At 52.2% G+C, this 68544-nt stretch overlaps 4 protein-coding genes across 6 annotated transcripts in view; 2 read left to right on the forward strand and 2 right to left on the reverse strand.

The window, feature by feature from the left end:
* The first annotated feature begins 9002 nt into the window (after nt 1-9002).
* On the forward strand, nt 9003-35826 carry Micall1 (MICAL like 1). The gene is made up of 16 exons (XM_051159953.1): nt 9003-9394; nt 15244-15292; nt 15604-15745; nt 21306-21397; nt 22235-22377; nt 24110-24537; nt 26195-26252; nt 26987-27354; nt 28568-28974; nt 31794-31928; nt 32347-32473; nt 32583-32673; nt 32822-32895; nt 34551-34665; nt 34854-34900; nt 35680-35826. Exons 1-16 carry the CDS (start codon nt 9249-9251, stop codon nt 35799-35801), a joined length of 2544 nt encoding a protein of 847 aa, XP_051015910.1. The 5' UTR covers nt 9003-9248; the 3' UTR covers nt 35802-35826.
* A 1460-nt stretch (nt 35827-37286) lies between these two features.
* C17H22orf23 (chromosome 17 C22orf23 homolog) lies at nt 37287-45588 on the reverse strand. Of its 2 annotated transcripts, XM_051159955.1 has the most exons (7): nt 45488-45588; nt 45207-45318; nt 43250-43312; nt 39345-39527; nt 38768-38896; nt 38474-38574; nt 37287-38354 (listed from the first exon to the last, which is right to left on the reverse strand). In XM_051159955.1, exons 2-7 carry the CDS (start codon nt 45307-45309, stop codon nt 38283-38285), a joined length of 651 nt encoding a protein of 216 aa, XP_051015912.1. In that variant the 5' UTR covers nt 45310-45318; nt 45488-45588; the 3' UTR covers nt 37287-38282. The 2 variants fall into 2 exon arrangements, with proteins under 2 accessions (XP_051015912.1, XP_051015911.1); XM_051159954.1 differs by having other exon boundaries at nt 37287-38574.
* A 113-nt stretch (nt 45589-45701) lies between these two features.
* On the forward strand, nt 45702-55978 carry Polr2f (RNA polymerase II, I and III subunit F). Of its 2 annotated transcripts, XM_051159957.1 has the most exons (5): nt 45702-45777; nt 48730-48799; nt 50376-50506; nt 55501-55572; nt 55783-55976. In XM_051159957.1, exons 1-5 carry the CDS (start codon nt 45758-45760, stop codon nt 55871-55873), a joined length of 384 nt encoding a protein of 127 aa, XP_051015914.1. In that variant the 5' UTR covers nt 45702-45757; the 3' UTR covers nt 55874-55976. The 2 variants fall into 2 exon arrangements, with proteins under 2 accessions (XP_051015914.1, XP_051015915.1); XM_051159958.1 differs by lacking the exon at nt 55501-55572 and having other exon boundaries at nt 55783-55978.
* A 3388-nt stretch (nt 55979-59366) lies between these two features.
* The window catches only part of Sox10 (SRY-box transcription factor 10), a 9349-nt gene continuing 171 nt past the window's right edge, over nt 59367-68544 (reverse strand). The window contains 5 exon segments of the mRNA XM_051159956.1: nt 59367-61205; nt 63357-63625; nt 67518-67828; nt 67831-68025; nt 68494-68544. The exon segment at nt 68494-68544 is cut by the window's right edge and continues 171 nt beyond it. Coding sequence (XP_051015913.1) covers nt 60502-61205; nt 63357-63625; nt 67518-67828; nt 67831-67947 — 1401 coding nt within the window. The 5' untranslated portion in view covers nt 67948-68025; nt 68494-68544 and the 3' untranslated portion in view covers nt 59367-60501.

The following is a 68544-nucleotide window of genomic DNA, read 5'->3' on the forward strand; positions in this document are numbered from 1 at the left end:
CATTTTGTTTTTGTTTTTCAAGACAAGGTTTCTCTATGTAACCCTGGCTGTCTTGGAACTCTCTCTCTGTAGACCAGGCTGGCCTTGAACTCAGAGATCTGACTGCCTCTGCCTCCTGAGTGCTGGAATTAAAGGCCTGCACCACCACTATCCAACTTTAACAAATTTCATTATGATATTTTCATAGTTGTGTATAAAGTATCTTGGTCATGGTCACCCCTCATTACCTTCTCTTGTCCCCCTTCAACTCCTGCTCACCTTCCCAGCTCCCAACTCGTCCCCTTCTGTTTTGTGTATGTGTCTGTAACCCACTGAGCTTGATTAGGGTTATTTACATGAGCTTGTGTACGGGGTTACTTCCCAGAACACGGCCCTCTCACCAGTGGCTACACCTCTGAAAACTATCAATAACTCCCCAGGGAGGGGTAGGGGCCCCATCCATGATGAAACACTGACGGGCCCAAACCTGTGAAGTCTTGTAGGTAATCACAGCTCCTGTGAGTTCATGAGCTTAACAGCCATGCCACACGCAGAAGAGAACTTTCTACAGTATGCTGCCATCCGGCCCGCCAGCTCTTAGGCTGTTTCTGCCCTCTCTTCTATAATATTACTAGAGTGCTGGAAAGAGTGATGCCGATTTAAGATTGACCGTTGAACGGTCTTTTCTTTTTCCCCTCAGCACTTTGACCAGCTTTGAATTTCTTCAGTAAACTGCTGCCTGCTGGGGATAGGGGTGAGAAGCTGTTCTGACTAAAGCTAAAAACCAATCTATGGCCATAAAGATAGCTACTTAGAAGGCAGTTTGGCAGGTACATCATATCCGTTGAGAAGAACAGCAGTAACAGCTTCTGCACCAGGGCCTGCGGCCGACCCAGCCAGGATTTTGAACAGGATTACAGCACCAGGCACAATTCCCTTCTATGGAGCAGGCCTCAAATCCAGTCAAAAAGAACTTACTTACCCCGTAGCAGTTATGCCACTAATATGTCAGGAGACATGTCATGCCTAGCACGGGATATATCTCAGTGGTGAAGAAAACTCTTGTAGGATCCAAAAGATCAAAGCTGAGTCCTGACTGCATCTGATGACCAGGTCTCTGACCCCAGAGTCCTTACAAAGTATGGTAATGCATGCTTGTGACAAAACCAAACACACTGTCTGGACTATAGTTGGTGCCCTATAATGTTTAGCTGCTTGTATGATTTAGTATCTCAGGCCAGTGGGCCAAACACCTGTGTATGAAAAAAATGCCACCCAGTGTGGGTGACCATAGGGTTGACAATAGTCTCTTTTTGTTTGTTTGTTTGTTTGTTTTTCGAGACAAGGTTTCTCTGTGTAACCTTGGCTGTCCTAGACTTGCTTTGTAGACTAGGCTGGCTTCGAACTCACAGTGATCTGCCTCCCTTTGCCTCCTGAGTGCTGAGATTGAAGGCGTGAGCCACCACACCTGGCTGACAATAGTCTCTTGCAGATGTGAAAAGACCCTCAAGTACTTTGTCCATTTTTCTCATCATGTCCCTCATCATCCTTGAGTGACAGTTGTCACTGCTTACAGATCTGTCTTCCACACCAGCTGTCAGTTCCCCCAGGATAGGCATGTGAAAAGCTTCAACACGAACTTAACATGAACACCCCTTTGGGGCCCTTCTCATTCTGAGGGTAAGTCCTGTGAGAAGACTTGAAGGCCTGGCTTCAGTCTGGGCCTGTCAGGGATGGCTTCAAGGAGGAGGTGGCATCTGGGCCAGGTCTCAGAGAGCAGATACATAGGGGAGAACAGCAATAGGCACCGCAGGACGGCCAAAAGCAGAGAAATAGCCTGAGGCCTCAATAGCAGTGTGCTGCATAGAAGAGGGGGTTGGGCTCCCATTATGAGCACCTGTGTGCCCCTGAGCAAACCTCTTGTCCCTTTGCTTAATTAGGGTGTTGGCCTACTGGGTCTTTTTTTTTTTTTTTTTTAAGATTTATTTATTTCATATACAATGTCCTGCTTACATGTACACCTGCACACCAGAAGAAGGCACTAGATCTCATTATAGATGGTTGTGAGCCACTATGTGGTTGCTGGGAATTGAACTCAGGACCTTTGGAAGAGCAGACAGTGCTCTTAACCGCTGAGCCATTTCTCCAGTCCGTCTTTTTGTTTTTTTGAGACAGAGTCTCTCTGTGTAGCCTTGGCTGTCCTGGACTCGCTTTGTAGACTAGGCTGGCCTCAAACTCACAGCACTCTGCCTGCCTCTGCCTCCCGAGTGCTAGTGCTAGGATTAAAGGCGTGCGCCACCATGCCTGGCTGGCCTACTGGGTCTTTCAGTAGATTCTTTGACGCAGGGCCGTGCCAGATGACAGTCAGCATGCTCAGCAACAGGCATCACAGGGCCCTCTTTTCTCCTCAGAGCTTACTTCAAGGGTGGCTCTATCTGCCCAGTCCCAGGAAGATTTTTCTAGACTGTAATAGGTAGGGACCAGATGGTCTGGAAGGCCAGGGCTGTCTGGGCTGTCAGGGCTCAGGTTTCCCGAGGGGCAGGCTGGCATGTGTCCTAGCAAGACCTGGGCCCAAGAGGACGGTGAAGAGGGAGAAAGCTACCACCCTGGCACTGAGCACCCACGTGCCTCCGGCTGGCCCCAGCCCTGCTCCTGGGGCTCTACAAGGCCCTCATTGTTCAGTGCTTTGCCAGATTGACCCCCAGAGAGCGGCTCTGAGCCCAGGGCCTGGGCAGGGCCTCCTTCTCAGGGACAGCTTGGGTGAAAAACTGAGGCTCATACCAGAAGAAGCTATGGAACTTGGAGAATCCCAGGCTAAGAACCCTGGAATCTGAGGGTCAGGGCATTAGAAAATGCAGTACAGACTAGGCCACAGGTGGTCCGGCACCATTCTGTCAAGCCCAGAGGGCTGTCTGTCTGTGTCTCTGTCTGCCTGTGTCTCTCTTTCTGTCTCTCTCTCTCTCTCTTACAAAATTGTACTTGTTGGCCTGGAGAGATGGCTCAGTGGTTAAAAGCGCCGCCTGCTCTTCCAAAGGTCCTGAGTTCAATTCCCAGCAACCACATGGTGGCTCATAACTATCTGTAATGTGATGTGGCGCCCTCTACTGGCTCGCAGGAGTATATGCAAACAGCACTGTATACATAATAATAAATAAATAAATCTTTTTTAAAAATTGTACTTGCTCTGCCCTGAGTTACCCAGACTTTTCATCTTCCCCGCAGCTTGCCTAAGGCCCTGGGCGGGTGAGTGGGGAAATTTATACTACCTTGTTTGGGGCCTAGGCATTGGGAGTGTGTCTTAGTATAGTGATGGGTAGAGTGAGGTCCTGGGTTGAGTCCTCAGCACCGCAACAACAACAACAACAATAATAGCAACTATGTAAAAATGTCCGACTTCCTCCCAGTGACATTTGAGAACAGCGTTAGATTGATGATGAAAAGGTTAAAAATGACATTTCTGTGTGTATATGTGTGGTGTGTCCACGTGGGTTTGTGCAAATGCTCCTTCACGTGGGTGCAGGGCCAGAGGTCGGTACTGGGTGTCTTCCTTGGTTAACTATCTTATTTTTTGTTGTTGTTCTAGTCACTCCTTTGCTTTGGGTGTGGAAGGGTGCACATGCTGCAGCACAGGTGTGGAAGTCAGGACAACTCAGGAGAATCAGTTCTCTCCTTCCACCACGTGGGTCTTAGGAAGTGAACTCAGGCTTGGTAGCTAGTGCCTGTATCCACTGTGTCATCTCACTGGCTCCTCCTTATTTATTTATTTGAGATAGGGTCCCTACATAGCACTGGCTCTCCTGAAACTCACAGAGACCCTCTTGCCTCTGCCTCCTCAGTGCTGGGATTAAAGGCCTGCACCACCATGCCCGACTTGTGACATTTTTTTAAACCACTGTGTGCTTTTGTATCATCCAGTGGAACACCACTCGGGGTGTTTCCAGAGCTTTGCTTTAGTGAGCAGTGAATGTCACCGCATGTTCATCCTGGACCTCCTTGGGTACCACCTCTGGAAGTCAATCCTAGAAACAGGCCTGCTGTCTCCTAGGTGGGATGGATGCCCTTCCCTTTTTCACATGCTAATGTTGAGCTTTAGGCAGATGACATTTCACCAAGGGTCTTCCAGAAAGTCACAGCCAAGAGAGCAGTTGATATGTGACTATGCTAGCCAGGTACCTGTTACAACACCCAGGAGCATCTACCTTTGGCTTTCAGTCAGAGGAACCATGGTCCTCTGAACAGCGGCATTATTGTGTGGCCAGGATCAGAGACCAGAGGTGTAACAACATAGCTATGTCTGCCCTTGCTCTGAGTAATGACATGGAGACCTATTTATTATAAGCTTAGGGCACTGTAGCTGGACAGATACTGAGCTATCCTAACCTGACAATACTGGCATGTGGCCTGTTACCTAACATCTTAGTCTTAGTGTCCCTCTGGCACCTGCTTCTTCATCTGTGTCCCAGTAGTGACTTTTCCCTCTCTCTTTGCCTCTCTATCCCCCCACACACACCCGAGACCCTCTCACTGGGCTTAGAAGTCCCACCTTTTCCTCTCCTGACCAGCCATTGTTTTGTTGTTTTTGTTTTTATTGAGACAGGGTTTCTCTGTACACAGCCTTGACTGTCTTGGACTTGCTTTGTACACCAGGCTGGCATTGAACTCACAGCGATCTACCAGCTTCTGCCTCCCAATGTTGGGAATGCTGGGATTAAAGGCACGGGCCACCAGTGCCTGGCTGGCTGTTCAACTCTTCTTTGACCAATCAGAAGAAGATGGAGAACAATGTTTACAAAATACTAAAACCAGAGAGACTTCATAATAATAACAGTACCGCCGGGCGTGGTGGCGCATGCCTTTAATCCCAGCACTCAGGAGGCAGAGGCAGGTGGATTGCTGTGAGTTCGAGGCCAGCCTGGTCTACAAAGTGAGTCCAGGATGGCCAAGGCTACACAGTGAAAGCCTGTCTCAAAAAACCAAAAAAACAAAACAAAAACAAAACAGTACCAAAGTCCAGCCTGAACCAGATCTCAGCATTTGAATGATACAAGGATAATCTTTACAGAGTACACAGAAACATCACTCCAACATGGAGGTTCCTGGGTGGCAATAATGCTTTTGGTTTGTTAATTTGCTGTTGTTGTTTTGAGACAAGGACTCATTGTGTAACTCTGGCTGGCCTGGAACTCACAGAGAACTGCCTGCCTCTCCTCCCAAGTGCTGGGATTAAAGGCTACAATAATATTCTTTGCCTTTAAGTCTTCTCTAAATCCTTCCATGTGGTTCTGTTTTTGTTTTTTGGTTTTGGGTGGTAGTGGTGGTGGGGATGGGGTACCAGGATTGAGCCTAAGGCCTTGTGATTATTAGGTAAATGCTACACCCTTGACTTATCATTTGTAGCCCATTCCTCTCCTTTTTTATCTCTCTGAGACTTACCTTTAAGACCTTTGTGTGGCATGCCTTGAATGTAGGGGACACCATTTGTCTTTGTCATTGTTCTACTTACTGCTGAAGAGACACTGTGACCAAGGAAACTTATAGGAGAGAACATTTGATTGGGGGCTTGCAATTTCAGGAGGTCAGTCCATTATTACCACAGCACTGAAACAATAGCTGAGCGCTTACATCTGCTCCATAAGCGGGAGACACAGAAGGAAAATGAGAGCTTGGGCCTGGCATGGGCTTTGGAAACCTCGGAGCCCACCCCACCCCCCAGTGACACACTTCCTCAACCGAGGCTACACCTCCAAATCTTTCCTAAACAGTCCATTAATTGGGAAGCAAACATTCAAATATATAGACCTATGAGGGTCATTAAAATATCCATGCCATCCATGGGCTGGGGTCCAAGACTGTATGAAAAGGAAAAAAATGAGGTGGCAGAGATGGTTCTCCAGCCCTGTTGTTCATTCTGTTAAAGCACTTACACACACACACACACACACACACACACACACACACACACACAAAGTCTGGGCATGTAACTCAACGTCCTGCCCATGCTGAGCAAACAAGATACACCTGAACTGCATGCTGAGGCTCTGTAATTGACATAAGATGACATAGCTCATCTTGTAGAGTGCTTACATAGCAACACACAGGGCCCTGGATTCAATCTCCAATACTGCAGAAAGAGGATAAGACCCATGAATGCATATTGGTAGCCCACATCTTTAATCCCAGCACTTGGAGGGCAGCGGCAGGCAGATCTCTCAGGCCAGCCAGGACTACACAGAGAGACCTGCCTTTAAAAAAAAAAAAAAAAAAAAATGCACTAAAGACCCTGAGTCCTAACCATGAAATCACTTTGAGTTTGGCCGTCTGTCTGTGGCTCCCGAACCTCACCTGTAAACAGGGATTTATCCTTTCCCCGACCCTGACTGTCTACACAGCATTTTAACCACCATTATTTCATCTGGTTACCCACAAACCTGGGGTGTAGGCAGAGCAAAGATTATTATCTCCGCCTTACAGGGAGGGAAATTGGGGCTCATTGGGGTGAGGTGTCTGGCCTGCAGTCACACAGGCCTGGTCACACTGGTCCTTCATGACACAGCAAGCTGACTCAGGCAATGGGTTTATGAAACCCACAGATGGATGTTGGGGGTCAAGGGCTGAGCCGTGTAAACTATTATTAAAGCAATGGAGAGATCAAGGTCAGATCAACAGCAGTGGGTGACCTGGCACAGCAGTACCGTTCCCAGGATTTTAAAATGTTCTGGACAAGGCTTTTGCTGTGTAGCTCAGGCTGACCCAGAATCAAGATTCTTCTGGGCTCTCAGTGAGAATCTGGATTGATGTCTGATGCTGAAGAAGCTCGGTTCAGGATCCCAATCTTAAGGCCTTGATTAAATAGAAGTGCCTGGGACCCTGAGGCCAAAGGGGACAGAGCTGGAGGTATCAGCAAAGGGCAAAATGTTGGCCTTTTAGCTTTAGGCATACCCAGAGGTGTAAAGCTGGCCCATGTGTCCTCAGGCCGAGGGTCACAACTGTATTCTGAAGTGTGATTCTGTGGCCTTTAAGGAGGCAGAATTCAATCTCTTTCCCTGATAATTGACCCCAGAAGCCCAGGTGACAAGTTAGGTACAAAGGTTTCAGTCTGTCTCATGTTATAAAGGACTAGCATTAATTGTTTAACTCATGAAGGTCAGGCATACATACATTTATTGTTAATTTTATATGTGGGAGTGTTTTGCCCACATGTATGTCTATGTACCACATGAAAACAGTGCTTGGGGTGTCAGAGCCCCAGCATTGGAGTTACTGTGGGGGGTGGTTACAGAAATCTAATCCAGCAGACACAAGAGCAGCAAGAACTCTTTTTTGCTCACTTTATTTATTTATTTAGGTTTTTCAAGACAAAGTTTCTTTGTGTAGCCTTGGCTGTCCTGGACAGCTTTGTAGATCAGGATCGCCTCAAACTCACAGTGATCCACCTGCCTCTGCCTCCTGAGTGCCGAGATTAAAGATGTGCCAACATGCCAGGCTCCTATTTATTTTTGAGACAGTTTTACATTGTAGCTCAGGTTGGCCTGGTACTATGTAGCCAAGGCTATCCTCAAACTTGGGCAGTTATTATGCCTCGGCATTCCCCCATGCGGTGTATAAGTGCATGAGCCATTCTGCCCAGCTTTAATTTTTATTTTTGAAACAGGCTTTTTTTGTGTGTGGGGGGGTGGGCGGGGGGGCGGTGTCGGACAGGGTTTCTCTGTGTAGCCTTGGCTGTCCTGAACTTACTTTGTAGACCAGGCTGGACTCGAACTCACAAAGATCTGCCTGCCTCCCGAGTGCTAGGATTAAAGGCATGCTCCACCATGCCTGGCTGTGAAACAGGTTTCTTGTAGTCCAGGCTGGCAAACACCGCTCAGGCTAGATAAACTAGAAGGCTCTAGCTCTAATTTCAAGATAATTGAAACCATAGTTCAAGGTGATACAAAATCACGTGGCCGGGGAGTGAGGGAGCCAGGATTTGTGCTTGGGTTGATAGAACTCCAAAACCCTGTTCCAGATGACTAAGACCCTGTTTATTCTCTCGCGGGGGGTGGGGTGGGGGAGCAGCAGACCTATTCCCACAAGCTACACATAGGTCAGAGTGATGTCACCGCTTCTGCGGCTGATTCATCAGCCTGGAGTTAGTTAGGTTCAGCCCCTGGGGGAGGGATCTACTGGTGGGGTCTTGAAACCAGCAGACCAGGCCATGAGGAGAGATCCCAAAGCCAGGTGTGGCCAGAACACCGGGTTTCTAGGTCCTTCCAGCAAGATCCCAGCCCACTGCCATTCTAAAAGTTGAAGTGATAGGGCCTCAGAAGGGTGTGTGCACCCGTGAGATCTCCTAGTTTACACAGTCAGAGATGGGAAATCAAGGAAGGACCAGTAAGGCTTTGGGGTCTCCAGCCTGTCACTTACATAGCTCTCCGGACTGGTGTTAGCAGAGGCTTTTGGATCCCCAGGGCAGGCTATTGGGGGAAGGGCGAGCTATGGGGATGCTGTAGCGTGGTGGGACACGGGAGGAAGCTGGTGGCCGTCTGGAGATTTGGGATCGGCGTGGAAAGTGCCTCGACACTTTCAGACCAGAGGTGGGTGTGGCTCAGAGAAGTCAGTGAGGAGGATCTGCTGGCTTTTAGGGATGAGCTTGAGACCAGCTAGCGGCAAGCCAGTGTCCCGCCTCTGGGGTAGGAGGACCCCAGGAGCCTAGCGGGTGGCGATGGGGAGGGGCTAGCCAGAGGAGGGTTGTCTGGGCTTCCAGGAGGGGCGCTCCCTTTGAGAAGGGGTGACTCGGTCTGGAGGAGAGGGGCGATGTGGGGCGTCCCGCCCTTCCGGGGAAGGGGCTCGACGGCAGGGGCGGGGCCGCAGGGTGGGGCCCCCTCCTCCTCGCGCTCCCCCGCGGCGCGGGCGGGCGAGGGCGGGGACGGAGGCGGTGGGCGCCCGCGGCCGGCCCACAATGAGGACGGCGAGCCGCGGTGAGTAAGCGGCGGCCGGCCGGGCCGGGCCACGCGGGGCGGAGGCTGCGCGGGCAGGTCGGGGCAGGCTGGCCGGGCGGGGTCGGGAGCCGAGTCCTCAGCCCCAGCCCTGCGGGAGCCCAGCGAGGACACCGAGGCCCCGCCCCGGCCGCCGGTGGCGCCCCTGAGCTCCGAGCCGCGCCGCAGACACAGCCGGAAACCGGCCCGGCGGGAGCCGAGCCCCGACCTAGTGCCACCTGACCCTGAGTCCGAGGCGCACGAGCCGAAGCCCGAGTCCCAGCCCCAGTCGGGGCCGTCCGAGCCCGGCCCGCCATGGCGGGGCCGCGGGGCGCTCTCCTGGCCTGGTGTCGCCGCCAGTGCGAGGGCTACCGCGGCGTGGACATCCGCGACCTGAGCAGCTCCTTCCGGGACGGCCTGGCTTTCTGCGCCATCCTGCACCGGCACCGGCCCGACCTGCTGTGAGTGCCCGGGGCGCGCGAGCGCGCGGGGCTGGGGACCGCCGCCCACCTCAGTGACGCGGTGGCACGCACCGCCCTTGAGAGGTCCGAGACCTCACACCCACCGGCTCTGAACGCGGAGCAGGGCCACGGGGACCCCTGACCATGCACCCACCCCCTCCCCCACCTTGAGCTACTGGTGTCAGGCTCTGACCTCTACGAGGGAACTCTGACCCCTCCTTAGGGACGTTCCAACTCTGGGCTCCAGCTGACATATCGAGCCTCCCTCCCTCCATTGGCGCCAGAGCATAGTACCCCCAAACTTTAGGGGATCAGAATATGCCACTCCCCCAAATAGGCTTCCTCCAAGTTTTGAGCACCCGACGCACGGGTGCTCTCGAAGGCTGTCTTTTTTTTTTTTTTTTTTTTCCAGTAGGAATTTACATATGTAAGGGCAGCCTACCGGAAAGGGTCTCAGAAATAATGTTGCCCTTGATCACTTCCTACCTGAGAGCCGGCTGCCAGGCGCCGCTTTATTCACTTCCCCATCTTTCCCTCCCCGAGAAGCCTAACCCGGTTCCCTTCTATACACAGGCTGTCTGTCATCAGACTCTTCAAGTCCCATATTTTTGTGGGACTCCTGAGGGAATGTAGGTCATTAGTTTTAATTCTTTCTTCTGCTGTTTTGTTTAAAATGCAACGAACCTTGAGGGGTGGAGGGAAGCCATTTCTCTGTAAGGCGTTTTGGCTGATTGCTCTGTGGGGCACTCACCCCGTTTCTGGCACAGGGCTCCTAGATTGTCTTATTAGGTGACTGGGTGTACACTGCTTCCCAAACCCAGCTCGACTAGGAATCTTTTTTGTTGTTGTTGTTGTTTCGGTTTTGGTTTTTCAAGACAAGGTTTCACTGTGTTAGCCTGGGCTGTCCTGGACTCACTTTGTAGACCAGGCTGGCTTTGAACTCACAGCGATCCTCCTGTCTCTGCCTCCCGAGTGCTGGGATTAAAAGGCTTGTGCCACCACGCCCGCTGGACTAGGAATCTGACTAGGCGTATGCCGCATGGCTTTGCTGTTCACAGTGGGGCACAGAGATGGGCCAGAGCGTAGATGCCAGGTAAAAGACTGGTATGGTTGACCGCCACGGATCTGCAGCTTCCAGCTGGAAAGTGAGGCCCTCCTACCGGAGCTACTCTGAATGGTCCCCTGGGAAAAGACCCACCCGCAGAACAACTGATGTGGGCTTCCAGCTCGGCTTTTTTCTCTGAGCCCTGGAACCTCTTTCACTTCGTTCATTCATTTATTTATTCATAAAAACAACTGAGAGTGATAGTTCGTCTGATGCCTGCCTCCTTTTTCAGTAGTAAATCTCAAAAGAGTCCTGGTCTTGTTTACAGCCCCCTGGGAGCGGTCCTCCAGTTCCAACCTGCAGTCTGTCTTTGTCTCTCTCTGGCCTGTTTCCATAGGACAGGGTGTGGGAAGGTCCTGAAAGGATTGCCCAACTCTGTGTGTCCAGCATCTGAGGGGCCCTGGAAGATAAATAGGGTTTTGGGGGTGTGGATGGGGAAGGAAGCCAGGTTGTTTTTTTTTTCATGCCCCCTCCCAAGAAGCCAGGTTTTACAGCCCTGGGACCCAGTGCTAGACTAAGTGTGTGTGTAGAGGGGTTGGGGGGTAGGACTTGGGCTTGCAGTGGTGGAGGAGGCCAGGTGCCATGTAGGGGGAGAAGCTTCAAGGGAGGAGCCTTGGTGTCAGGCTGCTAGGTGCTGAACCCCAGGCTCTAAGTGCTGGCTGTCTGGTGCTAATGTTTAAACCCTGGGGAAAATCATTGGTTCTCTGGACATCTGGAAGGTGGGGTTGATAAGACCTACCTCACAGCCCTGTGGTGAGGATTTTAAATGAGATAATAAGCACACAGTTTTAACCAACCACTAGAAGAGGTGCTATTAGGTTGATGAAGGGAGGGTGGGAATGGCTGTTTAAACCCCTTTGAAACAACTATGTTTAGTCACCGCTCCCACCCACTGGAGTTGGAGATCACAGCCAACAAGGCAAAAAAAAAAAAAAAAAAAAAAAAAACAAAAACAAAACCCAAAAACCAACCAAACAAACAAAAAACCCATACAAGCCAGGCGGTGGCGCATGCCTTTTATCTGAGCACCCTGGAGACGAGGCAAGTGGAGCTCTGTGATTGGGAGCCAAGCCTGGTCTACAGAGGGAGTTCTAGGACAAGCAGGGTTACACAGAGAAACCTTGCCTTGAGAAACAAAAACACCACCAACAAAACACCCTACATATATGTGGGCGTAGAGGTGACTAAACAGTGGAGCCTAATTGGAGACTTACTGGGGAAAAGGCAAAAGTAAGAGAATGGGGCAAGACCCGCCTCAAAGCCAGAGGGGTCACTCAGATGTCAAGACAGGTGTGAAGGAATCACCTCCCAAGCAGCTATCTAGGCTAAATCCTCTTGTCCATTTGCCTGGCGAGGCTGGGCCCTGGACCATGCTAACTGCACCTGAGGCCAGGCCCCTCCTAAAGCACTAAGGGGGTGGAGGTTTACCTGACCTCTGTTTACCTGTTTGCTAGGAATTGAACCCAAGTCCATATGCAGGCTAGACAAGCTCTCACCTACTGAGTTACGTCCTCAGCCCTTGGGGCAGGTCTGTACAGAGCAGAGGTCTGGGGAGGGAGAAGCTGTTTCACAAAGTGGGTCAAGCTTCTGAGGCTGCAGGTGCTGTGTGTGTGTGTGTGTGTGTGTGTGTGTGTGTGTGTGTGTGTGTGTAGGTGTGTGTAGGGGTGGGTCTGCTGTGTTGGTGAGGGGCTGCCCCATGCCTATTTCTCTCCTCTGGGCTTTTCCAAATTCCTTTGAGCCCAGGGCCCATGTGGGATTCATTTCTGTACTTTCATTTCCTCTAGAGTCAAAGGAACTTTCGTGGCCTTTGAAAATTATTCAGGAAAAAAAAAAAAAAAAAAAAAAAAGATCTGTGTTGTCCAAACCTAGACATTATTTAGGATTAGAGATGGAGTGGAAGAAGTTGAGAAAACAAAACAAAACAAGGGGCTGGAGAGCAATTAAGAGCACCATCTGCTCCTCCAGAGGTCTGGCGTTCAATTCCCAGCAACCACATGGTGCTCACAACCATCTATAATAAGATCTGGTGCCCTCTTCTGGCCTGCAGGCACACATGCAGGCAGAACACTGTGTATGTAATAAATAAATAAATCTTTAAAAACACAAAACAAATCATAAAGAACAAAATAAACCTGAAGAGGGGTGTGTGTGTGTGTGTGTGTGTGTGTGTGTGTGTGTGTGTGTGTGTGTGTGTGTGTGTGTGTGTGTGTATGGCTCCCTCAGGCTAGAGGTCAACCTCAGATGATGGTCTATCCTTTTTTCTTTGAGACCAGGAGGAGCTGGCTGGTTAGGCTGTCTTGACTGTCCATGGAGCCTCAGGGATCTCCTTGCCTCTTCCTCCCCAGTGCTGGGATTACTAGCAGTCACCACCAGTGTCTGCATTTTACTTGGTGCTGGGCCTTGAACTCAGGTCCTTGTGCTTGTGTGGTGAGCGCTTCACAAGTGAGCCACCTCCCCAGTCCCAGTTATGACAGTTTTCACTGTGTACTCTTTCAAAACAAGTATGGGAATACCTCCTAAGAACCAGGAAACACTGCGGACAACCCATGACCCCACTTTCTGGGGACATTGCTGAGGAAACCAAATCGAACTGTCCAGACAAGTTGCCTTAGTGTAGCTGGTTTGGGAATCCTCCCCCACCAACTGTGTTGGGCATTAGTTGTGTTGAGTGTTACACAGCAGGAAACGGGTACAGGGAGGCTAAGTAGGTGGCAGGAAGTCACTGTTAGGCAGTGACAAAGCTTGTACACTCTGCTGTATCTGGGAGGCCTGGGAGCAGGGCTGAGGCTCCCTAGGTTTTGAGGGCAGTGGAGGCTGGTAGCATTCGTGACCTGCCCACAGCCAGTCACGCAGGCCACCTAAAGGGCAGGTGCCTAGGTGCCCTCCCTGCTCATGCTGCAGCCCACTAGTGTCTACCGTGGATGAAGCCGCCAGGCACCCATGTTTCCCACACCAGTCTGTGGCTAGGGCCTGGCATCACTCACCTGCCCTGTTTCAGAAGCCTCTTACTAGGGAAATAAGAAATCCCCTCTAGGGAAGCTGTCCCTGAGAGTGGCTGATGGGACAGACCATATGTTTAGTACTAGCAGCTCTGGATTGTGTTCATTTCTACTCTGGTTCTAACTGGTTCTAATTTGAGCCTATCAAGAAACACACGTAGGGACGGGTGGGGGTGGCGCACGCCTTTAATCCCAGCACTTGGGAGGCAGAGGCAGGCAGATTGCTGTGAGTTCAAGGCCAACCTGGTCTACAAAGCGAGTCCAGGACAGTTAAGAGTCAAGGCTACACAGAGAAACCCTGTCTCGAAAACACCAAAAAGAAAAAGAAACACATGTAGGGGCCAGGCATGGTGGTGCATGCCTTTAATCCCAGCACTTGGGAGGCTGAGGCAAGGCTAACTGGGTCCACAAAGACAGTTCCAGGACAGCCAAGGCTACACAGAAAAACCCTGTCTCAAAAAACCAAAAAATAAATAAATAAATACATAAAAAGAAAAGAAAGAAAAAAAGAAAAGGAAAGAAAGAAAGAAAGAAAAACACATGTAGGGGGACTGGAGAGATGACTCAGTGGTTAAGAGGCTGCTCTTCCAGAGGACCCAGGTTCAATTCCCAGCACCCACGTGGCAGTTCCAAATTGTAACTCCAGTTCTAGAAGGCCTGACACCCTCACAGACGTGCATTCCAGGCAAAACACCAAAAAAAAAAAAAAAAAAAAAAAAAAAAAAGAAAAGAAAAGAAAACACATGTAGGGGCTTGAAAGATGGCTCAGTGGTTAAGAACACTGGCTGCTCTTCCAGAGGACGTGGGTTCAATTTTCAGCAACTACATGGTGGCTCACTGCTGTAACTCTAGTCCCAGCAAATGCCCTCTTCTGGCTTCCTTGGGCACTCGGCATGTACAGGGGCATTGACATACATCCTGGAAAAACACATACACATTAAATAAGTAAACAAGAAAATACATATGCACACATACACACAAAATAAATAATACAAATGAAACAAACACACACAAAAAAAAACAGAATAAGAAACCCTCCTGGAGTTGGGTGGGGTTTTAGATTCCCCTGCTTGGTATGGCTTGTGTGCCTGTGACATTTGATGGAGGTTCCCAAAGTATAGATTTTTGTTTGTTTGTTTGTTTTGGTTTTTTGAGACAGGGTTTCTCTGGGTAGCCTTGACTGTCCTGGACTCGCTTTGTAGACCAGGCTGGCCTTAAACTCACAGTGATCCACCTGCCTCTGCCTCCTGAGTGCTGGGATTAAAGGCGTGCACTACCACCTCCTATCTCAAAGTATAGATTTCTAGGGCTAGCTGGCTTCCCTCTTGAATCTCAGCACCCTCTTCTGTAAAATGGGGTGAGCGCTGTCAGACGAATCACTGTGGCACGCAGGCTCCCCTGCATGGGAGCACAGCAAGCCTGCATGCATGGTTGGTCCTTTTGGCCACTTCCTGAGGAGCAGGCCTACTGAGGAAGGGTTGGGAATCAGGGCGCGGAGGCCGTCCATGACTTAGAGGGTTGGCTTGAGCCCACCTCTTCTCAGGGATTTCTCAGGCCTTGCTTGGGTGCTTCCAGAGCCTACAGGCTCACTCCCCCCACTTCCATTCCAGACACAGCTCTATCAGGGCTTGCAGCCTTAGTTTCCTCTCTAGGACCCTGTAGGCTCCCTCCCCAGCCTTGCAGCCCCTCTTTGCTGACTGCACCCTCATGTCACATCTCTTGACCAGTCCCCCTGTCTGTTGCAGTGACTTCCAGTCTCTCTCCAAGGAAAATGTCTTCGAGAATAACCGTTTGGTGAGTCCTCAGACCGATGTGAGCGCAAAGGGCTGTGGGGGGGAGAGGGCAGGGGTCCCAGGAGCCACTCCATTTGGTGAGAGAGGGCTGGTCCTAGAGGAGGCCCTGGTTCCCCTCCCTTCTCACCTCTTCCCTGGAGGGGCCCGAGCTACTGCCACAGGCCACCAGGTGGGGATGGTACTGTCCTCACCCTGTTTTGCTATAATGAGCTGGGCCCAGTCTGAGAAGTACTCACTAACATGCCGTCATCTCTCTGTCCTCTCTTCCGGTGGCTGTTCCTGGTCCTGCCTTTGCACCTGTCTCTACCCTAGGCCTTTGAAGTGGCTGAGAAGGAGCTGGGGATCCCTGCTCTCCTGGACCCCAATGACATGGTCTCCATGAGTGTCCCCGACTGTCTGAGCATCATGACCTATGTGTCCCAGTATTACAATCACTTCACCAGTTCTGGCCAAGGTGAGAGGGAACCTAGCCCTTCACAGAAGCTGTCCTGGGCGGTTTACTTTTTTTTCTGAGCAGTAAAGAAATAACCAGGAAGGGCTGGAGAGATGGATCAGAGGTTTAAGAGCACCGATTGCTCTTTCAGAGGTCATGAATTCGAGCAACCATATGGTGGCTCGAAACCATCTATAATGTCATCTGATGCTGTACATGCAGACAGAGTGCCATATACATAATAATAAATAAATCTTTTTTTAAAAAGCTGGGCACCAGGCCGTGGTGGTGCATGCCTATAATCCCAGCACTTGGGAGGCAGAGGCAGGCGGTTCGCTGTGAGTTCGAGGCCAGCCTGGTCTACAGATCGAGTCCAGGACAGCCAAGGCTACACAGAGAAACCCTGTCCTGGAAAAAAAAAAAGCCGAACATGGTGGTGCATTTCTTCAATCCCAGCACTCAGGAGGCAGAGGCAGGTAGATGGCTATGAGTTTGAGGCCAGCCTGGTCTACAAAGTGAGTTCAGGACAGCCAGGGCTACACAGAGAGACCCTGTCTCAAAAAACAAAAACAAAAAGATAGAAAGAAAGAGCCAGGAAACAGGCTGTCATCCAGTCACTGGCTGTGTGTAGACTTCCTGGTTCATGTCTTTATTGCATCAAAACAACACTGACTTCGTGAGGTGCTCACACCTGTAATCTCAACTTGGGAGGTTGAGGTAGGAGGATTCCCTCAAGTTTGAGGCCAGCCAGGGCCACAGAATCAGACAGGCAATAAGCCCAGGTGAGCTCATCTGCAATTTACCTCCCTTACCCACTGCACTTCCTGTCTGGACACTTCCTGTCCTGACACTTCCCAGGCTTTTTCTTCCTGCACTGCTGGTCTCTTCTTCCAGGCTGTTGCACAGCATCTTTGCCAGAGCCTCTCTCCTCAGCTGGAGAAGAGTGTGTGCTGTCGGGGCAGGCTTCCTCTCATGTTGCTGGGTGTCTCAGGACAGCTTGGGGCTCCCCTCTGCATAGGGGAAGTGAGCCCAAAGATGGGAAGTGAGGAGTTCAGGAACATAGCACAGAAGCTGAGGTTCCAGGAGCCCTGAGTCTTACACTGGGCCCTGAACAGCCCCACATGGGTCATGTCTCCTGCATCTGCTCTGTATGGGGAGAATCTCATCTGTCTCTTTAAATGAAATGGGGTCGGGCTAGAGAGATGGCTCAGTGGTTAAGAACACTGTCTGCTCTTTCAGAAGACCCAGCACCTGCAGGCACACAGAAGTTCCAGAGGATCGGATGCCCTCTTTGGGCTTCTGCAAGCATCAGGCTTAAACAGACGCACATGCATACACAATAAAAGTTTTTAAAAAGACTGGTGTGGTGGCACATGCCTTGCAAACCAGCTCATAGGAGGCAGAGATAGGTTAATCTTTGTGAGTTCAAGGCACAGTTTGGTCTGCAAAAGAAATTAGGCCAGCCAGGGCTACATTGTGAGAGCTTGTCTCAAAAAATGAAAGAAAAAAGCAGGGCATGGTGGTGCACACCTTTAATCCTAGTACTTAGGGAGGCAGAGGCAGATGGATTGCTGTGAGTTCAAGGCCAGCCTGGTCTCCAGAGCGAGTCCAAGACAGCCAGGGCTGTTACACAGAGAAACTGTCTCAAAAAAACTGGCTGGGTGTGGTGGCGCACGCTTTTAATCCTAGCACTCAAGAGGCAGAGGCAGGCAGATCGCTGTGAGTTTGAGGCCAGCCTGGTCTAGGAAGTGAGTCTAGGACAGCCAAGGCTACACAGAGAAACCCTGTCTTGAAAAACCAAAAAAAAAAAAAAAAAAAAGATAAAAGAATAAAATTTGGTTTTTGAGATAGTACTTGCTGCCAAGGCTGTTGACTGAGTTCAGTCCATAGAGTCCACTACTGAATGAATTTGCCTTCTGACCTCTGCTTGTGCGCCATGGCACCTTCAAGTCCCCCATCCCAAGTAAATTAAAAAAAAAATACAAAAATATTAATTAAAAATGAATTAGAGGGCGCTGGTGAGATGGCTCAGAGATTAAGAGCACTGGTTGTTCTTCTAGAGGTCCTGGGTTCAATTCCCAGCAACCACATGGTGGCTCACAGCCGTCTATAATGAGATCTGGTGCCCTCTCCTGGCAAGCAGGTGTACATGCAGGCAGAACATTGTATACATAACAAATAAATCTTTAAAAAAAAGTAATTAGGTGCTGAAGATATGTCACAGCTGTTAATAAAGACTGGGTTCAGCTCCCAGCACTTAGGCTGGAAGCTCACAGCTACCTGCAACTTAGCTCCGGAGGATATGCCTTCCGAGACAGGGTTTCCCTGTTTAGCCCTGGCTGTCCTGGACTCACTTTGTAGACCAGGCTGGCCTCAAACTCACAGCGATCCACCTGCCTCTGCCTCCTGAATGCTGGGATTACAGGCGTGCTGTTTTTATACTGTCTGCCACAGCCATGATGTTTCAACCCTCCCCCACATGGTCCTGTATTGTACTTTCTGGGCAAGTGGAAAGGGTGTGTATGTGTGTATGGCTAGTTCTTTCCTGTCTGACTTCTTCTGTACAGTTGCTGCTGCCATGTGCTCCAGTGGCCCCTTTCTCCTGGGGAGCACACCCAATCCGTATGTACAACCCAGGGCCTTAGCGTGCTAAGCAGGCATCCTCGTACCCTTCCTCCTTCCCCTGCAGACTGTCTCTGTCGGTGCAGCTGTCTTGTCCCAGCACCTGGCACTTTCTCATGCCATTAGCAAGTACTTTTAAGAAGCCGAGGACGTTTCAGAGACTGAGTTGGAGCATCCTAGAACAAGGGAAAGGAAACATTAAGCAGTACATGTCTCAGGAGCTGAGCGAAGGCCAGAGTATGCCAAAGAGAGCAGGGAGTGGCCTCTCTAGATGCGTGGTCTGGGAGGACCTTTGCGGTGATATTTGAAGTAAGCGGGAGACAGACCCAGCAGCTATGAAGATTTGGGGGGACGTGTGGTGGGCCAGAGCAGCATGGGGTCCTGTGCTGCTGGGGAGCTGGGAGAGAAGAGGACTGGAGCTGTCCAGCGGAACTTTGACAGGAACTTGCCTAGGCTGCTGAGTTTCCAAACTTGTCACCGTCACTCACAGTAAGACATGGATTCCAGCCAGGCATGGTGGCCCAAGTCTTTAATCCCAGCACTAAGAAGGCAGAGGCAGGCTGATCTCTGAGAGTTTGAAGCCACCCTGGTCTACAGAGCGAGTTCCAGGACAGCCAAGGCTACATAGGGAGACCCTGTCTCAATAAAATACAACAAAACAAAACAAGAGATTCAAGCCAGGTGTGGTGGCCTACACATTCAATTCCAGCATTCGTGGGGAGAGGCAGGCAGATCTCTGAGTTTAAAGCCAGCCTGGTCTACAAAGAGAGTCCAGAACAATCAGGGCTACACAGAGAAACCCTGTCTGAGAAAAAACAAAACAAAAACAAAAAACAAAGCTGTGTGTGGTGGCGCATGCCTTTAATCCCAGCACTCAGGAGGCAGGTGGATTGCTGTGAGTTCAAGGCGAGCCTGGACTACAAAGGGAGTCCAGGACAGCCAGAGCTACACAGAGAAACCCTGTTTCAAAAAAGCCAAAAACGAACAAACAAAATAACAGAAAACAAAAACAAAAAACAAACACAAACACAAAAGAGATGCACTCTCCACCATCTTCCCAAGTTTACACACATGTGTGTAAATGACACACACTTTAGGAAGCAGTCCTTCCCTGTCTGACATGATTAATGGCCTTTGCATTGAGCAGAGGTTTCTCCTCTGTTCCGTTGTCCAAGAGAGCTGAATGCCATCTGCTTCATCCTTGCAGGGTGCCTTTAAGGCCTGGGACTGGAGGTCTGCTCGGTGTTACCACAGACCTCCACAAGGAACTTGTGCTCAAATTGTGTTATCATCATCTTTGTTATTATATAAATATTTGTTTTATATGCATGTGTATGTGTGTGCTTGAGCGTGTCTCTATGCATCAGTAGCCTGCAGGAGACTAGAAGCGTGTTGGATTCCCCACAACTGGACTGGTTATGAGCTGCCATGTGGGTGCAGAAAACTCAATCAGGACTGCTGTAAGGGCCATCTTACCACTGAGTCATCTCGCTAGCCCATTACCATCATCATCATCATCATCATTAGGTTTTGTTTATTTGGTTGGTTGGTTGGTTGGTTTTTTGAGGCAAGGTTTCTCTGTGTAGCTTTGCCTGTCCTGGACTCACTTTGTAGACCAGGCTGCCCTCGAACTCACAGAGATCCACCTGCCTCTCCCTCCTCAAGTGCTGGGATTATAGGCGTGAGCCACCACCACCCAGCTAATTATCATTTTTTAAATTTCACATTTATTTATGATTAATTTGTATGTACCCACATATGCCATGTCATGTGTGTGCAGGTCAGAGGACAATTGTAGGAATCTTTTCCACCATGTGGGTTCCAGGCATTGAACTCAGATCAGCAAGAGCCTTAACCTGCTGTACCATCTCGCTGGCCCTTTAATGAATTAACTAGTAAGTTAAATAACAAACTATTTAGTTAATTAGTTTTTGAGACAAGGATTCACAGTCCTCTGGTGTCTGTCCCAGGTACTGGGATTTCGGGTGTGCAGCACACATACACATGTGTATGCCTTGTTTGTTTTCTTATTTGTTCATTTTCAGTACTGGGGATTGAATTCAGAGCTTCCACCATGCTCTGTGAATGAGCTTTATCTACACTTGACTATTTTTTTCAGTTTCTGAGACAGTTTCTCTATATAGCCTTTGCTGTCCTGGAACTCACTTTGTAGAGCAGACTGGCTTCAAACTCAGTGGTCTGCCTGCCTCTGCCTCCTGAGTCCTGGGATTAAAGGTGTGCGCCACCACGCCCAGCAATACTTGATTCTTTTTCCCCTCCGAGACAGGGTTTCTCTGTGTAACAGAGCTCTGGCTGTCCTGGACTCTTGTTGTAGACTAGGCTGGCCTTGAACTCACAGAGATTTGCCTGCCTCTGCCTCCCAAGTGCTGGGAGTAAACACGTGCACCACCACCGCCAGGCAATACTTGACTCTTAAAATCACCCCATGGGGACCGTTTGAGGTACAGGGTTCTCAAGAAGTTAGAGGTTGGCCTTTGTTTTACTCCTTGGGTGCAGAGGAGGTTCTTGACACTAGCTGATCGAGGAGGAGATGGTTTGAGGTTTGAGGGAAGCCCTGGTATTTGTGTGTGGTTTCCTCTGTCTCCGGGCCACATCTGTTGCTCACTTGGAGGCAGGCAGGTGACCGCTTAGGAGTAGGCTACCTCCCTGTGCCTTCAGGTCATGTTTCATTGATCTGCCTCAGTGGGATACTGGGGCAGGCCTGCTGTACCCATGCTTGTGGCAGCTCTGTACAGAGTGAATCACTGACGGCGTTTTAGGGAGGCTCAGCAGGCCTGAGTGTGTGGCTCCCCCACCCCCACACCATGGCTCGAGAGTGAAAGTGTTCCCTGTTCTGTGTTACGTTGTTGGAGCCCAGTGCTCTGCCCTGAGGGGGGTGGCTTGGCACCTCCCTAGGCTCAGGTTCTGTGCCTGCCTCAGGGTCTTTCCTGTCTTGTAGCTGCTGTCTCACCACCCACATCAGGAAAGGACCCAGCGCCCCCCTCCCCCACATCCACATCACCTGCTGCGCGGCCAGGAGAGGAGGCTCAGGTATGGAGACTTCACAGTGTCCTTACAGTGACTGTCGTGGGAAGAAGTTGGCCTTGACCATATTCAGAGGGTGTTCTCTGTTCTTGGCCCTGTTGGGTTCCTTGGACCAGGGTGCCAGCTGGCCAGTTTCATTTCATAGCAGAGTCTGAGTGGGTCAAGTTCATTGCTGTGCTGAGTAGACAAACCCCATGCCATCCTTGTCGTCAAGGGACTGTCAGGAGCTACACACGCCATGCTGTGTAGTGACAGGAATATTCCCCTTGACCTCGTGGCGTTTTGAACCATTCAGTGTGATGTCACTGGGGCCCCTCCGCAGTGGCATCTCTCAGGCCCTATTGTCCAGACAGGAAACAATAGCTCATTAAGGTTTGGTCCTTTGTCCCCGGTCACTCAGTAGAAAAGTGGGGGGGGGTCCGCCTTGCTAGTTTCCTTCCCAAAGGACACCCACTTTTCACAAGCTTTAGAGAGAATGCCCAGATAGGGTGAATGGGCAGAGATGGGTGGGTTAGCTGATGAAGAGCCAAGGCCCAGAGGAAAGGAGAGTTGGCTAGAGCAGGCATCAGGAGGGACTGTCCCTTCTTTAGGGCTGGGGCCCTTGCCTGCAGGCCTGGGGCTTCAATGTTTCCATACTGGCTTGGGTTGTTGAGGATGATATCACCCCTAGACTTCCTCACATGGTCAATAGTTGCCTGTCCCCTGCCTCTCGTAGGACTCTGATCTTCGTGTGTTAGCACCGTGGAGCTTGGTGTACATTTGAGGGGCATGACTGTGATGGGGAGGGGAAGGAGGGACTGTCCAGAAGCAGAATGGCTGGTGACTGTACCCCATTTCCTGCAGGGTGATGACCTCTCCTCAGGCAACCTGTCCGAGCAGGGCAAACAGCAGCCCCCCAGCAGCGCATGTGCAGCCTGTGGGCAGCGGGTACACCTGGTGCAGCGGTACTTGGCCGAGGGCAGGCTCTACCACAGGCACTGCTTCCGGTGAGTGCTGTAGGGCAGGGCGTGTCTCCACAGCACCTGGGAGGGAGCTCCCTTGGGGTCAGCACCCACTGGGCTGGGCTTCTGGCCTGGCTGTTCGTGCTGAGCACTCCTCTTAGCCCTCACGCTATAAAGGAACAAACTATGTCTTAGGAGAAAAAGACCCGCTCAGTCACAGGACTTCCCTCCCATCCTCGTTAGTTTTGAAGGCTTACTTATCACTCTGTATATGTGTATGGCTGTGGAGACAGGGGCCATGTGTGGGGATGCCCTTGGAGGCCAGCTGGAGTTGCAGGTAGTTGTGAGCTGCCCGATGTGGGTGCTCAGAACCAAACTCAGGTCCTCTGGAAGGGCAAGTTGCATTCTCAAATGCTGAGCCATCCCTCCAGCCACAGCCTTTTCTTTTCTGAGCTGCTGAGTCTTGAACCCAGGCCCGGGCATGTGCTCAGCAAGCATCCCAACACTGAGCTTTGTGCCAGTCTCAACTGGTCACCGGAACTCAGGGCTTCTGCTGCCTCCTCAAGCCATAACTGCCTGGTGCTGACTAAGTGATATGCACCCTGTGCTGTTGAAACATGAAGGGATTTTCTTTTCTTTTTTCTTTTTTTCTTTTTTAGTTTGGTTTGGTTTGATTTTGGTTTTTCGAAACAAGGTTTCTCTGTGTAGCCCTGGCTGTTCTGGACTTACTTTGTAGACCAAGCTGGCCTCCAACTCATAGCGATCTGCCTGTCTCCATCTTCCTGAGCGCTGGAATTCAAGGTGTGCACCACCATGCCTGGCTAAATAAAAAAATCCTTAAAACGTTAATCTGCATCTGATATTAACTGGATGTAAATACATGGTCTGGAACTTGTGTCAGTAGATGCAGAACCTGTATAAGGGCTTCCTGCCGCTGTGCTCCACCCTTCCAGGAGTCACTCTGGTGTACCTTAAACCTGAGGCTGGGCTGTAACTTGGTGGTAGAATGCTTATCAAGTATTCATAAGGTGCTGGGCGTGGTGGCTCACGACTTTAATCTCAGCACTCAGGAAGCAGAGGCAGGCGAATCCCTGTGAGTTCGAGGTCAGCCTGGTCTACAAAGTGAGTCTAGGACAGCCAAAGCTACACAGAGAAACCCTGTCTCAAAAAACAAAACAAGAAAAGAAAAAAAGTATCCACAAGGTGCTGGCTTCCATCCCCAAACCAATAAACCTGGGCTGTGGCTTCAGTTCTCAGCCCTGACAAAGAAAGTGAAACAAAAACTTAACCAAAACAAACCCAGTATGTGGAAAGCCAGGTTGATTTCCTGAGTCATTGGCTGGTGGCGGTCTTCCCGTGGGCCACCTTCACCTCTTCCCCTTGCAGCACAAGCATGTTTCACAGTTCCTGTTGCTAATTTTTTTTCCCCCTGGGAGAGGGTTTCTCTGTGTAGCCCTGGCTGTCCTGGACTCGCTTTTTAGACCAGGCTGACCTCGAACTCGCAGTGATCCACTTGCCTCTGCCTCCCGAGTGCTGGGATTAAAGGTGTGCACCACTATGCCCGGCTCCTGTTGCTAATTTGATGTGGTTTATTGGTCCCCTCTGATTCTGACAGTTGCCTTGTTCTTTTTCTTCTGGGAAGTCCAGGGTATGGAGCGAGGATGGGTCTGGCAGTTGAAGGAAGTAGTGAGGGAATAACTTTGGTCTCTGAAAGAGGACTTACCCAGGGCCTGGCCATCCTGCCCTGCTAAGGGAATACCTGTCCTGTCCCCTGCAGATGTCGGCAGTGTTCCAGCACTTTGCTTCCAGGCTCTTACAGTAGTGGGCCTGAGGAAGGCACCTTCGTGTGTGCACAACGCTGCACCAGGCTAGGCCCAGGAACTCGGCCCCTCTCACAGCGAAAGCAGCAGCAGGTGACAGAAGAAGCCAAGGATGGAGAAGAGAGTGACCTTAGCCCAAGTGTGGCTGCAGTGGCCGAGGCAGATGGGCTCCAGGCCAGCTCCGAGGTACAACCCAACACCCTGACCAAGCCACGTCTTCCCAGCAAGCCCCAGGAGCTGGCCAGTCCCCTTGTTGGCCGGCCCACACCTGCCCCCAGGAAGGCTTCGGAGAGCTCAGCCTTGACACCCCCAACACCTCGGCCTCGGTCTAGCCTGCAGCAGGATGGCTTGGTGGAGCAGAGTGTCAGCAGTGGCCTTGTGAACGGTGAGTAAGGGCACAGCTGGACAGGGCATGCTGTCTGTGTCCTCCCCTGTGGGCACGTGAATAGCCAGGTGCTCCAGGAACATTGTCAGCTTTCTTTCATCCCCTCCCCCCATTTTTTAAAGATTTTTTTTTTCTTTCTAAACAATGTGTTGGCCAGGCGTGGTGGCACACACCTTTAATCCCAGCACTCGGGAGGCAGAGGCAGTAGGATCTCTGTGAGTTTGAGGCCAGCCTCGTCTACAAAGTGAGTCCAGGACAGCCAGGGCTTCACAGAGAAACCCTGTCTTGAAAAACCAAAACCAAAACCAACAAAAAAAAAAATCTGTGAGTGTAGGTGCCTACAAAGTCCAGAAGCCTGCATTGGATCCCCTGGAGCTGGAGTTACAGGTTGTTGTAAGCCACCCAATGTGGGTGTTGGGAACCGAACTCAGGGTCTCTGGAAGAGCAGCACGTGCTCTTAACTGCTAAGGTGTGTCTCCAGCCCTGGGAACTGCTTTCTGAGCCGGTAGTTGCATGTGCTGTGATGTGGTCACTGTGTGTGTGTGTGTGTCAGTTCCTTTTTGTGCCATGCTGTTTTCCACACTGGTACAGCTCAAGCCGCAGGCCTACCGGTGCTCTGTGTGTGCATTTGCTTTCTGTGTTGTGGTTTGGAGTGTAGCAAGTGTACATACGTGTGTCCTGAGTGTCTCTGGGACCATGCATGTTGATGTCCGTTGTATGTTTCCTGGCTCATCCCCAGGCATGCTCCAGGCATCCTCCCTCTCCCAGCATGTGTGTCTGGTGTCTGTCCAGAGCAGTGGTTCTCAACCTGTGGGTTGCAGCACCTTTGGGGGCATCAAATGATCCTTTCACAGGGGTCCCCTAAGACCATCGGAAAACACAGATAATTACGTTATGATTCATGACAGTACACAGGTAACAGTTAGGAAGTAGCAGTATAGTTTTATGCTTGGGGGTCACCACAACATGAAGAACTAGATTAAAAGGTTGCATTAGTCCAAAGGCTGAGAACTCCTGGCCTGCTGTCTGCGGGGTGTTCTTGGAGGACCTCCATGTATGCCTTGAGATAGTCCTGGGAACCTGAGATGTGCTGAGCATCCCTTATCCATCAGGGAAGCAGTGGAGGCCCAAAGGAGAGAGAGCCCCGGGAACTTGTGCCCGCACGCTCTGTGTTTGAATCCGCTGGGCACTTCTGGAGGCTGGTTTAGGTCTGGGTAACAGGGACACAGATAATGTTTGGACCTTCTTGTGTTTTCTTGGAGGAACCAGTGTCCGAGGGCAATGGGCACAGGTAGATATAAGTGGTTTGGTAGAGGGTAGGCTCACTGCTGGGGTGGATGGAAGGAAGTTGGAGTCAAGGGAGGCTTCCAGTTGGAGGTGGCACCTGGGTACATACCCTGGTGTGAAGGAAGGGAGTGAGTGGATTTGGGTTGGGCCTTCTCAGCTAACATGCAGTCCGGCCTGGCTGCGGCCTCTGATTGACCATTCTCACACTCACCTTCCATCTTATCTAATGTCCCTGAGGGCTGGGCAGGGAGGGGCTGTGGTCACCTTGGTCTGTGGCCTGCCAGGTAGGGTGCAGAACTAGCACTCTGGCTGGCTCTTGGTGCTTCTGTACAGCCCATGAAGGCCCGGTTCACTGTCCTTTTACATCTAGGAAGACTGCAGGAGCCCCCTGTTCCCAAGCCAAGAGGGACACCCAAGCTGTCAGAGAGGTATGCTGTCCCCCTAAGGCCTCAGTGGGGAGCGGGGACTTCTGGGCCCACAGGGAGGCTCCTCTCTGGGTGAGGAAGGAAAGCCATGTCCCCAACCTGCCTGACCTGTGCTCCAGGTGGGGACAGTCACCTCCAGAGTCACTTCATGTTCCCAAGCCTGTGTTTCTTGCTTGACAAGGGAGTCTAGGCTTGAGAACAGAAGGGCCTGGAAAAGCATGGCTACTGCACCTGCCTCTCTGCTCCCCCACTCTGGGAGGACATGCTTCTGGCTATTCTTTGAGAGCTGTCCGCATCAGGATGGCCGCCCTGGCGGAGAGGGGCAGGGACCACAGTGTCCTGCAAGTGAGCATTTGTGCAGCTCCCGGCGTGAGACCATACTCAAGGGCAGGACATAGAACTCACTGGACCATAACCACGGCCCTATAAACAGGAAATGATAGTTAGGTCGCCATGGAGCACATGAACCTGAGGCATGGAGAGGTGGGTGACATCACTAAATGTCACACAGCCCCCTTTTGGGGGCTGCATTGACAGCAGCCGTGTATTGAAGATTGTCTTTTTGACCTCAAGGTGCCCTGTTGGGATATATGTGCATTTCGTTTCAGCTTTGTGCCTGGCCCGACCCTGGGGCTGGGCTTCGGAGAATGGAGGGCTAGCTTTTTTCCTCCCCATTGGGACAGGCTAAAACTTCTTAGAGAGCAGAAGCCTGACCCCTTGCCTTGGCCTCCCTCTAGGGTACCAGCACCAAGGAAGGACCCCCCATGGATCACACTGGTGCAGACAGAGCCAAAGAAGAAGCCAGCCCCACTGCCCCCCAGTAACAGTCCTGGGCCACCGAATCAGGCCCACAGGCAGGTGGAGAACGGAGGCCTGGAGGGACAGACCCAGAAGAGCCCAGTAGCTGGGCCAGAGCCCAAGCCCTACAACCCCTTTGAGGAGGAAGCGGAGGAAGAAGAGTCTGCCCCGGCAGTACCAAGCCCCGCCCCAGCCCCACCAGAGTCCACACCCAAGTCCCTGCACCCCTGGTACGGCATCACCCCCACCAGCAGCCCCAAGACAAAGAAGCGCCCCGCCCCAAAAGCACCTAGTGCATCCCCACTTGGTGAGTGCTGGGTCTGAGGGTGCAGGGGACTCCTGTGGGGTGTCTGATCTCCCATTTCATCACAGAGCAGGCTGGGAGTAGGATGGCATTACTGCCTTGCCATGGGGGGCGGCGCAGCACTGAAGCAGTGAAAACAGAATTTGAACCCCAGCTTTTAACACTTCCTGTTAGGCTAACTCAGCAGGAGAGTCAGGGAGGTGCTGGGCACAGCCCCGCACTGGGCTTTTGAAAGTATGAAGCAGAGGGTAACTCGAACCCTGCCTACCTGGGTCTTTGCCTCTCCAGCCGCTGAGCAATGTGGCTCCTACCTGGCTATGTAGGATTTGGTCCTTCCCTGATCTGGCTTTAGTCTCCTCATGTGTGAGATGGGGGTTAGCCCCAGGTGGCATGTCTCTCCTTTCCTGGTAGTGCTTTCACCCCCAGCACACTGTATGTTTTAGCTTTACCTCCGATTTGTCTTAAGCTCTTGGTTTCCCTCCCAGCCCTATGCTGTGGCTGCCTCTTCAATCTCAGTGGGACCAGTCACCTGCTAGGAGCAAATACAGGCAAATGCTCTGGTGGTCTAAGCCCTGGGTCTCCTTGATGCGTGGGTTTGGTGTGATGGGAGGGTGTGATCTCTGAAGCTGGACAAAGCTGGCTTTAAGGATGGCCCTAGTTAGGGAAAATCCTTTCCTGAGCCTGTGGCCCCATCCAGGAAGACAGCAAGTGCTGTCTCCACTTCTGCTGTTGCCTTCCTTCCAGTCTGTGCTTCAGAGACGGAGGCCATCCTCACTCTCCTGCCTTTCCTGTCCTAGAGTCCCCACATGCCCCAGCAGCTTGCCTTTGCGCAGGCTTGGGTATAGGAGGATCACGGAGCAGGTGGGGAAGTGGAGGCCCCTATCTTGGCAGATTAGATGTTAAGGCAGAGGCAGGTGGTTCTCTGAGTTTGAGGCCAGCCTGGTCTACAAAGAATCCAGGATAGCCAGGGCCACATATAGATGTACCACATGGTGACACACTAGAGCATCAGGGGGTACAAGGTGGGGTCTGACGGTCCAGTGCCTTTGTGACATGGGTCCTGGCGTGGGTTTGGTGTTCTCTGGCCTCTTGCCCATCCAGATCGGGGAGAAGCTTGGTGGCCAGGCCTACCCCCAGCTCTGGGAGCAGGGTGTGTTGGGTCAGGGACAGAAGTCCTGTCAACCACTTGATATTGCCGATCTGCTCCTTTGGACAGCTCTCCACGCCTCCCGCCTGTCACACTCAGAGCCTCCTTCAGCCACACCATCACCAGCCCTTAGCGTGGAGAGCCTGTCGTCCGAGAGCTCCAGCCACACCGCCAACGTAGAGCCTCTGGAGCCGCCCTCTGTACCCAAGAGCTCCTCGGATCCTGCTGTGCATGCACCCAGTGCCCCTGGCACACCTGGGAACTCTGTCACCCCGTCAGCCAACTCTTCCCTGTCTTCTTCTGGGGAGCTGGGGCAGCCTAGTGGTGAACAGGTGCCACAGACCAGGACCAGGGCCAGCCCAGGTACCCAGGCCACCAAGCCCTGCAGTGGTGCTACTCCGACCCCGTTCTTGTTGGCTGGAGACCGGAGCCCTGCGCCTTCCGTGGGGAGCTCGTCCCCACAGCTGCAGATCAAGGTGAGTGCTCTACGGGGGCCAAAAGCAGCCTTCCTTCTAGGCAGTGGGTGTGTGTCTCATCTTGGGGCAAGAATGCCCACCCATCTTCCGGCTGCTTGAGTGCATGTACTGTTACCTGTGTGAGCCTCAGTTCTGTGGTGTGCCTCTCCGTCCCCCCCCCCCCGCCCCCCCCCCCCCCTGTCGGACTGCTCACCAGCGTGTTTACTGACACTGTGGGGATCTACCCACCTTTTACCCTTTACCCTTTACCCACCATCTACCCTTCTACTCACTGCTTTCATGGATGCCAGGCCTTGGGCATGTTGCTTTAGGAGCCTGTCTTTGCCTTCCAAGGGCGCCAGGCATAAGATTGTGCTAGAATGTAATGTGGAGTGAAGCGCAGGTAGGAGAGATGGCTCTTTAACAAGAGACGACTCTTGCTGACTACCTCCTGTGTATGTGGGACATCTGGGCTCCCAAGGTCACACAGGCCTAGGGGGTCTCTGTTCTTGAGAAGCCCATTCTGGTCAGCGGGTTCTGAAATGGCACCCACATGTAGCCACAGCCACACTGGTTTGTAGGAGCCAAGGTTAGCACCCATCAGGCCCAAGGGCTCAGGACGCACATCCTCCTGGCTCCTCTTTTATGAGCACGGGGGATGGGGGTGGGTGGGGGGTGGGAGCGGGTGCTGCTTATGGAGGCGGATACCAGGCCCAACCCTTGATGGACTGTGTCTCCTCTCAGGGGTAGAGCAGGCATGAGGAGGGTCTGGCTGGGTCCCTATCTGGGCATCTGGCTTTTCACAGGTTCTGTAATTCTAGGCTCACTTGTTTCTTAAACACTGAGCTTGTCCAGTCTTAGGTGGAGTGTGGCAGGGCACCACGTGTGAGGCAGCTGTCTTTGTAGCTTGACTTTGTTGTGCCAGCCTGCTTGTATGCCCCGTGTTAGTGAGCCACAGCCACCCACGTGCGGCGTGTGCTACTCCATCTCGACTCCCTGCTGCTGGGTGCCATTGGGAAGGCCTGATTCTGATAATAAGCTACTGGGTAGTGCCAAGTTTTCAGACCGTTCTGAAGAGCCTCTGGGTGTCTTTGTGGTGGCAGGTAGGGAGCTTCCAGCACCCTCCCGGGTGCATTATTTATATATCCATGGGGGGTGGGGTAGGGGTGGGGGCTTGTCCGTGTGAGTGCAGTGCTTATGGTAGCCAGCAGAGAGTGTGTCAGGTCTCCTAAAGCTGGAGTTACAGATGTTAGTTGGCTGTCTGTGAAGTGGCCACTAGGACCCTGACTCTGGACTTCAGGAAGAGCAGTATGTGTTTTTAGTCAGTAAACCAGCCAGGCCAGCTCCGTTGGCTGATCTCAGGATATTCTGTGACTTAAAAAGCCTGGAAGGGCTCAGAGGCCTTGGGCTTTGCTGGACTCCCTTTGGATGTTGATAAAGAGAGAGGGCACAACCCTGGGGGTCTTCCCAAGGGACCCAACCCCACCCTTCTCACCTCTGAGATTCAGAGAGAATGTCACAGGCAGTTAAAGCAGGAAATGGGGGTTACAGGTGACTCAGTTCCAGGCCTCCTGTGTCTACTACCTCAAGCTACCACATGCTGGTTCCCTGCCATGTCCGGCTCTGGCTTAGACACTTTTTCTGCTTCGGAGGATCCTTGTGCAGCTTGGAGCTTGACTAGATGAGGGCAGGGCGTGCCCTCCCAGGTGCTGGGAAGCTGAGGTCTCAGGCATGATACTTGCTTCCCGTGAGCTGAGGGTGCTGTTGGGAAGACGGAGCCCTGATCTCAGAGGGGCCGGGGTCTCTAGAGAGACAGAAAGGTGCAGAGGCAGGGTCTGGGTGTGTCTGTGGTGGGCTGGGCAGCAGAGGGTAGGAGGGGAGAATTGCCTCTCTCTGTTAGCTAGAGGGAGGTGGGATTCCTGTGTTTGGGCATCCTTGGCTAGGTGGGGATCTAGGCCTTTCTGAGCCTTTGAGTCTCCACTAGAGAAAGTGTGGCCACGAATGAAGGCTATAACGAATGAAGGTCAAGTCCGGGGTCTGTGGTGGTGGATGCTACTGGGTCCTTGGGCAGTGGGTGACCTAGCCACTCTGAATGTAGCTCAACTGTAAAGGGGCCTGCAATAAAGGAGGTTTTTGTATGCGTGTGGTACTAGGTCTAGAAGCCAAGGCTTTGCGCTTGTTTTTTTTTTTTTTAAACTTTATTTACCCAGGTGTGATAGTGCATGCCTTTAATACTAGCACTTGGGAGACAGAGGCAGGCTGATCTCCTGAGTTAGAAGCCAACCTGGTCTACAGAGGGAGTTCCAGGGTAGCCAGGGCTATGCAGAGAAACCCTGTCTCAACAAAACAAAAACCAAAACGCTTTATTCAGTTTTTTTTTTTTTTTTTTTTGGACCATATCATACACATTATTTTAACTCCCCACCTTCTAATCTCCTGCTCAGTCCTTTAGCCCCCACATCTAGCCTTCCCCCTACGCCCAGACAGAGTTTCACCATGTAACCCTGACTGTCCTAGAAATCACTGTGTAGACTAGGCTGGCCTTGAACTCACAGTGATCCGCTCCCAAATGCTGGCAATAAAGGGGTGCGCCACTACACCTGACTAAGACCTTTTCCCTCAGCCATGCCCTGAGCAGACAGGTGTGTAAGGTGTGAGACCAACTCTGGGGAAGCGCTGTGGCTGTGGAACCATTTGCCGAATGAGAGTAGAAAGCCGGGACGTGGAGATTCTGTTCTTGCCCGGGCCCTCCTGCTCCTGCCACTTGGGTCCTGCCTACTTTCTATATTCCTGTGTGATCAGACTTCTCACACTTAACTGTTTGTCCTCACTGCCTCCAGTCTTCCTGCAAGGAGAATCCTTTCAACCGGAAGGCGTCTCCCTCCGCATCTCCAACTGTAAGAAAGGCCACCAAAGGAGCCAAGCCCATGCGGCCACCTGCCCCAGGACATGGCTTTCCACTCATCAAACGCAAGGTGCCAACAGAGAGACCCAGCACCCTTCCCTCAGCAGCCTTAGGCCTGGGACCTGTGGGTGGCCCTACTGGAAGACTGAACTTAGCCCAGGGGTCCAGTGTAGTCAGGAACAGTAGGAGGGCAGCGATGGAGTGTGGGAGTGTGGGAGTGCTTCTCAGAAGGGGACCCCAGTGGTGTCTGTGACCTGTTACATTAGCTCACTGCCCCACAAGGAACCCCTCCTGACAGGGAAGGGAGAGGCTTTCCTCAGGAGCAGGAACTTGGACCTCTCATGGAGGAGTCTGTCAGACCCTGATATGGAGGGTTCCTGGCCGTCACCACTCTGGCCTGTTTGCCACCTATGCTGCTTTCTTGTCATGCTCCTGTGGGGTGAAGGGGAAGCCACTGCTCATTAGGTGACCAGAATATTCCCGGGCAGGTCCAGTCTGACCAGTACATCCCTGAGGAGGACATCTACGGTGAGATGGACACTATTGAGCGCCAGCTGGATGCCCTGGAACACCGTGGGGTTCTGCTGGAGGAGAAGTTGCGTGGTGGAGCAAATGGTACGGGAGCTGCATAGAGGAACTGAGGGCCGTGGGTTGGTGGGAGCCCCTGGGAGTGCTGAGCTGGGAGGGATACCGGCTCTGGCCTCAGTGGAGATCTGGCTTCCAGAGGGCAGCGAGGACGACATGCTGGTGGACTGGTTCAAGCTCATCCACGAGAAGCATCTGCTAGTGCGTCGCGAGTCAGAGCTCATCTATGTGTGAGTCCTCATGGCCCTGGCTGCTCCGTGCGGGGAGGTGAGGGTGGGGGGCCATGGAGACCTGGGAACTCGGGCCCTCTGCCATGACAGCAGTGTGAGCAGGTGGACCCTAACAGAAGTGTTCACTGCCTTGTCCTCCCACCCTTAGCTACAAGCAGCAGAACCTGGAGCAGCGCCAGGCGGATGTGGAATATGAACTCCGGTGCCTTCTCAACAAGCCGGGTGAGCTCCGGCCACAGGGGCCTGTCTTAAAAACTGAGAAATCGGTCTAGGGAGGTGGCTCGGCCGGCCTCAAATCCACAGAGATCCGCCCTTCTACTGCCTCCTAAGTGCTGGGATTAAATGGATGCGCGACCACTGCCCGGCCACCAAGTTTGATCCTTCGAACCCTCGTGTTCATTGAATCTGGGCGTGATGGGGACCTCCAGTAGGCTGAGGGTTGAGGGCTGAGTTGGGGATGGAGGAGAAGTGCCTGCCTTGTCTTGGCTGTGGCTGTGGTATGCACTGATCCATAGCTGCTAGTAGAGACCACGGAGCCACTGAAGGACCAGGGCTCTGACCTCTTTCCTATGTTGTGGCATCATCCAGGCACGAGTGACGGGGCATCGGTCCCATTTCACAGCGGAGGTTATAGAGAAGTGGACCCAGTGGCTGGGGTTTCCTCATTTGTGTGGGAGCTGCTAGCTCTGTCTCTGCCCTGTGCCTGTCCTCAACACTGGCTCTCACCTTCTCTGACTGGAGTCTTGCCTCTCCATTGACTGGGAAACTTGGAAGGTTGGACTGGCTCCAAGTCACAGAATGTCCTAGGCTTCTTTGCCAACTGTGAGTCATTTCTAACTCAGCAGGAGGCTGGGTGTGTGGCTACCACTAGGAGCCCAGCGTAACCAGAGTGGGTAAGAAACCAGCAGCTCCAAGGCTATGACTGTACACTCTGTCCTAGTCAGCTTGCTCCTCGCGCTGCTTTTGAATATGACGCTGGGTTTATGTGACTCTGAGGGAAATGGGTCCATAGACATCATGAAAGGCCACCATGTAGGTGTCAGGCTGCCTGGGTTCAGTCACTGGTCTTTCTTTGGGCAGTGCTAGCCAAAGGCTTAGTTCTAAAGCTTAACTTTCCCTCCATGTAGCCTAGGAGCACAGCTTACCCAGGCTTCATGCAACATGTGAGCAGGGCAGAGGAGGATTTAAACTTGGGGCATGACTGTGAAGCCTTTATGCTGTCCCCAGGACTGTGCTGGGCAAGGTGAAGTCCTAGGGAAAGAGGAAGTTCCTGGCAGCTCTAAGGTGTTTGTTTCTAGATGGATAACACATGAGGAGTACCAGGTGGGGGCCTCCGAGCGTGTTTCTGTGAGAGGGAGGAGGCTGGAGTGCGGCAGGGCTAGCACCATCAGGGAGTCTCCTGGCTGGGCTCTATTCCCAGTTCCCTTCCTCCATGGCCTTGAGAACATGCTCCACTGTGTGACGTGGACTGTACTACTTCTAGACTCCAGGAGCTCCTTGTCATCTCCGCCCTTGTCCACTCAAGCCAGTCCAATATTGCTTCCTGTAAGAAGCCACTGATAAATGTCCGTTTTGGAAGCCTTTGAGGAGTGCTGCCCTGCAGGGTGTACTTGAACTTTGTGTTTGGTGGGCAGGAAGCCGTTAAGCATTGCTGGCTTAGAGGGCGTCTCCTGAAGGGTATTTGGTGACAGCCAAATGTCCTTGGTTTTTTTCCTTGAACCACCTTCATGTCCCTATGAGCCTGTGAGTCACACTGTGGGCCCTCCTGCCCTCTCCCAGCATGGATGACCTGCTATCTTCCCAAAATCTTGGGTGCTGGGTTCTGTCATTGTGAAGAAGGGGTTCCCGCCGCTCACCCTGGCTTTCTTCTCTGGCAGAAAAGGACTGGACAGAGGAGGATCGGGCAAGAGAGACGGTGCTGATGCAGGAACTCGTGACCCTCATCGAGCAGCGCAACGCCATTGTCAACTGCCTGGACGAGGACCGGCAGAGGTGCCATGCCTGGGACCCTGTGGGGGGATTGGCTTTCTGGCAGAGCTTGGGAGAAAGTTAGCCCTGCCCTCACTGCCAGCTTGTCCTCACACTTGCCCAGTCCTGTGGCACCTTAGAGGCTGGAAGGGACTTATAGATGACCTGGTTCCTTCCTGCTGTGGGCGCTCAGCTTCTCTTTTCTACCCCAGGGAAGAAGAGGAAGACAAGATGCTGGAAGCTATGATCAGGAAGAAAGGTGAGGCTCATCCTGAGGCGGGGCCAGTGCCTACCTGTGAGCTCCATCCTGTGTCTGCAGCCTGCACATGGAAGCTTGAGCAGGCCCCACAGGCATGGTTGGTTGTAATGCAAACTCCTAGGCTCTGTTTTGTTGGGGAGCCAAGTGAAGTGAGGTAGGCCAGTCATAGCCACATGGCTGTGGCTCAGGCTGTGGGGGAGGGTGGAGATGAGGGAGCATAGCCAGGGGATTTCCTTATGTCCACAGGACTGTGATCCAGCAGGGGGCCTTGGCCCAGGCTCGTTTTGCCCTGAGTGGACTCTTTCCAGAGCCCTGTAGGCTGGCCTGGGGGTCTGGGGACCTAGAGCTTGCTCTGGACCAGAGTGCCTGCAGTGGCTCAAGGATGCTGCCCTGAGAGCTGTGGCTTGGAGTCTGACCTTGGTTCCATTTGTGGCTCACTCTGTTGCCTTGTGGCTGAGTCTGGAGTCAGACCGGCTTCTAGTCCCGGCTCCGGCACATGAGCTGGGTGACTGGGCCAGTTCCTTGAGCCCTCACCTCACTTCTCTTTGTGATGGCGGCTCTTCTCAGTGTGGGCTGAGGGTTACAGAGCGGACTGCATAGAGCAGCAGCCTGAGAGCTCAGCGGGAGAGGGGAGACTGGGTATAGTGTCATGACTTGGTGTGTGGATCGACTGGAGTCCTTGGTGATTGCATACCTGCTCAAAGACATTGACCGCTGCCCCATCCTGCCCTTGGTGCTCCCCTCCCTCCCTGGTTGATTGTCTTTCTTCTTTGCTCTAGAGTTCCAAAGAGAGGCTGAATCTGAAGGCAAGAAGAAGGGCAAGTTCAAGACCATGAAAGTGCTGAAGCTGCTGGGAAACAAGCGTGACACCAAGAGCAAGGTCCCTGGGGACAAGAGCTGACAGCAAAGCAAGCCGACTTCCTTTCTTCTCCTGGAGCCTTGAGGCCAGAGCAGCACTCTGCTGCCCTCCGAGCTGCCAAGGGGGGGCGATGACCTTGGGAGGGAGTCTCTAGGTGAGCTTTGCCCTCCTTGATGGTCTCCAGCTGGTCTGTGCTAAAGGTTTTCTTCCCCCTCTTCCCTGTGTCCCAGACAGCTGTGACTTAGCCCTGCCCACTTGGATTCTGACTCCAGATGCTGTGACATGCCCAGGGGCAAGCAGGGATGCAGGCTCCTGGCTGAGGTAGTGACTCTCCTTGTTCCTCTGAACCAGGCCAGATGGGGTCTTTGCTGTCAGTCCTGTCCAGAGCAGGGCCTGGCCTAGGGCTTGTGCACCATTGAGCGGGTCAGCAGCAACACTGCTGCCTAGCCTCTCCCAGCCCAGAGCCTCAGTCCCTACCTTCCTGTCTAGCACAGGTGCCCTAGAAGCTCATGTTCCCTCACTCAGGAGCTCTATTTATGAAGTCTCAAGTCTGGCCCCCCAGTGAGTGCTGTGTTGTGTCAGAATAGGCTCATGGCAAGTCCTAAGTCCTCTGCTCCCCCCAGACTGTAGGAATCCCTTCCCTCACCTCCCGCGCTCTGTGGAAAGCCTACACAGGGACCCAGTGGCAGTGCTGTGGGTAGGATTCAGGCTTTCTGCCCACCTCACGCCCGGGGGATGGGTCCATTCCTTTTGGAGGTCAGTACAGCATGTCTTTTCTGTTCTTTCCGAGGACTGCTGGCCACTCACTACTAGGTGGCTCTGGGAGAAAGAAGAGTGATGGGGTACCTTTTCTTTCCCCTGGGAAATGTGCCAGGCAGCTTATGGTCCAAGCACTGTCCTTGCTCTTGGGAATTTCAGCCCCCTCCCTCTGTGCATCCTGGGAAGGAACGCACTGTACCTCAGTTGCCGGTGCCCTTCAGCCTTGAGTATGGCCACCTCTGTGCCCTCTTCCCTGTCGGAGCTGTCCACTCAGTTGGGAACTTGACCACTACTGCCTCCCCTTGGGTAGGGTTCCCTTCCTGTTTGGGAAGACGTGCTTGTCCCTCCCATGTAGGCATTTGTTGTCTCCAAATGCACTTGTTGACCTGGAGCCAGGGCTGCCACCTCAGACAGAGGTCTTTCAGAGGAGCCCTGTGACCTAGTTGCTGTAGTCCAAGAGAGGGCTCTGCCAGGCTATCTCAGAGCCAGGGAAACTTCAGTGTCTCAGTGGAGTGGCTGTGTCAGCAGAGGGCACCTGTGTCCTGGGACCAGGGTTGCCAGATCTTGCCCATTTTTTCAGAAGAAACCCAGAATCCAGTTCTCATACAGGCATAATTTGTAAATGGTGACATCAAATTTGAGTTTGTCACAGTGGGCTACGCTTGTCCTAGGCTTTTCAGTGTGCAAGGTGGAGGGCATGTTCCTACTGACCACCGGTCCCTTATCTGCTGGCGGCTGCACAGTAGGCATGTTTATTCTGTGGCAAGAACACACAGGTCATGTGTTCTGTTAGAATTATGGGGCTTCCAGCAAGTGTAGGAACAGGGAAATGACACACTGCTGGTGAAGGCCAGGCTGGCCAGTGTTGGCAGCCTGAAGGAAGGACACTGATGTGCAGTCAATCAGCCGGGGACCAGGTGGGGACCAGGGCTGCTTTCCTTGTCAGGTGTCCCTTGAGTGGAACTGTGGCACCTGCCAGGCCCTTTCACTGTGGATCTCTCCGTTTATGTTTCTTCCCTTAGTCTCTGTTTGGGGACAGCCCTGAAGGTGACCTTTAGCCCTGAGTGGCCATCTCTGCAGTAACTACTTGGATGGAGTATCTTGGTGAACTTGAGTTTTCACACCATAGTCCTGAATGTTAGCAGTGGCTGCAGGCTGCTCAGGAACCTTGTGTCCCCTTTCCCCTGGAAATCTGCGAACAGCAGTTAGAACCCATCTGTGTCAGATGGCTTCTGATTCTGTACAAATAAGCAACTGCCTTGTGGGAAACAAGGTGGCACATGTCATGACCCAGTTAAATGTGTTTATTGGCCAGTTAATCATTGTGGTTAAACATTTGCCCAAGGATACAAGAAGGCAAAATGGAGATCTCAAGATACAGGAGGGAAAGAATCGTGTTCACTCTCAGGGTTAGAAAAGCCAAGGACAGAGCACCTGGAGGCCATCTGTGGCTGGAGGAGAGACAGAGAGAGGAGAGTGCCCTTGGGGTGCACAGCCAAGCTGGTGAGCCTGGGCGTCTCTGGTATGTCTGGGGCTTTTTTCCCCTAGAGAAAGTTTCAACTCCCTGGCTGTGACAGTAGCTCAGAGACACCAGTGAGGCCTCTGCATCCTTGGGCAGTGTCTAGGACACTGTCTTGTGCCCCAGGACAGTGCCATGCCATGATCTGGCATGGCCCCTGTGGGTGGGCAGGCCTGAAGACAACACTTCTTGGCAGAGTGAAGGGCTTTGGTGGTCTTGCTGGGCAGGCCGGCCCTTGTCGTGGGCTAAGTGGTGGCGAGGGCCTTCTCCAGCACCTCACTCCTCCTGCGGTCAATGTCCTCCATTTCCCGTAGTTTCTGTAAAGAGCCACCGGGAAGAGCTGCTGTCACAGCAGGATGAGATGCTTGCTAACTATCCTAGGACAGGTTGGGGACCCCTCCCATTGGACTACTTTTTGGCTTGGGTGGGCTCCGACCTGGGAGATTTCAGCCAGGATGATTCCCCGGTATTGCTTGCCCTGTCCCAGAGTCTCCATGGCAGCCAAGAATTCCTTCCTGTCTTGGATTTCCTGCACCACTGCACAGAGGGGGAAGGACCATCAGTGCCCAGGGCAGTGGGAGTGCACGAAGTCTGAGGGAGACTGGGGGAGGGGAAGGTCTGTATCAAGTCCTGCTCTCTTGTCAGCCCCATCAGATCTACACACACATACACACACACACACACACACACACACACACACACACACGCACGCACGCGCGCACACGCTCACATTCTTCAAACCGGTCTAGCTCAGGAGCTGGGTCCTCTTGCTGCACACTGGGAGCCTTTTTCCGTTTCTCTGTGTCTTTCCCAGTGGCAAAGATATTTTGGAGTCTTCGTTTCTCCTTCTCCAGATCTCCTGTGGGGTCCAGAAGCGGTCTCCTTAAGGTGCAGAGCAGGCCCTGTTCCTGTGTTTCTATAGGCTGGGCACACTGCAGGGTGTCTAGGTTGTGAGAGGTGAGTTTCTGCAGTCCCAGCACTTCCCCTGGCTGTTCCTGAGCAGGACGCTCGGCAGGCTAGCATTTGAAACAACCAAGAGTGGCCTGTGTCTGCCTGCGGCCTGCGTGGAGGGAACTGTGGGGATGCCAGGGCGACTGGGCCAAAAGCAATGTTAGAGGCTGGGAGGAGGGGCTCCGGGGTGTAGGCACAAGTGCAGAGGAGATGGGCTTGAGGGAGCAGGAGGACAGCCACGTGTCCCTCTGAGGTTAGGAAAACTGCTTCCCTCCTCCGCAACCTTGAGTGGTGCTGTCTGTCCCAGGCTGCTATGATCCCAGACAACAGAAGAGAGCCCCAAGCCCACCACTTACTGGTGGCCCGAGGCTTGAATTGCTCACGGCTATATGCTCCATTGGCTTGACACATGCTGGCAGGCCGGAGGTGAGAGTGGGCAGCCAGGATGGGAGGCAGGTAGATGGCTGTGGTCGACTTCTTAGGAGGAGAGCCCCTCTGGCTGGATGTCGGGTTGCACTGCAGAGGCAGAGGGGCCCCTCCTGGCAACAGAAAGGTCAAAGAAGAAGCACCTGTTCAGCTTTCTTTTCAAAGAAGAATGGTGACTGCCAGTGAGAAGCCAAACAGTGTGGACAGTCTCCAGGCCCCTCGGAGCCTGCTCCTTTGCAAGCTATAGTAACAATTAGATGGCTGCTTTTTATTCTTGATGTTTCTACAACACATCCAAGGATGTTTGGTTTGGTATGTACAGATACGGTTCTTAAACACTGGATCATATCATATGGTCAATAACAGACCCTTTTCACTTAACAATGTGTCACGGCCAACCGTCCACAAAAACACATTTATAGCCAGGTGTGGTGGCGCACGCCTTTAATCCCAGCACTTAGGGAGGCAGAGGTTGGCAGATCTTTGTAAGTATGAGGCCAGCCTGGACAGCCAAGGCTACACAGAGAAACCCTGTCTCAAAAAACAAAACGAAACAAAAATTTACATGTAATTTATTTTTTATAGCTATGTACTAGTTGTTAGAATGATTGTGTTATTTATTCAGCTAGTCTAGTTCTGGACATTCAGGTTGTCTCTGAGTTTTTTGTTTCCTTTTTGTTGTTTGGATTTTTACTACTTCCGACAATGCTGCAATAAACATTCTTATACACTGAGGCTTCAGCATGGTGCTTTCTTTCTTTTTTAAAAGATGTAATGTGTTCTACCTATATATACACCTGCAGGGAGGAAGAGGGCATCCCCTCACATAAATGGTGGTGAGCCACCATGTGATTGCTGGAAATTGAACTCAGGACCTCTAGAGGAGCAGTCACTGCCCTTTACCTCTGAACCATCATCGAACCATCTCTCCGGCCTGTTTCTTCTTTTGTTTTGTTTTTTTTAGTGTGTGTGTGTGTGTATGTATGTATGTACAGATTTGCACAACCTATGGAGATCAGTTCACTCCGTCCACATGCTTTGCAGGGATTGAGCTCAGGTTGTTAACCTTGTAGCAAGTACTGGGCAGTAGTGGCACAACCTGTAATCCCAGCACTTGGGGAGGCAGAGGCAGGCTGATCTCTGTGAGTTCAAGGCCAGCCTGGTCTACAAAGTGAGTCCAGGACAGTCAAGGCTATACAATAACAAAAACCAAACAAACAAAAAACCAAAACTTGGTAGCAAGTGCCTTTCTCTGTTTAACCATCTCGCCAGCCAGTGTTGGTTTTGTTTTGTTTTGTTTTGTTTAAGGCTGGGTCTCTCTGCAGGCTGACCACCCAACTCCCTGTGGAGCTAAAGATGACTTTGAACTTTTGATCTTCCTGCCTCTTATGTTCCAAGTGCGTGGGTTACAGCTATTTGTGTGCCACTACGCCTGGTCTGTGTGGCACTGGGGATGCATTCGAGGGCTTTGTACGTAAGAGGCTAGGGCTTTTGTATTAACAGACGGTTTCAGTGAGAACAGTAAAGAGCAGTGAGCCAGCGCTGCAGTTCTATTCAGGAAGAATGTTCCAGCTAGAGGCAAGAACGGTGGAGGTGCTGAGGTGGTGTGTGTTCAGCACCTCTCATGTGGTAGAAGTTAGAGATCAGAACTTCTGGAAGCTTCTGGAAAGATGCTCTTATTCTGCAAGGTAGGAAGCCATTGAGGGGTTTGGAGAGGACTTGCCCTTTTTGGTTGCTGTTCAAAGTCTCATTCATGGCCAAGGTTAGGGCAAGGAAAGCAGCTATTCAGATGACTTGCAGCATTGGTGGGGACCTGGGTGGGGTGGTGGCAGAGGAGACAAGTGATGAGGGTCAGGATGTAGCTTACAGGACTGTTGACAGGATTCTGTGGTCTCCGGGCAGGGGTGGGTGGGGGGTGGGGACACATTAAGGAAGATCAAGGATGACTGAAGTCTCTGTTCTGCGAGCTTGCAAGGATGACTCAGCCATTGGCTCTTACCTGACTTCCCCTTCACAGACCTGAGAAGATGCCATTTTTCTTAGCAATCCCACGCCTCAGGTCTACCTCTTCTGCTCAGTGGAAGAATTGGGGGCTTTCAGGTGATTGAGGAGGGCTTGCTGCTTGAACCAAACTCAAAAACAGTTGTAGGATTTTTGGCTTGCTGGTTTGTTTTTGGTTTGGTGTATTTGGTCTTTTGAGGCTGGGTTTCTCTGACAACAGTAGGTCTTTTTTTTTTTTTTTTTTTTTTTTTTTTTTTTTTTTTGGTTTTTTCGAGACAGGGTTTCTCTGTGTAGCCTTGGCCATCCTGGACTCACTTTGTAGACCAGGCTGGCCTCAAACTCACAGCGATCCGCCTGCCTCTGCCTCCCGAGTGCTGGGATTAAAGGCGTGCGCCACCACGCCCGGCTCAACAGTAGGTCTTAGTTAAGGAGAGGTAGAGAGTGAATTCCCAGGCAAGCTATGAAGCTTTTTTTTTTTTTTTTTTTTTTTTTTAAAAAAGTCGTATAGCCTTGACTGTCCTGGACTTACTTTGTAGACCACACTGGCCTTGAACTCACAGCGATCCGCCTGCCTCTGCCTCCCGAGGGCTGGGATTAAAGCCATTGCCATGATGCTTTGAGGGAGATTTTGGTTTTATTTTCTGTGTGCTTGGTGGCCACAGGCAGATCCCTGAGTTTGAGGCCAACTTGATCTACAGTGCAAGTTTTAGTACTAGATAGAGACACCCTGTCTTGAAAAACAAAACTTCGCCGGACGGTGGTGGCGTACACCTTTAATCCAGGCACTCGGGAGGCAGAGGCAGGTGGATCCCTGTGAGTTCGAGGCCAGCCTGATCTACAATGGGAGTCCAGGAAAGCCAGGGCTACACAGAGAAACCCTGTCTCGAAAAACCAAAAAAGAAAAAGAAAAACAAAACTTATTTTATTTTTAGTTATATGTCTGTGTATGCATCATACACACACGCATGCACGCACGCACGCACGCACGCACACACACGCACGCACGCGCGCACGCACGCACACACACATGTACGCACACACACGCACACACACACACACACGCACGTACACACACACACACACACGCCTACGTGTCCGGAACATGAGTGCAGTGCCCACTGAGGCCACGTGGGATGGCTGTGGAGCTGGAGCTGCAGTTGACTGTGAGTCAACTCCCATGAGAGCTGAGAACTGAACTCAGGTTCTCTACCTGCTCTTAACCACTAAGCCATCTCTCCAGCCTGCATCACTCTCCCCAACCCTTTTGTTGCTTTTGGCTTTCTGTTGTTGTTGTTGTTGAAACAAGGTTTCACTGCCCTGGCTGTCCTGGAACTCACTCTGTAGACCAGCCTGGCCTCAAATTCAGAGATCTGCCTCCCTCTGCCTCCAGAGTGATGGGATTAAAGGCGTGCACCACCGTCCCAGCTGCCCAACTCTTTTTAAGAGGACAAGATCTCACTTGGAACTTGCTGCATAAACCAGGCTGCCATTGAACTTTTGGTGATCCTCCTACCTCTGTCCCCTGAGAGCTGGGGTTAGAGGTGTGTATCGTCGTGTCTGGCTTCATCTCTGTCCTTTAAAATGAACTCTTCCTTCATGTGGAGGAGCATTCAACATCTGCTGCCAGTGGGGACGCACGCCTTTAATATCAGCACTTGGGAGGCAGAGGCAGGCAGATCTCTGTGAGTTCCAGGCCAGCGTAGTCTACAGAGTGAGTTCTAGACAGCCCAGGCTACACAGAGAACCCTGTCTCAAAAATCCAAGATAAATTAAAATAAAATAAATGTATCTCTGGTTCCCCTGTGCAGAAAGTCTCTAGAGTGACTGTCCTTACTTTTCATGGTGTCCATGAGGTGGCGTTGCTGGAAGTTAGTCAGGTTGGACTCCTTCATCATCACTGCAAAATAATGCAACTGTGTGAGGCCTCCTGAGCTACAGCAGACATCTCATCCGCATCTTGCCCTGTAGCACTGCCTTCCCTGTTTTCCACTAAGCACTCCTGTCCTTCTGTCCTACTTCAGCTTTTTTCCCCTAGAGCACATATCTCTTGAGGTTTTCTTTACTAATTCATTTAGTCAGCCATATATATATATATATATATATATATATATATATATATATAAATAAATAAAAAGGTCTCATTATGCAGCGTTACGCAGCAGCATATCCTGAAATGTGGCATGCAGATCAGGCAGATCAGGCAGGCCTCAAACTCAGAGATTCACCCACCTCTTCCACAGAGTGCTGGAATTAAAGACATGATCCATTATATGACTTTTTTTTCTTAAGATTTTATGTTTGTGTGTGTGTGTGTGTGTGTGTGTGTGTGTGTGTGTATGTGCACGCGTGCACCTGAGTGTATTTGGGTGCCTGTGGAGGCCAGAAAAAGGCACTGAATCCCAGGAAACTAGAGTTACAGGTTGTTTGGAGACAAGTGACATGGTTGTAGGGAATTGAACTTGGGCCCTCCAGAATAGCAGCGAGTGCTCTTAACTTCTGAGTTCTCTCTCCAGTCCTTACTTTGTTTTATTTTGAAGACAGGGTCTTATGATATTATCCAGGCTAGCCATTTTTGGGCTCAGGCAATTCTCCCAAGTAGCAACCTTGCACACCACTGTATCTGCCTAAAACACACACACACACACACAGTTGGGTTTTTTTGTGTTTGTGTGAGTGGCTGACATAGATGCTGGGGACTGAACTCAAGTGTTCTTGAAGAGCAGTACATGTTTCTAACCACTGAGTCATCTCTTCATCTGTAACACACACACACACACTCTCTCTCTCTCTCTCTCTCTCTCATTCTCTCTTGTCTGTGGTATGGACTGAAAGCCTGGCTTCATATGTACCTATTACATACGCTATCGCTGAGCTACACCCCAACTCTGTAACTTTTCTTTGTCGATTTTTCTTGTTAACCTCCTGTACTGTTAGCATTACGAAAGCAAGAATTGTCTTTTGCAACCCCCCCCCCCGCCCCCAACACTTTATTCCTAGCACCTAGAACAATACCCAGATAATATATTAGGCTTTTAGTTGTTGAATGGATGAGTGCACACACGTTCATTCTTGTAGCAGTCTGGAGTTCCAGTTCTGAGCAGAGAAGGCACTTTCTTTGCCTGGTGGCATTCGACATTTAGAAGGTGATAGCTGGGAAACTAAACACCTATAAGGGTATATCGTGCTAAGCCCGGTGAAGGGAATTGAGTTTGGTACTGCGAGGGTCCTACTGTGGTGGGGGGAAGAGAGGCTTCATAGAAAGTGCAATGTGGGGGCTGGAGAGATGGCTCAGAGGTTAAGGGCACTGACTGCTCCTCCAGCGGTCCTGAGTTCAATCCCAGCAACCATATGGTGGCTCACAACCATCTGACACTTGGTGCCCTCTTCTGGCCTGCAGGTGTACATGCAGGTAGAGCACTGAATACATAATAATAAATAAATAAAACTTAAAAAAAGAAAAAAGTGCAATGTAAGCCGGGCGTGGTGGCGCACGCCTTTAATCCCAGAACTCGAGAGGCAGAGGCAGGCGGATCGCTGTGAGTTCGAGGCCAGCCTGGTCTACAAAGTGAGTCCAGGAGAGCCAAGGCTATACAGAGAAATCTTGTTTCGGAAAACCAAAAAAAAAAAAAAAAAAAAAAAAAAAAAAAGAAGGTGCAATGTAAATTATTGAGCTAACCACTCCAAAATTTTTCATTCTTTGGCCTTTGATCCTGGTCCCAAACCTTTCTGAATCCCACGCTCTTAAGAGAAAACAGCACCATTCCTGTCGTTGGGTCCTCTAACGCACTGACCTCTGAGGAGCTCACAGGTTCCCGGGGTGTAAGCGGCCTGCTTACGGCAGCGCTGGAACCCGGTTCCTTTGGTCACTGAGTCCACCCTCTCCTTTGAAGCCATGGGAGGGCCCTAGGAGGGAGAGAAGCAATGACCAGCCCCAGTCTCGCATCGCAGTCCCGACCTCTCATCGCGAGCACCCTGGGAATGTGAGAAGCTGGTGCCCGATCAGTACTCGGCTCCGGACAGTGCAGAGACCACAGTCCCCATCGTGACGGTCCAGGGAGAGAGAAGCGCTCACCCTAAGCAGTGACCCGGGCGTGCGACGCCTTTCTTACGGAAATCTTCAGGGGAGCCAGAATGTCAGCGCCCACACCAAGCGTACCTGGTTACCATGGTAACTACCAATACACACCCACACATGCGCATTAGGTTCTCGCTGGCGACTGCTTCCCGGAAGTGATTGCTCCTGGGTCACAGCGCAGGCGCAGACTACGCGTAGTGCTGTTGGAGTTTCACGCGTGTTGTTTGCTACTTTCCGCTCCGGACCGGCCAGAGCGGCGAGGGCATCATGTCAGACAACGAGGACAAGTGAGCGCGGGCCTCAGAGGGGAGGGGAGGAGGTCGTAGTGCGAGCTGAGCTCTTGGCGCACAGGCTAGCCCAGGTCTGTGGGTCGAAGTCTTCATAACTTCCTACCTCGCGGAGCAATGGGAGCCGGTGTAGCCTCTACCCTCCGACGGCCCCCTTTCTGGAAGGGAATGCCGGTGGTGACGCGTGTGTAGTCTTGGAAGTAGGGAAGAAAAAGCAATCCGACGAATGGCCTGGAAGGCTGAAAGCAGGCGCGGGCTTGGATAGTAGCAGAGATGGGCAGAAGTGGGGCTGAACTGTGGAGAACGCAGTTTTATGGTGTTTGAGGCAAGTTCTCATTCTGAAACCCAGGCTGGCTTAGGTTAAGACTGCCTCTGAGTTAGCCACAGTGCTCTGCTTCAGCCTCCCAAGTGTTGGTATATCTGGCATGAGCCACCAGACCCGGCTGGATTATGTGTACACACACACACACACACAAATTATATATGTATTGTGTGTGTGTGTGTGCGCGCGCGCGCGTGCCACCATGCCTGACCTTTTCTTTTTTAAGATTTATTTATAATGCCGGGTGTAGTGGCACACACGCCTTTAATCCTAGCACTCGGGAGGCAGAGGCAGGCAGATGTCTGTGAGTTCGAGGCCAGCTTGGTCTACAAAGTGAGTTCAGGACAGCCAAGGCTACATAGAGAAACCCTGTCTTGAAGAACCAAAAGAAAAAAAAAGAAAGAAAAGATTTTATTATGTATACAGTATTCTGCCTGCATGTACACCTATTTGCCAGAAGAGGGCACTACATCTCATTATAGAATTATAAATGGTTATGAGCCACCATGTGGTTGTTGGGACTTGAACTCAGGACCTCTGGAAGAGCAGCCAGCACTCTTAACCTCTGAGCCATCTCTCCAGCCTCCTATGGACATATTTTTATTTAATTTATTTGGCGACCAAATCTTATAGTATGCCAGGTAGTTCGAACTTAGAGATCCCTCTACCTCTGCCTTCCAAATGATGGGAGTAAAGCGTGAGCCGCCATGTCTGGCTTCTGGCATACAGGCACACACATATGAGAGAAAAACGAGATCTCAACTATGTGGCCCTGGCTGTCCTGGAACTCACTATGTAGGCCAGGCTAGCCTCAAACTCATAGAAATCCACCTGCTTCTACCTCTGAAACACAGGGATTTACAGATAGAGCCAAAAGGATTTCCTGCTGGGCTGCATGTGTTAGGTCAAAAGGGAAGAAAAACTGTGGAGTCCTAATATAGAGATAGCAGTCAGAACTCAAGAGGCTGGGTGTGGAGGCGCACACCTGTCATCCCAGCACTTGGGAGGCTGAGGCAGGAGGATGTCAGTCTATGCTACATGGCGAGTTTCAGGCCAGAATGAGTTACATAGTGTACAGAGTGAGACTGTCTCGCAGACAAACAAAATACAGGCACAAATACAATAAAAGCAGAGGTAGGAGTGTCAACCAGGGCAGTGAGTGCCAGTAGAGATGGCTGGTGAGTGACTAGGGAAAAGACTAGAGCCCAGAAAAGGCTGGAAAACAGCCCCACTCCCCTACCCGCAGAGTGGGAAACAGAGAGGAGCCTGGTTGCTGGCCGATAAAGGAAGGATAAGAGTTGGAAGGGTATAGCACGGTAATGTCAGTGAAAGCCGGTTGCACGCCTGTGATCCCAGCACATGGGAGGCAGAGGCAGAAGGATCTCTATGAGTTCGAGCCCAGCCTGGTTGTCTGCAGGGCACGTTCTAAGACAGCTAGGGCTACACAGAGAAACTGTGTCTTGCGGGGGAAAAGATAATCAGTGAACAGGAGCAGGGTGGCTTTGGAGCTTGGAGGAGAACGTCTATGGAGGTGAGACTATGACAGCAGGAAAAGGAGGTCAGAGACAGTGAGTTTGGGCAGCTCCTTCACCATAGGAGGCTGATGAGCTGGATCAGTGGCTGAGATGTTCGCTGTTTAAGCCTGACCACCCATGTTTGATCTTGGAGCCCCGAGAAGGAGGAGAGAGCAGGAGAGGTTGTCCCGGTGGTATATGTGGGCCTGCACGCACACACACATCACGCACACATTATTTTGGCCATGAGGATGACAATTCACTAATTCACTTTGGCCTTACTTCTCCCACCATAAGGGAGCATGGAATTAGGCCATAGCAGGAAGGGAAAGAACTATTCTTCCTTTTTAAAGAGGGGGTAGGTGCTAATGTGTTGGTGCTGAGAATTGAAATGCTGGGGGATCTATCTCATTCATGCTGTGTAGACACTCTCCTCCTGAGTTACACCTCTATCCCTGAAGTAAACACTTGTGTTTGTTTTTTGGGTGGGAGCTTGGGGGAGGTTGTGTTTATTCTTGAGACAGACTCTCACTGTGTAGCCCAGGCTGGGCTCAGACTCCAGAATCTCTTACGTCACTCTTCAAATGCTAGGAGTAGAGGAGTGTACCTTCACACTGACCAATTTACATTTTTCTCCTTATGATAGGGCTAAAACTGTGTTTATGACAGAGGGATGGCTCAGTGACTATCAGCACATGCTGACAGTCCAGGGAACGAAAACGTAGTTCCCAGCACCGTGAGGAACAACTCCAGCGTCAGAGGATTTCACACCCTCTGATGGCTTCCCTAGGCACTTGCATGCTCATGTGTACACTCACATTCACACACTTAAACACATAGATAAAATAAACCTTAAAAAAAAAAACCCCAAATTCCCAGACCAGACTTGTGCGTGTTCACATACTGACTGAAGTAGTTCATAGAAAGAGAAACAGTGGTGAACGAGCCCTGGAAAAATTTGGGGACATATGGGACAAGATTGGAGGCATAAAGTGACGCCAGAGTTTCATTCCTTCATTGAGATTTCCCCGTCCCTCGTACGTCACAGTGGAGATGGCGAGCTGTGTCTCTGGTTCTGGCAGGTGATGCTCTAACTACCAGTTTCTTCCGGTTTAGTTTCGATGGCGATGACTTTGATGATGTGGAGGAGGACGAAGGACTAGATGACTTGGAAAATGCCGAGGAGGTCAGTAGCCAGCCAGCCTCAGCCTTCTGCACCGCCACCTAGATGCCACCTAGATGGCGGCGGCATGGGTGGCGGTCACCAAAGATTTGCTGTCCCGTTTCCAGGAACTTGTCTCCCACAGAGTCACTCTTGGCCTTTGTCTAATCACCTCAACTAGATCTTGGGATTATTGTGTCTTAATATGTATGTTTTGTTGTTGTTGTTGTTTATTTGTTTCTTTTTGAGACTTGTTCTCAGTTTATAGCCCGGAATTTACTACTGAAGCCAGGTTGGTCTGTAGCTCACAGAAATCAGCCTTTCTCTGCCACCTAAGTGCTAGGATTAAAGGTATGGGCACAGGTAGAAGTAATTCTGGTCCGTTTTATTTACTACTGTATCCCAAACACTTATAATACTGTTTGACATGTAGTATACACTCGGCAAACAATTACTTTTTATTTAACAATTTTTTGTGTGTGCAAGTGCACATGTGTTGCATGTCTGTGTGCACTTAACTATTTTTTTCTTTTCCTTTTCCTTTTTTCTCTTCTTTTTTTAAAAAATTTTTTGTTTGTGGGTTTTCTTTGTTTTTTTTGCTTGTTTGGTTTTTTTTGTTGTTGTTGTTTTGTTTTTTTAGACAGAGTCTCTCTGTGTTATCCTTGCCTGTCCTGGACTGCTTTGTAGACCAGGCTGGCTATAAACTCACAGCAATCTGCCTGCCTCTGCCTCCTGAGTGCTGGGATTAAATTAAAGGCATGTGCCACCACCGCCAGATGTCCACCTTATTTTTCCAGATATCATCTCTGCCCTTGGGGCTCACTGCTTCAGCTGGGTTGTCAGCCAGCCCCAGAAATCCTTAGTCACTACCAGCTAGTTCTGTGGCTACGGGCACACACTGTTATACACTCAGACCTTTGCACGGAGACTAAAGATCCAACTCTACGCCCTGCAGTGTGGACAGCAAGCACTTCACTCTCTGAGAGAAACCCTAACCTTAACTCTTGGTTTCAGAATCGTGTAAACTCTCACCACAGGCTGCGCCTTCCTGGCGGCCGCCATTGCTCTGTGCCTCTGTTTTCTTCTCTAGGTGGCTCTGCTACCAGAAGCTCTTTGCTTTGTAGCTCAGCATTTGTGGTAGTGTTTGACCAGATAGTAATAACTGTGTGTGTGTGTGTGTGTGTGTGTGTGTGTGTGTGTGTGTGTGTGTGTGTGTCGCGGGGGTGGCACCCAGGGCCTTGTGTGTAGTATGGTTATGACTCCTCCTTTACCCTGACTGTTGTAGTCACTTAGCCTGTTGACTCAGTTGCCATATAAAAGATCAGGTGTTGGTGCCAAGCTTCGGCTTCAGGGTTGCTCATCGCTTACAGGGCCAGCCTTTTGAGCAAACAGCTGGCTCTAGAGTTCTGAATACAGTCCTCTTTACTGCTGGATTGGAGATTTTGGTCAGGTTGGCTGACTCTTTAAGGGACCTCAGTCCCTGTCGTGCCTGTTTGTAAGGATTAAGGATTGCATAGGGTGCTAGTGGGTAGTCACTGCTGGTGGTGATGGCACATGTCATTGTCATTATCTTTCTGCCTCTCTGTTTCTTGGTATCCAGGAGGGACAGGAGAATGTTGAGATTCTCCCATCTGGTGAGCGACCGCAGGCCAACCAGAAGCGCATCACCACTCCTTACATGACCAAGTATGAGCGCGCCCGAGTGCTGGGCACCCGGGCTCTCCAGATCGCGTAAGTGTCGCCCCTCTGCTGTCTTCTCTGTCAGCTCTGCCACAGTGAGCCCATGCTGGTATGGCAGGCATTGTGCTGGGTTTATGGAGCCAGATAACTACACAGAAAGTGACAGTAAAAACCCTGCTCAGGCCTGGGCCACAGACCTATAATTAAAGACACTCAGGAGACAGAAACAGGAGGATCGTGGGTTCAAAGGCCTACCTCAACTATGAAATGAGTTCAAGGCTAGGCTGGGCAACTAGCAAGACCCTGCCTCAAGATTACAAGTGAAAAGAGGTTTGGCAGTGTAGCTCAGTGGTAGAGTTCTGCCTAGCATATGTAATTACTTTTTTTTATTAAAAAAAAAATAACAAGAGTATAGGCTGACAGGACTGTATCCCCTGAAGGTGGCTCCACCTTTATTCAGATAATTCCAGGCAGCTGGTGAAGCAAACTGAGGGTGAGTTCAGGGAAGGCGATGGCAGCTCCTTCAGGCTTGTGCTATTTCTTGATGTGAGGGAGACGGGCTGGCCTGGCAAAGTAAGCAAGGCCTTCCACTTGGGAAAGCTTGAGAGCAGTGGCGGCTTCCGGGGTCTAGGAAATGAGCAGCATTTTCTTTTTTCCCAGATTTGCACGGTAGGCGGGAGGGCCCCAAGCACCCAGTGATTGCTGTAATCTCGAAGGAGGCAGTTAGTGGAACTCTGCTGAGAAACTGCTCGGCTTCTGACATGCTGGATGGGAAATGGTGGCTGCTGCAGGGTAGACTAGGGAGACTAGAGAAAGCAAACCACAGCAGACGGAGTGTTCTGCCACAGGGTGTGGGGGGCCTGCCTGCGTGCTGGGGAGGCACAGTGCTGTGTGCGTCCCCTCCTACAGGTGTACACAGGCCTGGCTTATGGTGACTGCCGTGTCTGCCTTGCTAGAGGGTTTTTTATGTGTGGGCAAGGTTGTCCTCAGTCATTCCGTAGCTATGTGCCTTCCTCCAGCACGCTTGTACTTCTGCCTCCTTTGAGTAAAGCTGGAGCCACCTGCAGGGGATACGGTCCTGTCAGCCTGTACTCTGTAGTGGCCCTCACTGGCTCCAAGTGTCCATTTAGATTAATTAAAAAACTGGCACACACCTTTAATCCCAGCACTCAGGAGGCAGAGGCAGGCGGATCACTGTGAGTTTGAGGCCAGCCTGGTCTACAAAGTGAGTCCAGGACAGCCCAGGCTACACAGTGAAACCTTGTCTCGAAAAACCAAAAAATGAAAATAAAAAAAGGCCCTGTGAGCTAGTGCATGCCTTTAACCCCAATACTCAGGAGGCAGAGGTATGTGGATGTCTCTGACTTCAAGGCCATCCTGGTCTACATAAAAAAATTCCAGGTCAGCCTTGGCTACACAGTGAGACACCAACTCAAAACAATAACAAAATCTTTCACAACCATCACCACAACAGAGCACCCAAACAAATGGAGAACAAAGCTCCCCACTCCCATCCCCAAAGACTAGGCACATCTTAGGTGCTCAGGGGCCAGTCTGAGGCTCACAGTTAGGACAGGGATGGCATAGGCACAGGACATTTCCAGTTGGCTGAGTGTTCTGGGAGGCATGGCCCCGTGGCAGGGCTCCTTCATAGTCTGTTCAGATCCAGCAGTGCTCACCACTGCCATGTGCTGCTGACCTGAGAGGATGCACAGGAGAATAAAGATGTCACCCTCACCCAACCCCCAGCTCCCCAGGTGTCTTCTGATGAGAGCTGGACCAGCATACAGAGAGCCTGAAGTCAAGGCAGCTGTGGATCGCTGTGAGTTCAAGGCCAGCCTGGTCTACAAAGTGAGTCTAGGCCAGCCAGAACTTCACAGAGAGACCCAGTCTCAAAAAGTCAAACAAACAAACCAAAACAACAGCAGAAAAAAACAAAGGGGACAGAAAGGCAGGCTGCTGCAGGGAGAGGCTAGAACCCAGAGACAGATGAAGGGCAGTGGATTTGCTTGTATTCCTGGTGCTGAAAACTATGGGCGGGTGCAGCTTAGTGGCCCACAAAGACGTTGCTGAAAGGGCCCAGCAAGGTACCTTAGCTGGTATATGTGCCTGCCACCAGTCCCGAGGGCAGGAGCTCATGTGATGGAAGGAGAGAACTGACCCTTCTCTGCCATGGTATGCTTGTGAGTGCACACGCACAGACTGGACCGCGTGATATAGAGTCTGAGGAAGTGGATCATAGGTTAAGGGTGCTTGTTGCTTGTCTCAGGGACCTAACACCCTCTTCTGGCCTCCATGGACACACACACACACACACACACACACACACACACACACACACACACACACACAGCATAGCTATATAAACACAAAAGCATGCAAGTGAAAATAAAAGTAAAATTTCCCCCCAGAGCTGAGGACTGAAACCAGGGCCTTGTACTTGCTAGGCAAGCGCTCTACCACTGAGCTAAATCCCCAACCCCAAAAGTAAATTTTTAACTCTTCACACACAAAATAAATACAATACATTTTTGTTTTAAAGGAATGGAGAGGCATTAAGGGTACATACTGTTCTTTAGGGCAACTGAGTCATAGCAACCTGTAACTTCAGCCCCAGGTGATCAGACACATCTGACCTCCACGGACACTTTCACTCCTGCACATACCCCAACACAGACACACAAATACAAGTTTTTTTTTTAAGCTTGAGAAATAAAATTAGTAAAAGATGTCAGTAGACCCTACAGGGACAGGCTCAAATTGACATGTGTCTGATGAGCCACTGGAGCACTCATAGGGCGTGAGGCATCCAGACAACCCCAGTGTAAGCCAATCCAACGGAGGGCTCCGACCTAGTCTAGGCATTAGTGCTGCGTCCCCTGAGGCGTCCCATGCCCACTGTGCACTCAGCACTGGGCTTTGCCTCTGCTTAGGTACCCATTAAAGTGCCTTCTTAGATAGCTCTTGGTTAGGTTTAGCCTGTTGCGCTAGCACCACCTGGTGGCTGATGTTGCACACATCTTCCTAACTGGGTGGACGACATGTTTATTGGTAGTGGCTGCAGCACAAGAGTCACTCCAAAGCCTGCACTTGCACGTTTGTGGGGCACTGATGAACAAATGCCCTTCCTTTGCTCCTGTTATGTCTGGAGAGAGAGAGAGTGGGCCCAGGCCGATCAGGGTTGCATACAGCAGGCATTTCTTTTGTTTTCTTGGTGTTAGGGACTAAACCCAGGGCCTTACATGTTCTATTCCTGTGCTACACCCCAAGTTTTGGGGACATTTTGTTATTCAGGAAATGCATTTGGTTTTTGCCCTTGGGAAAATTTCAGGCTTTTAGGAATAGCAGAGACCAGAATATTTAGTCATAAACTGGTAAGTGTTGCTCCCCAAAGTCACCCGGCCAGCTCTGAAAGTTCTCAGACCCCTTCGTGGCTGGAGAGACAGATCAGCAATTAACAGCACTTGGTGCTCTTGCCGGGTTTCCTTACCACCATTCCCACCGTGTACACGGTGGCTCACAGCCACCTGTCCCTCCAGTTCCAAGTATCCAATGGCCTTCAGAGGCGTGGGCCTACATGCAAGCGAAGCGCCCATACACATAAAATAATTAAAACCTTAAAAGAGAAGTCTGTCCTGATGGTCTGGAGAAGGCATGGACCCTTGTAGTGGACCATGTGTGGTCCTGGGCCACTAGACACTTTGGTCCTCTGTACAGTGCCTTCGATGCCAAGAAAGGCATATATAAACTCGCCGGGGGCACTGAAGACGGTGATTTTCTGTGTGGGGACATCTGAACCTCTCTCTGGTGTGTCGAGAGAAGGAGAAATGTTCCACAGTTTGTTCAGGTACCTGAGCTGTTTTCAGGTTCCTGGCTTAGTTAGTTCCTCACAGTTCTGGAGGTTCAAGAACAGCCTCAAGCTGTGTGTTATAACATGGCAGAGAGTCACATGATGGGACCGAGCGACTCTTCTGGCTTGGATTTCTCTTCCTCTTATAAAGCCACTTAGGGGCTGGAGAGTGGCTCAGTGGTTAAGAGCACTGGCTGCTCTTCTAAAGGACCCGGGCTTAATTCCCAGCACCCACACAATTGTCTATAATCCTAGTTCCAGTGGATCTGACACCCTCACACAGACACACATGGAGTCAGAACACCAATGTATATAAAATATATACATACATACATACATACTTTTTTAAAAAACCACTTAGGCCATCGTGGTGGTCATGCCATCATGACTTCCCAAGGGCTCCTCTTCTCCCAGTACTGTCATCATCTTAATTTGTGGGAAACTTAAGAACCATAACACGCCAGGTGTGGTGGCCCAAGCCTTTAATCCCACCACTCGGGAGACAGAGGCAGGTGGATCACTGAGTTTGAGGCCAGCCTGGTCTACAAAGCGAGTCCAGTACAGCCAAGGCTACACAGAGAGACCCTGTCTCAAAAAACAAACAAACAAACAAACAAAACCATAACACGGGCAGACATACATGTTTGTTATGGCTTGAATGAAGGGGCCAGGCTGGAGAGTGTGACCCTCCTGGGGGTGTTGCTGTGAGGGGCTTGTGGTTTAGATTGGGGTGGTAAGAATGAAGGGGGGGGCCTCTCTGATGAGCGTTACGTTTAGATGACTTGGGACACATAGCACAGTGGTTAGGAACAGATCTTGGCTCTGCCACTCCGCCTGCATGACCTTGGCAGGTTACTCAGTGTCCTCACTAGTAAAATGAATGTCAAAGTAGGACTCCCCCAAGTGAAGTAGACAACGTAAAGGCAGATAACAGTGAGTGGCATGTCCTCATGTCCCCAGTGAGGCAGCAAATGTCTTCTTCATTTGTAAATGAGGCTGTTGGGATAGGAGAGAAATTCAGTGACTTGTCCTTGGAGGCCCAGTTCAAATCCAGTGTGCTGGCCTTTCATCTACTCAGGGCAGCTCCCTGTAGACTACTGCCCCACACCTGCCTGCCCAGGTGACCTTGCTAGCTGAGGATCAGGACAGCAGATCTGCCTTCTGAGCCTTGTCTGCAACCCCTCTGTCCCTGCAGGATGTGTGCCCCGGTGATGGTGGAGCTAGAAGGGGAGACAGACCCTTTGCTCATCGCCATGAAGGAGCTCAAGTAAGACAGTGCTTCCTCCTCCAGAGCCCGGCAGGCCTCTGTCTGGCCTCTGTCGGGGGAAGTTGGTCGTTGATCCTGTAGATCTTTGGCTCCTTTGTCAACCCCGTGGGAGGCGAGGGAGGGTGTTGGTGTGACACGTGCTTCTACCTGTTCTGTGCAGCAGAGCCAGGGCGCCAGCCCCCCTCATGTCCCATGCCTTCTCCCCAACAGGGCCCGAAAGATCCCCATCATCATCCGTCGTTACCTGCCAGATGGAAGCTATGAAGACTGGGGCGTGGACGAGCTCATCATCACTGACTGAGCAGAGCCATCGGACTGCCTGGGCGCTGTTTCTCTGCCTGTTTTATACATGTAAATAATAAACTTCACCCTTCCCAACCCCTCTGCCTCTAATGTCTGTAGTGCCACCACCTGCTGCTTCCTTGTCTCTGCACTGCTGCAGGGAACAGGCTCACAGCAAGGTGGCCCTGTGACTGCCAGCTCTTTCTAAAGCACCAGGGCCCTTGGCCCCGTGGGTCCTCCCCATCCCTCTTTCTATCTCCCCATGAACCAGAGCAAAAGCTGCTGCAGGGGAGACACCTCAGCTGCCTTCTCAGCAGACAGATAAGTCTTTGTGCCCAGGGAGCTGGTTGCCACGGAAACCCCCAATTTCCTTTCCAGTGGGGACTGGCTGCAGGGGCTTCTCCCTTCTCAGGAGTATCACAGAGCAGGTCTCATCAAGCCAGCCATTGTTCCTAGGGACCTGCCTCGAGCTCTTATCGAGGGACTCAGATCCCCTTTCAGGAGCGGTGCTTTAGCAGGAAGTGTGGGGGTACAGTGATTCCCCCACTGTCCCTAGGCAGAGCCCTGTTCAGCAAGTCAGCAACTGGAGCAAGAACCAAGCACCTTTTCAGCCCTGTCCCCACTGTCGCAGGCCAGTTCCACTCAGTGCCCTCCATGGCCCACCTCTCTGGTCTGCTCCTCAGATCTGCGCTGGTGTGATGATCTCTTGGGTTCTGTGTGAGCTAGAGTCCCTCTGCTGCCTCATGTGTCATTGAGCTCTCTGTGCATCCCACCTCCCGCCCTGGCAAGCCCCTTGCACATCGTGAGGCAGAGAGATGCGTGTGGAGCCCAGGATGGTGGGGCATACCTATAGTCCTGGCACTGGAGGTGGAGGCAGGAAGCTTGTGCAGTGAAGTCAGGGTCAGCCTGGGCCAAATGAGACCTTGTCTTAAGAATTGTTTTTGGAAAAGAAGGCAGCTGTGGACAGTGGCAAAGATAGAAAGAAGAAGGGCTTCTGAGTGGCCCAGCCTGACCTCTGGTCCGCTGACACTCTAAGGAGGCATGGCACTCCACATGGGACTGAGCACCCTGGTCAGGCTGGGAATGTTGAGTGGGGTGCTTGCTACTCTGGATAAGGGTTAATTCTGGGAGTCGTAGACTTTGCACCCCTGCCACCCTCCTCCAAGCCTTTGGAAGCCTTTAATCAAGTTGGGTGCTGAAATTTCAGCTCTGAAATGCCGCCTTTGTGCTGGCATCCAGGCAGCCGCCCCAGAGCGCGGGGGTCACTTTCTCGGCCCCATTTCTCTAAATGGTGCCTTTGTTCCCTGCTGGGCTGCTCAGTATCAGATGTGATTAAAGGGAGATGAAGCTTGGGGGGGGGGTTTAACCCTTAGGGGATAGGGTACAAGGAGCTGGGAAAAGAGGGCATTTTCCTCTCCCCTCGATGCTCTTGGGCAGCCCCTCATTCAGCTGGCCAGGTATGGGTATGTCTCCCATGGAGTTTGCTGTCACTTGCCAACTTTGTAAGATCTCCCATCTCCTTAGTTTATGGTCATCTTGTCAGTCATTTAAAGCACCTGACTTCGGAGCTGCTTCTGTGCTGGAGCACATCCAAACCTGTGTCCAAGTGTACAGTCCCCTGGTGTTGGCACCAACAGCCATTATATAGCCAATCTCATGAGGTGGCAGGGCCCTCTCTTGGTAAAAGCCCTCCATTCTGCCAACTCTGTCTACAGTCCCCCTCCCTTGGAGCAGGAGCACTGCCTAGACTGAGGTGGACAAACATCAGAGAAGGTTGGTATAGGTCATTTTATGTCTGACAGTGCTGGTATCATACATGGGAGCCTGTAGCCAGAAGTGTGTTAAAGAGACAGTATTGCAGCCGGGTGTGGTGGCGCACACCTTTAATCCCAGCACTCGGGAGGCAGAGGCAGGTGGATCCCTGTGAGTTTGAGGCCAGCCTGGTTTACAATGCAAGTCCATGATAGCCAAGGCTACACAGTGAAACCCTGTCTCAAACAAACAAACAAACCCAAGTATTGCAGCAGGGCGTGGTGGCACATGCCTGTAATCCCACTACTGGGGAGGTAGAGGCAGGTGGATTACTATGAATTTGAGGAAAGGCCAGTCTGGTCTACAAAGCTAGTCCAGGACAGCCAGAGAAACACAGAGAAATCCTGTCTTGAAAAAGAAAAAAACAAAACAAAACAAAACAACCTAAAAAGAGTCAGTATGGCCAAGTCAAAAAAAGTTTTTTATGGTTTCTGGTCTAGTAGGTCTAGGTTTTACCCAGGCAACTGGCAGTCTCCTGCCACCTGTGATGGGTGGGTGAAGGATGTAGTCCATGTGTGAGGAAGAGCGCTGATGTAGAGGGGCACTTGGCATATGCAGGGCCCTACCCCTTTCATTTCAGTCTGTATTAGTGACCTCAGTGAAGATAACTCAAAAACATAAGTGCATCTACCTGGACCTAGTTCAGGGAGAGCTAGGCCCCAAGATTTAGTAGGGGTGGAGCAATGGGTCTAGTTCAATAGGCTTTAAAAAAACAAAACACAAAATGGCTTCTGTGTGGTTCACAGGTGGTCTGATGTGCATCAGAAACTGTTGAAAAGAGCGAGGGCCTCAGGTACCAAGCTTCAAGGACCAGCAGTTTGGGGGAGGTGGCCAGAAGAGCTTTCTGGTTGCAGCTTAGATGGAATTGTGAAGCTGAGCTTGATTCCGGGTACCCGTCCTTGGAGGGCTGATGTGGATGGAGGGCTGATGTGGATGGAGCAGTGGAGCCTGGGAAGTGGCTCAGGGCATAAACTGTCAGGGCACCAGCTTCCCAAAGCATCAGGCAACGGGAGCCACTCCCTTAGAGCCCTAAAGGATGTACACTCCTGGCAGAGCCAGCAAGCTGAGGCACACTAGGAACTTTGCTACCATGGGAGTGTCCAACCATTGGCACCTCCTGTCAGAGCAATTTGGTAGAAATTTCCCCTGACTTTGGTGGTGTGAGCTTGCCAGTGGCATAGGTCATATCCCCCTCCTGAGGGCAAGCTCTTGGAGAACGAAGGGGATGGGGCTTCTTGCCTTAGACAGGTTGCCTCTGTGATGGTTCAACTAGATGCTGGCATGGGGGCTCTTCGTGTGTGTGTATGTGTGTGTGTGTGTGTGTTGGGGGAGGTGATGGATGGAGAAGTGTAGCCACGGAAGGTCCATCTATACATTCTATGAAACCTGCTCACTTTAGGAATAAACAAGACCAGCTCACTGATGCTTTTTGAATAGCTGTCCCATGAGTTCCTGCCATACCCCCCCCCCCACCACCACCACCACGTGAGCAGAGTAGCTCCAGGGAGCAAAGCAGTAGAACTGGACCTGGGAAGAGTGAGCGGCCCCGTGCATAGATTTCTTCTGAGGCTTTCAGACCCTGGGCACCGGGTCCACCCGTCAGGATGCTGGCTGCCCTGACTTGCTCCACCATCCCTGTGTCCTTAAGGGGGGAAAAGATCCTTGGAATCTCACCTTTGCACTCTCCTGGCTGCTTGCAGACAGTCTGAAGAAGCACAGGTATGGGGTGGGGGTTGGGGTGGTAAGAGACCAAGAGACAGGCCAGGTCAGGCCACCAAGCAGGCGACCGGAAGCTTTGATTTTATTACTTGGAGTGCTTAATGCAAGTTAATCAGGGCTGGAGTAGCTAGAGGAGGGGGTAGGGACATGGCAGCTATGGAGATAAATAAAGGGCAGCAATGTGTTACATGTGGACTGGGCTGCAGAACAGGAAATGGGGAGACAGAGCTACATACTTTATTAAGGTATCACTGGAGCAAAGGGCGCAAGGCAAAGGTGGGATGTACATGGCAGGGGTTTAGTGTCCAGCCTGCTGCCAGCAGCCTGGGTGCTGGGCTCTGAGGCTAGGGCCCACGCAGTGCTAACTCAGAGCCTGGGGGCGAGAAGGCTGGGTGAGCTGCCTCTGACTCTTTCCTGGAGCCCCTGCCTCCTCGCCTGGGGTGGGCCTTGAGGTGGTGGAATTGTTTGGGAAGAACATGGGGTTTCCTCCTCAGTTAGACAAGGGATGAGGTTATTGACGCAGAATTGGACCTAAGGACCTCTGCCAGTTCCTTCCTGCGTTCAAGTGAGGAGGGGGCGTTGAAAGGATCAGAGCTTCCATCAAGGATCCCACCCTACTCTTCACAAAGCTGTTCAAAGCTGTCCTCAGTGAGTCCTTGGTGGCAGGACAGAGCCAGCTCCAGGCTTTGAGGCAGGTCCCTGGGTAGCCTAGCTCTTAGGCACAGTGACACAGAGGCACACGGGCCTTTGAGCCCCTTGCTCTCCAAGGAGAAAACAGGAGAGGTGAGGCCTCCTACCCTAACTTCCTACCTCCCTGAAGGGGTGAGCAGGACTTCTCGGGTCCTAGGATAGAGGGTCATTTCTGGGAATGGGTGGCCCCTCACCCTCAGTCTGGGACAGCCACCAACTCTTCTGCCAGCTCAGTCAGGGCTGGGCCTCCAGAGCCAGGGTGGGTGAAGGTCATCGGAGTAGGAGCTGGCAGAAACCTTCCTGCTGCTGTAAGCCTCTGCAGCCTCCACTGCCACTGCCAGGCCTGAGGCTGAGGAGGAGCAGGGGACACAGGCTGAGGGAAGGGGCCCTGGGGCCAGGTGGGGACTGGTGGTGACAGGGTCCCCTCTAAGGTCGGGACAGAGTCGTATATACTGGCTGCTCCCAGTGTGTGGGACTGTGGGATTGGGGCCCGGAGGGGCTGGGGTCAGAGATGGCCGTGTAGAGGGGCCGCTGAGAGGGCCCCATGTAGGAAAAGGCTGAATAGAGGCCAGAGGCCTGGCCTGCATGGCCATAGTAGGGTCCTGAGGGCTGATGGTCAGAGTAGTCAAACTGGGGGCGAGAGATGGAGGGGAAAGTGGAGCCGTAGTGGGGCAGACTGAGGGAGGTGTAGGCGATCTGGGAAGTTGACGGCTGGTCGGTGTAGTGTGGGGGTCCCTGGGGGCCTGTGGTCTCTGTCTTCACCTGGGCTTTGGCATCCACACCAGGGGGCGAGACCGTGGGCAGAGCCACGCCTGGTGGCTTGGAGATCCAGGCAGAGTGTCCACTGGCCACAGCCAGGGCACTGCCCAGCCCATAGCCAGCTGCTGAATAGCTACCCACATGGCCTGGGTGCCCGTTGGGTGGCAGGTATTGGTCCAGCTCAGTCACATCAAAGGTCTCCATGTTGGACATTACCTCGTGGCTGATCTCCCCGATGTCCACGTTGCCAAAGTCGATGTGGGGCTTCCCGCCCTCCCCCAGGGAGCGCCCATCCCTTTTGGGGTCTGCCTTGCCGGACTGCAGCTCTGTCTTTGGGGTGGTTGGAGGGGTAGGAGGGCCATGGCTCTGGCCTGGGTAAAAGAGAGAGAAAGAGAGGAGTAAGAGTGAGTAGGCTAGAGGCAAGGAGGCCCTAGAAGGCCTCATGGTCCATCCATCTCCAGGCAGAAGGATGCTGACCTCTGAGACCAGCTTCCCTGACCTGCTTCCTAACTGACGACCCTACTGGGTCATGCTGGGCCATTGTCCTGGGCCCTGCTTGACATCTGTTGGTCACTCTCTGTGCCTACCCCTGCCTGCCCTGTATACTTTGGACTGCCCTGTATACAAACAGCACTGTGTCCTCTTCAATGCAACCTCAAGCCTACCTACCCGTGCCTGCCAGCTCTGCTCAAGGAGGCCCTGTCTCTTTGCCTGTTAACATTCTCACCTGCACCCTGCTTAGAATGCTGCTAAGTGCCAGATGCTGGGGATAAATGGAAATAAAGTCTGACCCTGTCTCCAAAAGCTCGCAGCCATGGAGAGAGAAGAGGCCCACAAGGCTCTGGAGCAGTAAGTGTTGTGTGAAGGGACATGCAAAGGACCTTGGAAGCTAGAGAAAGAGGCCACCCGCTGTGCCATGGAGATGAGTCTGTGTGTTAGGAAGGGGGCTAGACTGAGCATCCCGCCACAGAGAAACAAATCCATGGCAACCCATGGTTAGCAGCTGCTCAAGGCCTCCACCATCACACTGGAGGCGGCATCAAGTCCTTCACTAGTTAAGCGCTCTGAATCTCAGGAGACCTTCCTGGGCTTGAATTTTGGCTCTGCCATTTACTGTGCAATCCCGGGCAAACCTTCAACCATCTCTTAAGCAGTCTGCCAATTAAAAAAAAAAAAAAAAAAAGCAGCAATGGGGCCATGGTTAAGAGCACCTACTGCTCTTCTAGAAGAGCAGTTCCCAGCACCCACATGGCAGCTCACAACTGTCTGTAACTCCAAGGTCTGACACCCTCACACATGCAGGCAAAACACCAATCTACATTAAAAAAAAAAAAAAAAAAAAGGGAGTGATGAGCCCAGGGAGTCTAGACACTACATCTTGGGGATTCCTCCTCCTTGATTACAGTCTGGAGTTGGCTGTTTCCTGGAGACCCTGCTGGACACATAGATGCTGCTGCCATCTGAGTGTCACAGGGGCTTCTCATATGTTTCTTCCTGTACGTCATCCATGTGGTTCCATCCCCGCTCCTCCCTTTAGACTTTAGGCTCCCCAGCCAGGGACCACAGGCTTCTCTTGGTGGGCGCCTGGCGTCCTTTTCAGTCAGTGCCCGACACAAAGTAGGACTTAGCTCGTCTTCTGATAGCAGCGCTCTCTGTTTGTTGGGCACTTTCTGCACGTCAGATTGGCGCTCTGCTCATGAGGAACACAAGTGAAGTGTCCAACCACCTGGCCTCAGACCTCTGCCGTGGATCAAACTCCCTTGTCTGTTTCCTCAACTATAGGACAATCTGCCACCCACAGACTTGAGCTGCTGAACACCCCACTTCACCATTTCGAGCTGATTGGTCAGTTGGTAGAAGGAATCAGTACACACAAGGCAACCAGCCTGTGCCTGGCATAATGTTAGGGCTCAGGAATGGGCTGTGTTTGGCCCCTCTGTGGCATGTGCAGCGTTATCCTGGGGCCGGGGCTAGGAGGAGGCAGAGTCCTCTCCTATGTTTGATCTCGTTCTCTCTCTCTAGTTTGTTTTTTGTTGTTGTTGTTTTGTTTTGTTTTGAGACAGGGTTTCTCTGTGTAGCCCTGGATATCCTGGAACCCACTCTGTAGACCAGGCTGGCCTTGAACTCAGAGATCTGTCTGCCTCTGCTGGGATTAAAGGTGTACTCCACCACCTCCTGGATTTGGTTTTGTTTTGTTCTTTGGTTTTGTTGTTGTTGTTACTCATTTCTCAAAAGCCACCTTCTGCCCTTTCCCTGTACCTGCTCTGGCTTCCTCTCATAGCATGGCCTCCATGGTGCTCTGAGTTGGCTTTCTCTGCCCAGCACCACTGTCCCTCCAATTACCATAAGCTCCCGGAGTCCTCGCTGAGTTGCCTCTGGGTTCTGTACTCCGGCCAGCTGTACCCCTGGCCAACCTTTCCTAGGTCCCAGCTCAGGCTAGGCAACTCTCCTCTGCCTGGCTTCTCCCAGCTCCACCACAGCTCCGCCATTGGCATACTGGCAGCTCATGACCCCGTGCTCACCTGAGGGGTGCTCAGGGTTCCCGTCTGACATGGGGGAGCCTTCTTCTGGGTGTCGGTGGTCCAGGTGGGCGCTCTTGTAGTGGGCCTGGATAGCAGCAGCCCCTCCTTGTTCAGCCTCCCCGCCTGGGCATTCTGCCTCCCCCTGGGCTGCCTTCCCGTTCTTCCGCCGCCGAGGTTGGTACTTGTAGTCCGGATGGTCCTTCTTATGTTGCATCCGGAGCCGCTCAGCCTCCTCAATGAAGGGGCGCTTGTCACTCTCGTTCAGCAGCCTGGGGGTAGAGGACACCAGAGGTGCCATGAGTACTGGGGTAACCAGGTGAGCTTCCCTCTGAATTTTGTTCCCGGGATGGGGCACCCAGAGGGCAGAGCCAAGCTAGGGCTGTGCCCTGCGGTTAGCACCCAGAAAATGCCAGACCAAGGAGCCCCAAGCCTGAGAAGGCTGTGATCTCTGTCCCTGAGTGTGCTGTCAAAAAGGAACTGCTACAAGGGGCAGGCTTCAGCTCAAGGATGGAATAGCTCCCATCACTGAAGCTGGCTGCGGGTAGAACTGGCTGCCTCGTTGGAGGGTGAGCTCCCTGGCACTGGAAGTGTGTGGAGAGAGGCAGGCGGCCAGGAGGAAGCCAGCCTCTGCTACTTACTAGCTGTGTGCTCGATTTTACCCAAGTTACTTGTCAGACTCTGAGTCTCTTCACCTACAAGACGAGGATGATAGATAACACCTACTTTACTGGGTGTTGTAGTGAAGCAGATAGGGTTTCTCCGTGTTGCCTTGGCTGTGCTGGACTCACTTTGTAGACCAGGCTGGCCTCGAACTCACAAAGATCCACCTGCCTTCGCCTCCCTGAGTGCTGGGATTCAAGCTGTGCGCCACCACGCCTAGCAACTTGGTGAACTTTTAGTATGGTGGGACTGATGGTTTTAGGTGTGACTCTCCTTTAATACTGGGGGCAGGGCATGGGGAATACTGTCTCCTGAGAGATACCCTGTATCTGGGACCCGGGAGTGACAGAGGGTAGCAGAAGCTTGAGTCTTCCCAGACTCTGGGACAGCCTGAGGCATGTAGAAGCCCTCATGGCAGTGTCCCTGCTCCATCTCACTCCAGCTTCAGGTCAAAGTTGGGGGTGGAAGGTAGCAGCCCCAGAGTAAGGAAGACAGAGTGGGGTGCCACAAGGAGGGGAAAGAACAGATATACAGGAACCATTAGTCCACTTCAGGGGTTTCTCTCTCTCCAGCAGTCCCTCCAGCACACCCAATTGGTGCCCTCTTCTCCTAGGCAACGGAAGACCAAGCCCCCTCTCCGGGCTGGTTATGCCAGGCACTTTCTAGGCAGCAGCAGCATTCCTTTGCAGCTTAGCCTCCTGGTCTGCCCTGCACCCAACTAGCATTCCCCAGAGGACCCTCTAGCTGAGCCAGACTCCATTAGGGTCAGTGCACTTTCAGCATAGATGGAGACCCCAAGACTAGGCCTTTGCAAGACGGTGGGTCTGCCAGTATGCTCCGCCCCCAACCACATACACAGATGCTCCAGAGGTGACCTGTGACACTGGACACTGACACTCTCTCATGTCCTTCTCAGTGTCCCCTGCCTGGCTGACAACCTGAAATCACCAAGAAAATGGCAAGGAATGTGGGAGAGGGCTACACATACCAGAAGAGCAAGAAGATCACAACAATGCTGCCCACCATCATTTCCCGAGCTACACTGAACCCAGTTAACCCTCGCCGAAACCTTCCAGAAATGCTGCGGTGCCAGGCCCCATCTTAGCCTCTCCATGCCAACTCTGCGCAGTTCTCCTCATCCGCCCCACTCCATCCCCACAGCCAACCTTAACTCCTCACATTTGTTGCTCACATTTGCTGCTACCCTCCTCCACTGTCACCCACCTCAGTCCTCATTTGCTCCTGCCTCTTGGTTTGGAATGGGTGAAGAAGGAAGGCTGGTTGCCAGCTCAGGGAGCGGCTCCTGGTGGGTCACTGTTATATGTGTCCCTCCTGTTGTGCCAACAGCATAAGATGACTGGGCAACAGCCTGTGATACTTGGGGTGGTTGGGTGGGGGCTGGATAAGCCCCCTATCGGAAGGACTTCAACCTCAACCTACTCCTAGTTTGCTGGCTCAGACTGTACTTTCCACACAGGTCATGGCTCAGCACGGAATGGTCCCTCCCCAGATGGCATCCAAGGTCCTGATAGAGTGCTCACACAGCAGCCACCCACGACCTGTATTCACGCTCGCTGATCCCAAACTCGTGCATAGCTCTCCTCTGTATTTTAGGCTGTATTCCAGCTCTGTCTACCCAACCGTCTATGCTCCCAATGCCCTCAGAGTCACATTCTTGGGAGAAGTGTGCTTAGACCCCTCGGGTAACTGGTCATCCCAGCCCACATTCAGGTGTCTCCAAAGACCCTTATCCAGAGCCCAGGTGGCCACTACCTGTTGATACAGCCTTGGTTCCTTGGCATGGTTTTGCTAGCTCCCATCCCTGGGGCCAGATCCTCAGCCAGCAGGGAGGGCTCTCCTGCCCTCCCTGTCCCCATGGACTGCTGTGTCTGAGTGGTAGGCAGGAACAAGTCTGCCTGAAGGGGACTGGGACAGAGCCAATGGAGGGACTCCTTAAACTCTTGGCAACAGAGGGTGGTGGGAGAGTGGGGTCCATCTCTCATTGCCCTGTTATAAATCTGGGTGGACCCTGGGTGAAGGAGCTGGCTGCCACTTCCATTCTTGAGCAAAGCTGGACTCAAGAGTTCATAGCGGCTGGCCAGCCAGCTGCTGCCTGGTCAGAGATGAGGCTGGGGGAGGGGGTACTGGGCCTTTAAGCAAGCACATGGCAAGTGCAGGCTGGGAGACTGCTTGCTGGTCTGTTCTTAGAATGGACCAATTGCTCCTTCTACAACTTCAAGCCACTGCTCTTCATAGCAGGCCAGCAAAATGGAAGGAGGAGAGCTCCTCTAACAGGCCCTAGGTTTCCTCAAGCATGGAACTCTCTACGCTCCTGCTCCCTGCCCAGCCCCACCAGTCCAGAGAGTGAAGTGTGACCCACCACTGTCACTAGGGCTAATGCGGGGATAACCTCGAACAAGGTTGGGGACTGGATTCTGGTCCTGGCTCGGTCGCCAACTGACCTAGGTAGTGTCTTTCTCTTGGACAGTCTAGTGGGGGATCAGGTGACTTCAGCAGTCTAGCATCTGCTGGAGGCCTTGTTCCCTTTGGGCCTGGCCCAGGGTGCCCATGCTGGGTAGAGGTGCTCCAGACATAGGCGGAGATCTGGGCCAGGACAGCACAAGGGTTAAAATTGATCCCTGGAAAACGTTGCCACAGAGGTTTGAGGCCAGCCTAGGCAGCCTGGGGGCTCTGAGGGACCCTGGCAGGAAGCGGGCTTCCTCCTGGCTAGGGTGTTGAGCTCCAGTTCTCGAAGAGGTTGCTCAACCATTGGGTGGAGCCCGGGGAGGGAAGATGGCGCTGGAGCGAGTAGCTTGGTGGCTCGGGGACACAGCTGGAGGGGAAGACCTCTTTTTGTGTGCCCTCTCCTGAGAATAAAGAAGCCCTCAGTCTAGAGGCTGGGGTTGGGAAGGTCCCCCAGGGCAGCCGGAGTAGGCGACCCTCTGGTATCAGGGAATGAAGTTCTTCACACTCCACTTTCTCTGGGTTCCTTGTTTTCCTTGCAGAGCCCCCACCCCACCCCACCCAAGCTCTCCATCTGGCTCCTTCACTTTCCCAGCATCTACAACTAAACCAGTTCTCTCCGTTTCCCACGTACTCTCTACCACGGAACCGGTGGCGGCGGCACACTAAGTGTGTGTATATGGGATTGAGTAGAGGTCATCAGTTGGGGTCTGGTGAGAAGCCACATTTCCTGCCCACCACCCACAGAATTCCAACCACGAGGGGGCGCCTTCCCGCCCTCCCTCCCAGCGTGGGGTGGCACAGCCTAGGCCGCTGGGGTTCTGAGTTCCAAGGTGGGCAGCCAGAGGGGCCCCTACAGGGATACTTTGGGTACATGGGTGGGCGAGATTCCTAAATTTGGTCTTTCAAAAAGACCAGACTTCCAAAGGTTGGCCTCCCCTAGAAGAAAGGCCCAGAAGATCTTGTTCTGGGGTCCCAGGCTAGCCCTAATGCCTTCGAAGGTAGGGCCTGCAGGGGCTGGGGCAGGGCAGGGCTCACCTCCAGAGCTTGCCCAGCGTCTTGCTGAGCTCCGCATTGTGGAGGTGCGGGTACTGGTCAGCCAGCTTTCTGCGCGCTGCCTGTGCCCAAACCATGAAGGCATTCATGGGTCGCTTGACGTGAGGCTTGCTCTTGCTGGCGCCGTTGACGCGCACAGGCATGGGCACCAGTGTCCAGTCGTAGCCGCTGAGCACCTGGCTGACCGCCTCGCGGATGCACACCGGGAACTTGTCATCGTCCGCCTCGCCGTCTTGCTGTTCCTTCTTGACCTTGCCCAGTTCGCCGGGCCCCGGGCTGGGCTCGCAGGCCTGAAACCGCCGCCGCCGCCGTCGGGTCCCAGCGACGGCGCACTGCCTGGGGACAGGCAGCGGGGTTCCTCCGAGCCCACAGGGCTCAGCTCCACCTCTGATAGGTCTTGCTCCTCGGCCATGTCGCTCCCGGCCGCCGCCGCTTCGGCCGCCTCCCCGGGGCCCGCCGCCGGGGTCCTCGCGAAGAGCCCAACGCCCACCTGGACAGGAAGGAGGGCGCGATGGAGAGGCGCCTTGCGCTACCCTAAGCGGGACTCCAGGTGCAGCCCAGGGGTGGCAGCCCTCCTTGTCTGCGCTAAACCCACTCCGGCCTGGGCCCATGCACATGCCAGACCCTAGGAGGGTGCGTCCTGCCTCTACGTCTTCCCACCCCCGATCCTAACCGTCTTTAGGTGTGGGTGGTTTTTTCCCCTTAAACCTCCTCTTGGGTGGAGGTTTGTTGATGGAAAGGAAGAAAAACGGACCCTTTATTCGGCTCTAATCCGGGCCCCTGGAATTTCCCACCTTTTCTCTCACCTCTCCTTCCCCTAGTCTGCCCTGACAGTCTAGGGAAACTGGGTGGAGGACGCATGCCTGCCTGTGGGGTGTCAAGCCTCTCCTACCCCAAAGCAGGGGTGACCCAGACCCCTTTTGGCAGTCCAGGCCCAGGGGAGCAGTGCGCCACTCACCTCTTCCGACCTCTCTTCCAGTCTGGGGCTCGTCCTGAGGAAGTGGAAAAC

The sequence above is a fragment of the Acomys russatus genome, chromosome 17 (genome assembly GCF_903995435.1).
Source record: "Acomys russatus chromosome 17, mAcoRus1.1, whole genome shotgun sequence".
In the NCBI taxonomy this organism is placed as follows: Eukaryota; Metazoa; Chordata; class Mammalia; order Rodentia; family Muridae; genus Acomys; species Acomys russatus.

Coding starts and splice junctions, on each gene's coding strand:
- Micall1 (XM_051159953.1), top strand. CDS start 9,249: ATGGCGGGGCCGCGGGGCGCTCTCCTGGCCTGGTGTCGCCGCCAGTGC. Junction 31,929..32,346: donor TTCCACTCATCAAACGCAAG/GTGCCAACAGAG, acceptor ATTCCCGGGCAG/GTCCAGTCTGACCAGTACAT. Junction 34,666..34,853: donor CTGGACGAGGACCGGCAGAG/GTGCCATGCCTG, acceptor TTTCTACCCCAG/GGAAGAAGAGGAAGACAAGA.
- C17H22orf23 (XM_051159954.1), bottom strand. CDS start 45,309: ATGGCTTCAAAGGAGAGGGTGGACTCAGTGACCAAAGGAACCGGGTTC. Junction 39,528..43,249: donor CCTCATGGACACCATGAAAA/GTAAGGACAGTC, acceptor TTCTGTTGCCAG/GAGGGGCCCCTCTGCCTCTG. Junction 38,575..38,767: donor GCTAGACCGGTTTGAAGAAT/GTGAGCGTGTGC, acceptor CCCTCTGTGCAG/TGGTGCAGGAAATCCAAGAC.
- Polr2f (XM_051159957.1), top strand. CDS start 45,758: ATGTCAGACAACGAGGACAA. Junction 50,507..55,500: donor ACCCGGGCTCTCCAGATCGC/GTAAGTGTCGCC, acceptor CTGTCCCTGCAG/GATGTGTGCCCCGGTGATGG. Junction 55,573..55,782: donor ATCGCCATGAAGGAGCTCAA/GTAAGACAGTGC, acceptor TCTCCCCAACAG/GGCCCGAAAGATCCCCATCA.